Source organism: Gnatocerus cornutus, chromosome 4 (assembly GCF_029298725.1).
Source record: "Gnatocerus cornutus isolate USDA-ARS CGAHR chromosome 4, icGnaCorn1.1, whole genome shotgun sequence".
Lineage (NCBI taxonomy): Eukaryota > Metazoa > Arthropoda > Insecta > Coleoptera > Tenebrionidae > Gnatocerus > Gnatocerus cornutus.
The window spans coordinates 15,692,347-15,764,435 of NC_142236.1; the positions used below are offsets into that span (position 1 = coordinate 15,692,347).

Sequence of the window (72,089 nt, forward strand, 5' to 3'; positions counted from 1 at the left end):
TGCGGCAAAGATTTCTGGCAATGTTTCCTCTGGGAAACGCTCTTACGTGCTAAAAAATTGTTCTAACATTACAATTAATTAATTTAAAGTAGTGTTTAAATTAGATATAGTTTAGGTGTAATTTTTTTTTAATAATCTTTTTTATATATTTTTTTTAACATTAATTGATTTTTATATAAATATTTTTTGTTGTTGTTTAATTAATTAATTACTTTTTCTATTCAATTAATTTTTAGAATTGTATTTTTTTATATTTGCTTTTTAATTTTGTAACAGAATTATATATTTTTTGTTGTATTTTTTAGAATTTTGTATTTTTATGTTTGTTTTTTAATTTTCGGACAGAATTATTTAGTTTCTGTTGTTGAATTAATTACTTTTTTATATTCAATTACTTTTTTTATATTTTTTTATATTAGTTTTATAATTTTCTTACAAAATATTTTTAATTTTGAATTTATTTTATATCGCTGTCGGTCGCAAAGTTCATAGTTTTTCTCATGAAACAGTTAGCGCCTGTATTGATCAGTTTTTAATAACTGTAAAGAAACATCTTCAGAAAGCAGTCATCGAAAAGTCCTAAAAATGCGTTTCTAGAAATGAAAATCGAAATAATGAAAAGATGTTTTAAAATCGTATATGGGCGTTTGACGAATTTATTTTCTAGGCTTCGAAATTGGTTTAAGGTCAGCAAACTTAATATAAAATGACCATCTCATGTTTCGATCAAATGTTTCTTAAAAACGGACTTTACATTTCGAACTAATTAAACGGGTTTCATATTTTTTGTACTATTTCTTGTTGTAGGTGGAACCACCTACGTAGTTTCAGAAAACTGTAGCAGACATTTCATTGAACGCATCATTTTCGCTCGCGAATTAATGTAAAGTTTAAAAATGGGACTGCGTTTCTTGACGGAATAACTACAGCGGCGATGGGCACTTGCATTCGAACGGATGTGATGTGGTCAGTTGTATTTACTATGGACGTTTATGACAGGAAGAAACCTTTTCCCTAAACGGATTATCTTAAGCTGAGTGCAAGTGTCCAGCAGCCGCTTTCATCAAAATTCAAACATTGTTTGTTTCCATCATAAAGCTTATATTAAAGTAGTCATAAAATGCTTTCCCGAAAAAGAAATTCACATTCTTAATTCTTTGTTGTTTTATTGTTGCTTTTTTAAATTTATTAGGCAGGCTTCGAAATTGTTTTATGGCCAAGTGTTTGGACGTATCTGTTTTTTTGCTAAACTACAATAAAACGAAAAACGACCATCAGGGTGTTCGGTGCATATGTTGCCTAAAAACAAAGATTTCGCATTCTTCATTCTTCGAGAATTCATTATTGTTCTCTTCAAGTTCACATTTGTTTATTTTACATTCATAATGAAAATAATTTTAAATCATATCAGAAAAAAGATTTATTTGCAGATATGTTTTTTTGTAATTTCTCCCCATACCAAAATCACACGCTTGCAATAAAATTTCTATCGGTAACTATTTGGAGAAATATCAGAATATGGAAAAAATGTATGAAAAATCGGATTTTCTCAACGAAGAAATAAAGTACCAACAAAAAAATTTACAAAAAAAATTGTGTTTGCACGTTCTATTCTTTGATTATGTTTGAAGTAATTAACTCTTCGTCACCCGGACTGGGCGGTCACATTACTCGAGGTCCTCCGAAAAGAGGTAAAAAATACTTCGAAATAAGGACCTAAAGAACTCATTTAGCACACTCAAAACAAATGCTTGTATCCGAAACATGCGTGAAAAATCGTATTTTCTTGTAAATTGAGAGTACGATTCCGTAATAAAATTTATGTCAGATGTTTTCTTCACAGCTAGGACTTATTTTAATTAATTATATTCGTACGTTTTGGGGTATTCAAGAGTTCTGATTTTTTTTGTTAAACTACTATAAAACGACCATCAGGATGTCCGGTCCCATTCTTCAGAGATTTTGCATTCTTCATTTCTTGTAAATTTATTGTTCTCCTCGAATTCATATTTATTTATCAGTTCATTCGTAGCTCTTCCTTATCACCGCTTGAACAGTTGTCGGCATGACTTTATGGCTTAATTGGAGTACTCAACTACACAATAGTACTAAACTACCGAATAGCAGATTTTGGTACTGATGACAAACATCGGTAAAGTTTGCCACCCTGTCTGATGGTCATTTTTTTCTGGTGAGAAAGGGTGTGAAGTGGATATCGGTACTTGTCGGTCATAAATAGCAAAAACTAACTCATGTGCTGTGATGGTTTACTACTCCTTTTGTGTAAAAAGTGCCCTAATTAATTCATACACACTTACATTTTTAGTCTCTCTAATATCTATAATCTAGAATATCTATTTACTATTTACGTGTTGAACCGACAGTTTTACCCACAGACCTCGGTTTTTCCGACCGTTTCGTTCCAACCGTCAAAACCGTCGTTCAAACACGTCGTGCAAGAACGAGGTTTGTGGGGCCCTTAAGTTAATAGCCGTGTTTACAACTCACTCAAAGAATCCCCAAGAATTTTTCACTATGTCTACGAACATTTCTCTGCTTCAAAGCATTTTGAAACGTCTAGCACGTCAGGTCAGGTCAGGTCAGGTCAGGTCTTACCCACAGACCTCGGTTTTTCCGACCGTTTCGTTCCAACCGTCAAAACCGTCGTTCAAACACGTCGTGCAAGAACGAGGTTTGTGGGGCCCTTAAGTTAATAGCCGTGTTTACAACTCACTCAAAGAATCCCCAAGAATTTTTCACTATGTCTACGAACATTTCTCTGCTTCAAAGCATTTTGAAACGTCTAGCACGTCAGCAAAGCCGGACAAAACGACTTTCAAAAGTCTCTTCTCACGCCAAAACCAAAAGTCCGAAAAGGACGAAACCTCCCCCACTCCTTTTTCGGGAAACTGTACTTTTGGAAAAGCTCAATGAAAAGACGGAGAAAAAATCGGTCTAGGAGAAATTTGTTCCCAAAGTATTATCGGTAATCTCGTTTCAAAAGAGGGGTTTCGCCTGTACACGTTTTATATATATAGTAATGTGAGAAATTACTAAATTATTCCATTAATTGATCTTCCTTATCTCTTAAAAAGCATGCGAAATAATTTAACCACAAAAAAAAGTACAAAAAGGATGGTGGAAAAATGGACTCACGCGGTGAAAACATACGAGCTGGGCAAAAATAAACTTGTGCGACACGCACCAAAACTTTTTGAAGTTCATAATTGGAAAAATTACACAAAATGGAGGTGTCATTGTGTGCCAGAGTGTTTAGCAGGTTTTATTATAAGTTATTTATTTAATCAGTGGGATAAAGGCATTATTAAAGTACGAATGCCACAATTGCGCATACGAAGGCGTTAGCCCGAGTTATACAACTTTTTATCTGCGACTGATCTACAACAAAACAGATCCTTTTTATTTCGATCAAGTTTAGATCAAAGAAGTATGTTTTCCGACGTCATGGAAACAAGAAAATTTGTAATCGACAGTGCAGTCTTTTGCAATTTTTCTTATTTTATCAGAATGAGTAAGTGTGAATCTCTTCCATCAGACGTAGAAGAAGCCGCAACAAATGTAGTTTTAACACTTCTACCAAAAAATCAAGAATTAAGTATGAACAAGCATATGCTCGTTTGCGCGAATGGTGTAATGGGAAAAAAATTCAGAACGAGACGAATGAGAAAGTATTGTAAATGAAACATGGCTATTAATAAAGGTAAATAATTTAGGCCATAGATTTATAAATATCTAAGAAAACAATTTTTAAGGTTGTGCTAATTTTTTGACTTGGAGGTGCATGTACGTTATTAACCCAATACGATCAATCAATTTAGTAGAAATTGTTCGAAAATATATAGCACTGCGTCCATCAAGCTGCGATCATGAAAGGTTCTTTGTTGGATATAAGAATGGCAAATGCACAAAACAGGCAGTCGGTATCAACACAATTGGTGCCATGCCGAAAAATGTTGCATCTTTTTTAAAACTACCAAAATGTAAAAGATTACAGGACACTGCTTTCGAAGATCATCAACTTCGTTGCTTCAGGATTCAGGAGCGGACATTTTAACAGTGAAGAACTTGGAGGCTGGAAAAGTTACACGGTGGCTGAAGGATATATTGAAACATCATTTGAAAATAAGAAACAAATTGCTACAAAAATTCTGGGAGTAAAGAATATACAGATGGATGCTTCAAGCAGTAAAGACATTAGAAATTTTGAGATCAACAAAACGTCGAACGAATTGTCCTCTTCTGGAATAAGTTTGTCGAAATGCAAACAAGTTGTTAATGTGTACAATAAGTAATGTAAATAGTTCTAAATAATTATTCTTTAATAAAAGTTTTCATGGTAATTTGTCTACAAAGTTCCAATGTTCATATCCCACTGCGTGTGGTAATAAAGCTCTTATCCCACTAAAAATGAGTGGGATAAGTGACAATTACCTTACAGTCGCAGATAAAAAAAGTTTTACCACCAGACGTCAAACAAACTGCCATCCTTTGGAAAGTGTTTGGAAAGTGTGCTTGGACTTCACTGCTTAAAAAAGTAGAATTAATATCAACTCATTTTAAGTGCAGAATAAAAAGAAAACATTCTTTTTAAGTATGAAATTCATAAAGTCAAAACCATTAGACAAAGCCCGACCCGCAGTTTAGGATGGTTTTGTATTGATCAACAAAAATCTGAACGAACTAGGTGTAGTCTTTTTCGGTTCAAGCCTTTAACAAGCATCGTTTAGAAAAAATGTTTAGTCAAATACGACAATGTGGAGTGCAAAACACGAATGCAGCTTCTAACGCATGTAGACCTTTTTACAAGACACTTCTGAGTAAGAATTTTCAGTCCTACCGTTCACGCGACTCTAATTGTCAGGCAGATAGTGATGAAGCGACGATGGTCAGAGGTATCGCGAAGGGTTTCTTATGATTTCCCTTCTCTTACTCTCTGGGTCATGGGTTCTGGGACATCCTGTATATGTAATTAATTAAAAAATCGGTCTAAGATTTTAGATTTTCATGTCAAAATGTAAATCTAGCTGGAAACAATAGGTTCAAGCTTAAAGTTTGATGCTGAAAAATATAATCAAAAAAAGTAGAATTGCACTACGTCCCATTAATCTGCTGCATGTTTCAGTGTCGGGTAAAACCAAAAAACAGTCTTGTGTGGGGAGATATTATTTATGGTGCCCTTCATTAGGGTTCTCAATAGAAGGTCAATTAATTAACGATTTTGTGCCGTGTACAAATCCAGCCATAGAAGTGTAGTGACCTAGGATCTGTCAGTGTCTCCCGCAGGGTGTTCATTCTTCATCAGTTTCAACCTCAAAGAGGGCGCTCGCCCTATTTCTCGTTTATGTTAAGCTTTCCAATTGTATATATTTATCTGTACATACTTTCAATAAAGCAAGTTGTTACTACCCATCAGCTTCAATTCGTGACCCCGACAACGGTTTGTGCAAAGTGTTAAGTGGTGTTCAAAGTGTCTTCAGTGGTGTTCAAATTGTCTTCAGTGGTGCCCCCTCAGTTCAGTGCAGTGTTAGTGCTCCCAAAAGTGTCCCCTCGGTTCAGTGCAGTGCTCTCAACAGTGCCCTTGTTCGTCTCAGTGCAGTTCGCGAAGTGATAGTACCCCCTCGTTACAGTGCAGTGCTCTCAAAGCTGACAGTGTCGTCGTCAGCTGAGTGCGGACTGAAAATGTTGAAAAGACTTATGTTGAATGTTTCAAGAACCACGACGCACAGATGTAATATTTCGTCATATATTTTGGACCGCTTAAAAAAAAATCGAAGAAACTCATAATGAAAACAAACAACAAAACAATGCAGTGATACAGAAGAATAATGCATTGACACAGCAATACAATGCATTGAGACAGGAGAACTTGTAAATTTGGTTCTCAGAAAAATATTGGAAAAAGTATTTCCTGGACAAAATAGAATAGAGTGAATGCCTCCGATAGAACTGAAAAAATACATTGCTACTACAAAAATTTCCAAAAAAATCGAAAGATGCCTGGAACGTCATCCAAGAAATTTCCCAAGAATGTGGGTATAATGGAGTTGATGAACTGCTTGAAGACCTTTTCTTTTTCATCCAGAGCGGCAACAAAGCAGCCCATCCCAAAGTGTTCACAAGGAAACGGAACAATGCAGCAATGAGCATGTTCCTACTGGAACAATGGCTTATACTTACGATTTTATAAGTAAATACTGATATTGGTATTAATTAAGTTTTAGCAATTGCTGATGCTTTTTAGCATAAGCTTTTGCTTGCAGTTAGTACTTACAAGCATTAACTACCATATGAAAAATACCATATAAAAACTAGTACATACTTAATGCTATAAGTAAATACTTATAAAATTACCAGTCTGCTCATCAGCGTGCTGATGCACTGGTATTCAAGATGTTTTGTAAATTATGAGAAGTAAAAACATATAAAACCCGACAAGAAGACTTCTCAGAACGTTAATTCATAAAATTGTACCGATTTTTACCCCATCACAGTCAATGGATGGCTAAACATTTTTGGGAAAACATGATAGAGAAAACTAGTAGAGAAGCGCTTAATTCATTCGAACAAATGATTTTTTTAACGATCTACGGCGAACCGTGGTAAATTTACATTTGTAAAATTATTTGACATTTTTTAAGCTCAAACGAGTTTTCAAGTTTCCAACTAGGTGTCAGGGAAGATGTTGGAAATAGCTAACCTACGGTTTCAAAATATTCTAAATATTTCTTAGCATTTTAGAATAGGTGGCGGGATTTAATAAATATGTTAGGTATTCAATTCCATTACGATTAATTTGTTCAAACTTCAACTTTTAAAGGCTCCGAAATCACTCAAAAATAAATAATTGGCTGCTAGGCAACTACTTATTTTGGTTATAAGTAACGTATAATCCATAATATTTAATGATTTAATAATTTACTAATTAATATTTTTATTTAAAACTAATAAAAAGAGAGTAACAATATTTTTCAAATATATTGCAGCTTAAATTTGTAACAATTAACATTTACTAAATAATAATAATAATTGTATTATACATTATGTCCCCGGATTGAGTTCATAAGAGGAAAAAAACGTCATTTTTCATTTTACAAAAAAATGACAAAGGAATAATATTTTTTGCTTAATTTAAAATAATTAAGCAACAGGCAGTACTTCTAGTATTCAGTCTTATAATGTGCATGTTAGCCATACTGATTTGCCCTCTAATTTAATGTTTGATACGGATGAACAGCAATCCTGATAATAAATAAATTTGAATCAAATTCGAGCAAATATATTTTTTTAAGGAAGAGTAGGAATTAGAGTTTGAAAATGGATTAATACGTAATATTACGTTTATTCGGTTTGGAAAGAGTGCATTTGTTCTTCATAAAATAGGCAGAAGGTCAAGAAGCCATGACGACGGTGAGAATGTCGACAATTTATAGAAAGTTTGGAAAAGCAAAAGACAACAAATTCTTTCAATTTTACAGCGAATTCCTGATTTTTCAAAAACATTCGAAGACGGTCAGAAGATTCACACATTAAAAGCGCGTAAACCCATCGTTCTCAAGCATTTCAGGACTTTGATGAAGTCCAACTTAAAATAGAGGACAACGTTCCCTTAATCGTAAGAACTGCGGAAGACAAGATCCGTATAGAATTTGAGCCAATGTATTTCGATAGTTTAGCTGAAATCGAATCAGTTTTAGAACGCAAAGAAAGCTTAAAAATTGAGAACAACAAAAATAGCAACTCCTTGGAACGCGATTCCACCCAAAATAGACATTTTCCTACGACCCCATATGAAAGTGGCATTTTCCACACGGATAAATGACCCCGAAAGTAGATGTTTTCGTACATCTATTTCCGAAAGTAAAAGTCACTAGTGCGATATGAATATATCCGCACAGACCTGTCAAAATTGACTTATGTCAGAAATGACCTAACCTAACCAATTCATTTTTACAATTATGTATGTCGTTTTGTATTAAATCCTCTAGGTACTTGGGTAATCTCTAATATGAGAGGATTTTATTTTATAATTGGACTTCGGCAGAGATCTATTTCTTTACAAATGCCAACACATGCTCAGGTTGTAAGAATGTTTGAGGATGTCCGAAAGTAAATTTACAACATAACCTCATTCTGAGCTTCGGCCGCTGAATTTTTCTGAGAGGCAAAATTATTAACAAAATTCAAACTTTTCGATATCTTACATGTACAAATTTAAACGCTTTGTTCTTGTTCCATTCGGTCACAGCATTCGGTGCTTTGTTCCAATTTTCAGTTTGTAAAACTTGCCCGCTGTCAATCACAATCACACGAGTACAGATTGCGGTTAAGATGCCGTCAATTTTCAGTTAGCATAATATTTACTCACTGAAGATATTTTAGACTTTAACAATTAGGTTTTATAGCTCGCTATTAATTATTTTAATAACAATATTAGCTAACACTTTTAAAGAAATTGAGATTTATAAGTTAAAATATCGACATAAGTCGTAACTATAAACACCAAAGCGATTGCACGATTTGAATGTTTAAATCAGGAATGCTGTGCCAAATTATTCCTTTTTTATTGACATTTGTCAATGGGGGCATGTCGCAAACAAGAGCTATGTCAAATGACCATCGATGATTATGAAGATTTTGGGTCTGCAGTCTTAATAAAACTGCCTGATACCAAAACCAAGAGACCTCGTTCTTTCACAGTAACTGGTGAATTTTACACGATTTTCAAAAAATACTTGGCTTTAAGACCTGCAAACCTAAATGAACGACGTTTTTTTTTAAACTACCAAAATGGAAAATGTACCAGGCAGCCGGTAGGAATCAACAAAATAGTAGGCATTCCTAAGCAGATAGCAATTTATTTAAAATTAAAGGAACCATCACTGTATACCGGACATTGCTTCCGGCGATCATCTGCCACTATTTTGGTAGACGCGGGAGGCGATATCACGACTCTCAAGCGTCACGGAGGATGGAAATCTACCTCCGTGGCGGACGAGTATATTGAAGAATTTTTGACTAAGAAAATGCAAGTTGCCGATAAAATTGTTAACGCCATAAATGATTAGAGTGTTGCATCAACATCGAGAACAATGTCTGTGCAAGACGATCCTTCAGCGCAATTGATTTCGAACACTAATAACACTAACGTACAAAATTCACTCTCTTCACACTCACAAACACTAACTAACAAACTGACACATCCTGTACACTTCACCAATTGCTACAATAACACTATTAACATAAATTTTATTATTGATCCTAAGAGATAATTGTCATGTATGATCTCATTTCTATTTGTTGCTTTTATTTTAAAATTGTAATATTACATTGGAACTTAATTAAAATTAAAAGAAACAGTTATGCTGAGTGTAACTACCCGTGAAACAAGTGGCGGAAAAAGACATTTAGAATAAGCAAGATATAAACTATTACCGAGAGTTGTTTGTTTTAGAGGGAGGGTCGTAGGAAAAATAGTCTACATAACTTGTCTGAAAGTGTCTTTCTGGCACTCGTGTGATATCTGCACTCGGCTGGCGCCTCGTGCATTTACATTCCCACTCGTGCGAAATTTGGCACTTTCCGCATTTGTTATGTACAGTCTATTTCACCAACTTATCCCGATCTCTCATAAAAATTTAAGAGTACGGTTCAAGTACCGACATCCCGCTCTGTCTGTATTTGACAGAGTACGCTGTCAAATATTACTTTATTTTTAAAAATTTCAATTCTCATTATTTTGTTCCAAATCAGGTTCAGTGAGTCACGGGTACTAATCCCTCAGGTACTCAAGTGAACTTACATGGAGGTAATTTTTTTTATGTTTTCTTAGAGTAAATTGTGGGCAATTCTTTAGTGATTTTTGTGTTCTTATTGTTGTCGGTGTTCGCATTCCTAGTTGCACCCTGAGAGCTGATCTAACACTCGGCATATTTAAGAGCTTCTGTCTCTCTTTACTTCTTAAATTGGAAAAGAACAGAGAGAAACACACTCTTAAGGGTCTACGAGCCTGCCCGAAAATTTCTGTTTGAAAAGTATGCAACTTTGACAACACCTTTGATTGACAGCTGCCAAAAGGGATTACCGAGGATTTGGTAATGAGGGAATCATAAACTTTATGGAAACGGTCGCTTGACCTGCACATTTCCTAAGAAACCCAGCGGTTGGAACAATAAATTCGTGTAGGACCAAAGATGAGCTTAAATATCAGGATTTGAGTTTCTCTGCGTTTTGAGCCCGTGAAATTTCTGGTTCTAGTAGGTAAAAATTTTACGGGCGTAATTTTTTTTTTCAATTAATGGAAAATGTATGTATAAAATCCCCAAATTTCCAGTTTCCATAGTACGTAATGGCAGAATGCTTTTTAATTGAAAAATGTAATTTTCGTAAATGTTGTCCGAAATTTTTCCTCACTGGTCGCCGGGGAAAGTTTAAAATTACTTATTATTTTATTATTTTTATTTGAAAAACGCATTTAATTTTTTTTAACCAAACCTTTTACCTGACACATGAGTTTTTGGGCCTTTTTTACTTTGTTGTTTTCTGTGATTTAAAAATTAACTCTTCATAATAATACATCCCGATAATCAATAATAGTTATTTACATAAAAGTCAGGAAAATGTCTCATTACTGAAGAGGAGCTATGTTGAAATACGAGGCACTTTGTGCCGAGTATTTTAAAGCTCCGAGTCAAGTAAGACATTTTACTGACGAGTTTTGTATTAAATTTTTCCGGAAATCGCAATAAATCGCTAAAAATCGAGATTTTCCAACAAGTTTTTTAATTAATTGCGCAAAAATCTAGTTTGTCAATTTGTTGAAAACGATGGTTACAAACAAAACAATTATAAAATTTTGTGCGTACGTCAGAGCTGTGTGTTTATTTCATTAATTAATTATGAATACAAGCGAAAACACTGGTGAGGATGTTCCTTTTGACCTAAGCAAAGCAGCCGCTGCTGCTACAGAAGAATTGTTACCGTCGAAATCTAAGGAGCGGTATGAAAAGCAGTTCCAAATCTTTGAAGATTGGCGCAGGCTTAAAAATGTTACTTCGCTAACGGAAGACGTATTTCTGGCTTATTTTGCGGAAAAATCAAGTTCGTATAAGGCCAAACCTCTGGAGCACTTACTCTATGTTGAAAGCCGTGCTTTTGTTGAAGGAAAATTTGGATATCAGCAAGTTTTGTAAGGTAACTGCTTACCTAAAACGAAAATCGACTGGTTACCAACCAAAAAAATCGAAATGTTTGTCTCGGGACCAGATAGATAAATTTCTGCTTGAAGCTCCCGACAAGGAATTTTTATTAATGAAAGTAAGTTATTACAATGATTACATATTTAAGTTTTATTAAATTTGGTAATTTCAGGTGGCGCTTATTTTTGGGGTGTCTGGAGCCTGTCGATGCGACGAATTATCAAGGATGTTAGTTGACGACATTGAAGATCAAAATAACGTGCTCATAGTACACATTCCTGATTCTAAAACAAAAAAACCTCGACGCTTTGTAGTTGTTGATGAAAGAAATCTTGCTACATACAGACGTTATTTGGAATTACGTCCGCCTAGTACTCCACACAAGCGCTTATTTTTAAATTACAAGAAAGGGAAATGTACGGTCCAACCAGTGGGCTTGCATTCATTTGGTAAATTTCCTTCTCAAATTGCTACCTACCTTGGTCTACCAACACCTCTGGAATACACAGGACATTGTATGCGGCGCAGTTCCGCGACGTTACTAGTAGACGGAGAAGGAGATATTACCAACTTAAAAAGGCATGGAGGATGGCAAAGCAGTTCAGTAGCAGAAGGATACATAGAAGAGTCCATCGAAAATAAATTAGATATAGCTAATAAAATACAAGCTGGTCCGAAAAAAAGACCCTTCACTAATATCGAGACGTGTCCCTCTACAAGTAGTGATTCATCTGAAATCTGTTGCACCGAAATCTCGACTGAAATTTTTGATAAAAAGGTTAAACTTGATCATAAATCTCTGTCTGGAATTAACATTGCAAATATATCGAATTCTACAATTAATGTTAATATCTGTAAATAGTGTAATTTACGAAATTTTGAATAAATTTTTCTTGTTTAAATAACTAATTATTTTGCGTCATTTTTGTAGTTTTTACAGTACTAGTCAGGGAAATCCAATTTTCCTGCGCCTAATGTCGCAAGGAAATGCTGTTTCAATGACGATTTCCGGAAAAAATAGTTCCCTAATTCATTTTTAACAATTTTAACATTTTAAATTATCATAGTTTCTATATTGGTTAATATTTTTTAAGTCAGAACCACACAGGAAAAGCAAAATTGTCTTTTATTGTTATTATGCAAAAAACTATTTTTTAAAAACCTGTATCCACTTGTGTCTTTAATTGTACGAATTTTACATAAAAATCCTCATCTCTAATAAGCTACCTGCTATCGGTGGATTTTACACTTAACCAATAAGACAATTTGCTTTCAAAAATGTTTTGCTTTAAAAAATCCCGAGATTAACACCATAATTTCCATTTCAAGAAAATATTGCAAATCCCTAAACTCCAATCATCCAAAAGCAATTAAAAACGAATTTGAGTTTCTTAGCTTACCTACTTAGAAAAAGACATTTAGAGGGCGATAGCCCCACTTCTTTATCCCACTACAACAACAAATAAAGGCATGAAAGCCCTATGTATAAATATATTGAAAAAAATATTTAAATTCTTTCAGTCTGTGAACACTTGTGTTTTTGACTGTGCTCGACTTCTGAATCAATTTACTTTTCTAAATCTCTTTAGTGAGTTTTGTTGTTCAAAGTGGGTGAGTTGCTTGTATCAGAATTGCTGTTTATTACAGATATAGAGAGTGTTTATCGTTGCTGGCAAATTTTTGTTTTTTAGATTAGATTATTATTTGCCTTTAATTATTTTATTTTACAATGGCGAACGGTTCAATAAATCATGTAAGCACATCAGTTAAACGAAAAAGTAGAAAGCAAATTGCGAAGGGGTTATGGAAAAATGTTAGAAAGAGTTCCAAAAGTGAAAATGTAAATAGCGGTTTTGAGTCAGAGTTATCGGACGAAATGTTTCCAATAATACAAATTTTTCTCTCAGTGGTCGTAGAATTGTAGATATAAATCATTTGTTTAATACTATAAAAAATTTAAAACACGATCAATTTAATTGCAATTTTCATAACTTTGATATAATTGCGGAAAAACGAATAAGTTTAAAAAGTATATTTACGTATAAGTGTAACATGTGTAGAATTGTAGATACTTTCAGTTCAGAACCAGAAAATGCTAGATGTGAAATTAATGAATCTATTGTTTGCGGAAATGTTGCTGTAGGTGGGGGTCATGCGCAATTAACTGAATTTTGTGCCGCTTTAGATATTCCACAAATGAGTTCTAAAAAATACGTTAACACGGAAAGAAAAGTTTTTGAAAAAACGCAAACATTGGCTATTGATGAAATGCTATCTGCTGGACAAGAAGAAAGTAAATTAGCGGTGGAATTAGGTGATATTGATGCTGATGGGGTACCTTTTATTACTGTAATTGTTGATGGAGCATGGTCCAAGCGTTCTTATAAGTCTAATTATAATGCTTTATAGGGTGTTGGATGTGTAATCGGTGCGAGAACCAAAAAAATTTTATATGTGGCTGTTAAAAATAAATTATGCAAGTTTTGTAAACGATTCAAGACTGATGAGAAATCAGTGCCCCGCCATAAATGTTTTGCAAATTGGAAAAAATCATCCACATCAATGGAGGCAGGTGTTATTTTAGAGGCTTTTAAAAAGTCTGTTCAGATGCATAATTTAAGATTTAAATTTATTATCGGTGATGGAGACAGTAGTGTGTATAAGAAAATTCAAGCAGCAAGACCATATGGACCAACATATTTTATTCAAAAAATTGAGTGTAGAAATCATGTTTTAAGAAATTATTGTACAAAATTGCGCAAAATTTCAAAAATTCCCAGAACAGACCTTCAAGTTAGAAAATTTTTGCGAACAAATATACTTAAATTTAGAACAGCTGTAGTAAGTGCGATTAGATGCATAAAAAATGAAAATTTGCCATTCTCAGAAAAAATCGAAAATTTAAAACGAGACATTCATAATGGACCTGCTCGTATATTCGGTGATCACAGTAAATGCGCAACTTATTTTTGTAAAAAAGTTGGAAATACCACAAATTTGATTGAGTATAATAATTTTAAAAATAGTTCTCTCTACGATATATTTTTACCTGCATCAAATAGAGTCGCGAATTTGTCAGTTAGTTTACTTTAAGACGTGGATAATAACATAGTGGAATGTTTCAATTCTGTCGTTAATAAATTTGTAGGTGGGAAACGAATTAACTTTTCTCTTGCCGGGTCTTACCAAGGGAGATGTTATGCGGCAGCATTGAATTTTAATTGTGATCATACTTTTGTATATAAATTTTTAAAAAACAATGCGGAATTTGATATTCTGGGAATAAACGTTAATAAATTTCGGGAACATAAATTAAAACAAAAGAAGAAAAAGCATGGTAGAAAAATTTATGTTAGATTACAAAGTGCAGATTCGGATTATGGTGTGTGTAACAAAAACTCAGAATCCAACGAAGTAGTTCCGGACATATTATTGGAGGAGTACGAAACAAGAAAAAATATATTTTTAAATGAGCTGTCATTGGCCAATGGTTTAGATATTGAAAGAAAAACAGTTCAGCAGCGGCATAGCGATGAATGGAACAAAGAACGGCAAATTAGATTGACAGCGAGTAATTTCGGAAAAATTTGTAAAATGAGAGACGGAACAGACACGTCAAACACGGTAAAGTCATTGTTATATGGTTCTGGTTTGAAGTCAAAAAAACTACCGAATGCATTACAATACGGAGTTGATAATGAAGAAAAAGCCACAAATAAATTTATGGAAATCACGGGTTTAAAAGTTCAAAATTGCGGTTTGTTTATAGACGATGATAAAAAATTTTTAGGCGCCACCCCTGATGGGTTAATTGGAACTGATGCGATAATTGAAATTAAATGTCCTTATTCAGCAAGAAACAGCACCATTGAAAGAGCGGTAAACGAGAAACTTATAGATTTCTGTCAAATTAATCCTAATAACAAAGGTACAATAGAATTAAAACGGTCCCATAATTATATGTATCAAATTCAAGGTCAGCTGCATATTACTAAACGGGATAGATGTTTTTTTGTAGTTTATACAAAACTAGATTTGAAATATACAATTGTAGAGAGAGACAATGATTTTTGGAATACATTTATGGTTTCCCATTTGGAAAAATTTTATATGAATGCCTTACTTCCTGAAATAATAGATTCTAGAGTTAACCGAGAACAAACGATTAGAAGAATTTTAAAGAAAGACTTATAAATTATGTTCGTTCAAATGTCCGGATTGTCATTTCTAAAATAGAGTAGTTTTATAGTTAGAGTCAAAAGAGTGCAGTAGGCCTATTAGGGAGAGCACTTAAAAAAAAAACGCGCCGTCTCTGTACCCCAAGGGTGGTGTAGAAAACAGTGAATTATATTACAGTTTAAAAATATTATTTCTCAATTCACTTGCTACAAGTACCTTCGATGTTTGTTGCCGAGAGCGACCAGTTGGGTCTTTACCTACTTTTACCCGACAGCAGTTTATTACAATTGGGCGGAACGTCAGTGACCCCCTAGTGAGCGGTCGTAAATCATGAGATTTACATAAGATGATTTGCGTTAGTTGTACTGTTGGTTGCCTATTTTTGATTTGTTTTTTTATTAATAACTTCAAAATTATAGCATAATGACAAAAACAAAAATGTCACCTCCATAGAGGTTTTAATTCTCCACATGTTGGTATTTTTTTTAACTTCGTAGGTTGCTGCATATTCCTTAAAAAGGAAAATTGGGAATTTCAGTTTTTAATTAATTAAAGTCAAATTTTTCACTTTTTCAAAATTCGAAGATGTCACCTCCATAGCTCTACCTGAGACGCATACATACAGAGGTCGAGCGATTTTTCAAAGTCCAAAATGCGCTTCAAAAACGAAAAATCGTAAGCCATATACCGGGTATATGCGTACTGTAGACCCTTAATGCTATACGTTCTTGGTTTGCTTTAGCTTCAGTTATCGGATAGAAAGAGATAAAACCATAAACGTACTTCATTTCTTGCTCTGAACGCTTTTATGGTAGATCGGGATAAGTTCGTGAAACAGACTGTAAATATCTATTACCTCCTTTAAAACTGCCCGAATTTGACGAAACTTATTCTCATGGGGTTTCATTTCGAGACACAGTCAAGTCCGTATTGCCCATCCAGACTAAATATGGGTAAACAAACGGATGGGCACCAACAAATTTCACAATACGCAGCCTCGCAGATCAGCTGTTCGCCGCGTTAAGTAGTGGCAGTGACGTCGTGTTATGAGGAGCGTAACTGTATAATTTTTCATTTACACGTTTACCTTTACACCAATCATATAATTTTGAATCAACTAGTGGAGACTATAGTTCTGACCATTCTAGATAAAAAAAATAATATGTTTGCCAGCATACATCACATTATAATTATAGAAGCATTGTCGATGACGAGGAGTACTTGGAAATGGAACCGGAAAACTCGTTATCGAAACTCCACAAATTTTCGATGTTGGTTTTTTGGTCAGTCAACTAAAAAATTTTAGAAACCATTTGTCTCCATATGGGTGCAATGCAACAAATATGTGTTTTGTAAAAGAATTACCAAAAGGCTTTTTCACAGTATTAATTTTTAAATGTAACATGTGTGGTATGATTGAAAACATATTTTCTGAGTCAGCCGAGAATCAAAAAATGAGCGTTAATAGCTCTGCTGTAATTTTTTAAGTATTAATTATGAAAGTTCTTATTAAGTAAATATTATCTTAGGTTCTTGGAAATGTTTGTACTGGACAGAGTTATGGTCTTTTAGAAGAGCGTTATTCCCTTTTGAATATGCCCAGTATGTCTTCCAAAACATATTTTAATTTATAGACCACCATTCATCATATCAATGAAGTGGCATTAAAAGCAATGGAAGACGGATGTGAAAAAAAAATGCAGTTTCACGCGGGGATATCGATCAAAATGGAATTCCATTACTCACAGTAGTTATCGACGGTTCCTGGGGCAAAAAATCTTACAAATGTAATTATAGCTCTCTTTCCGGTGTTGTAAGTTTTAGCATTTTTAAAATTTTTGTTTTACTGTTACATACATGTCTTAATTTTAGGCGTACTTAGTAGGTTACTACAGTGGTAAAATTTTATACATTGGTGTGCGTAACATTTACTGCTCTATTTGCATTAGAGCCAGAAATGCAAATCTTGAAATTCCGGATCACCAATGTTGAAATCGGATATTATTATAGAGGGTTTCCAAAAAAGTGTTGAAATGTACGGTGTCAAGTACGTTCGCGTGATCGGTAATTCTTTTCTATAATGTTATTATAAATTCTCATTTCATAGTTTTTAGGCGATGGTGACAGTAGCGTGACGGAAACATTAAACAAAAGACCGTATGGCGTCGATGAAGTGATCGTGAAAATGGAATGCGCCAATCATATTTGCAGGAATTTTAACAACAAAATAAAGAAATTGGGCAAAAGACAGTTTCCTATTAACGCTCGGAAAATGTTAATATCTGCTTTAGAACGCATTAGGATTGGAGTATATTCTGCGATCAAAAAGCGATCCGATAAGGTGAAGAAACATGGTTTGGGAACGGACTTTCAAAACATCTTGAACCATGTGTTTGGCCAACACAATTATTGTTCTACCACAAGTGCAAGATGTGAGAATCGTGCCCATAAAGTAAGTTATGTGAAAATCATGACTGATTCTGAACTGTGGGAAAAATGAAAAAAATTATTATTAACACTTTAATAAAAAATATACAAAGTTTAATTAATAACGTTAATAATAATTTGGCTGAAAGATGTAACTCGGTCATTGCAAAGTTTATTGGAGGTAAACGTTGCAGTAAACCACCGGCTGATAAGAAGGGTAAAAGTAAGAAGCTCGTGGTCGTGTGTCGTAGGTGAAATCGTTTGTTGGTTATTATTGTGGATTATTGATACAATTGTTAAGTGTAAATAAGTGTAATCCACTAATCAGGGCTCTTTTTATTTGTTTCGGTTTGTGTACACTTGTTGTGATGTTTTTTTATGGGTTTTCGTTGTTTGCTTATCGTAAATTTTATCACTTAGTGGGCACGTACAAAATTTTAAGTCGTGGTAATTCAAGCTTGCCCTTAAGGGAGCCAGTGTAGTTCCAATAGCACTGTCTATCGCTTGTTTAACTGCCCTTTCGCAGCTTGGATTTCTGTATTTTTTTCGTACCTAACCCCCTGCTGATATGAGGGGGTCAGGTTTCTGCTGTTCCATTACTAAAGTTTTTGATTTGTTATTAAGATGGCCATCAAATGTTTCAAGTGTGTTAGAACGATTTCCCGAACGGTGTCATATGTTTCTTGCAGAATGTGTATGGCAAATTTTCACCTGACCTGTGGGGGGCTCACAGAAAATGGAATTGATCGAATGGAACGTGAAGGAAAACTTGCAACATGGCAGTGTTCGAGCTGTAGGGAGAAAACTAATGCTAGTATTATAGGTAGTAGTAGGTAAGGTAAAGTTGCAAGACAGCAGAAATGTAGAAAGGCTATACCAAGTTTTGGAACACCCTGTACATTTCTTGTTCCTTTAAAACTGTATGTGGAGATGTTGATGTCACTATCCAAGAGTGGAAATCTAAATTTCCAAGAGTCAATTAGATAAACTTGGACAACATGGAAAACCTTTGTTGCTGACAATGGTATATGTACAATTATAATAGATTTGGTAAATCTATCTGAAGCTTTGAAGCGAAGTATATTGGCCAAATTAGATATTTTAGGTAGTATTTTTTATTTGTTATTTACAATCAAGGTGTATAGTTTTCTGGAAAACCTGGAAATCAGGGAAAAGTCAGGGAAAAATATTTGACCTGGAAGATTCATGCAAAAGTCAGGGAAATTAAAAACAAATAGAAATAGTCAGGGAAAAAAACATAAAAGTGTTTTGCATGTTGTTTATGCCGTCGCAATTCTTACATTTTTTTACTGTTATTGTTGCCGGCATTGCGACATCTACCGACACCACTATTTACAACACAATGTATCGATAAGACAGTGCCCTGCATAAATGACATATTGAGTGCTGCACGTGCTTGTTAGCACAAGCTCGGATTAAGAAAATTTGAGGCCCTGGGCTAAATTGTAAAAGGGGGCCCATCGATAAAATTCTGCAAAGAAAGCCTTACGTACTTGATTTGTATAGCAAATTTTTACGTGTCAAGGGGCCCCTGGAAAGTGGGGCCCGGTGCTACAGCACCCTTAGCCCCCCCCCCCCCCCCCTTAGTCCGGACTTGTAGTTGGCATGGTACACATCAGTTGTGAAATTTTTCATTATCATAAAAAAGGTAATTTTTAAATACGCTTAGGGGTCAATTTCAAGTCGTTTGCGACGTCGCTATTTAGCGACATTGCTAAGGTAGCTGTGATGTGATTGACGTTGCTACGTCGCTTGACCCCTTAGATTATAAAAAATAGTTCGTTTAACTATGAGATGTCTAAAAAAACGACATTTCATTGAGAATGAGTTGATCCAAAATTATGTCCAGCTTGGAGTTTTTGGTTAAGACCGTCGAAAAATAGCAATGAAGCAGTTTGCATTTTATGTAAAAATTCGTCAGCCGTAATAAAATTGAGTAATTTGGGATGGCAAGCTATTGTAAGTCATTCAAATGGAAAAAAGCACACGTTAGCAGTTTCTGCTTTCCAAAAACAGCAAAAAAAATGAATACTTTTATACAAAATGGTAAGTTATAAACCATTTTATATGAATTCAATATTGATTTCCTTGGAATTTACTTTTTTAGTTCCAACTACATCATCTTCTAATGTTACACACAATCTTTCCACTAGACAATCATCTGAAGTACTGGAGTCTTCTAATAACATAGTTGAAAAACCTTTGGATAACATGGTTGTCCATTCTTCTAATACCGTTGAAAACTATTTTGAAAAAAAATATATTACTTCTTCTGAAATCTTATGGTGCTTGAACGTAATAGTGTGTCACGTGTCAACAAGAAGTTCTAAAATGCGTAAACTTGATTCGAACTTTGTTTAAGGATAGTAAAATTGCAAGAAAAATTCAATTACACAAGGATAAATTCAACGCTGTTTTATGTGATTGGTTTTGATAAATCTTTAAATAAAGTTGCCAATTCAAAGCAAATGGATTTAACTACTATATTTTGGAATTCAAACAATAATCGAGTGAAGACAAGGTATTTTGATTCATCATTCCTTGGTCATACAACGGCTGCAGATCTTTTGAAAGCCATTCATAAATTATTTCCTCAAGGACTCGACACACGAAAATTGTTACAAATTTCAATGGATGGCCCCAATGTAAATTGGAAACTTCTCAAAGACTTAAAAGAAGAAATTGTTACCTCCTGATGTACCAGAGCTTATTGAATTAGGAAGTTGTGGTTTGCATACTTTACATAACGGCTTCAAGGTTGCTATTCAAAAGACAGAATGAAACATCATACAATTTTTACATGCAATATATAACTTGTTTAAAAATGTCCCATCTGCCCATCAAGAGCAGATTATGTTTCTATTACAAAATCAAATAAGTTTCCTTATAAGTTTTGTTGAGTAAGGTGGGTCGAAAATATTAAAGTTGCTAAACGAGCAATTGAAATCCTACCAAATCTTATACTTTATTGGAAAGAAATTTAACGGAGAAAAGCAAAACCAAAATGTAACAGCTTTAATACAGTTGAAAGTGCACTAAATGACAAACTGTTGCTTACAAAATTAAGTTTTTTTTTGTTCATTTGCAAGTGAATTAGAACGTTTCCTTAAAAAATTTCAAGCTATTGAACCACTAGCTCCATTGTTATATGATTCATTGCAAGATATAACGAAAAACATTTTATTTAAATCCATGGAATAGGGAAAAATTAATTTTGGATCCATAGAAAGCCTTTTAAGTTTGAGGACATCAAATTGGGTTTATCTGTAAATGTAGCTTTAAAAAACTCCGCAAAAGAAGTAAAAGCGAAAGATATTTTAATTTTTAAAAAAGAATGTCAAAACTGCTTTAAAATATTTTGCACTAAAATCTTTAGCAAAACCTAGATTTTATTTAGTTTTATTGCCAAAATTTTTTCATTTTGAATTATTTTTCTAACAATATTTTTGGTAAAAGTAGAACATACTACACATTTCTGAATCAAGAAAATTAATATCTCCCAAATGATGAAAAAAAATATGGGTGCTAATTTAAAATAAGAAAGTTGAATATCGCCCAAAAGATGCTAAGACATTTAGAAAAATTTTAAGATCGTCAGTTTAAAGTAAAATACATTTACTAAATTAAATTAAATTAAATTATTAAATTTACATTTAATTTGTTCTTTAAATTTTTGAAATCGGTTCATAAATAAAAATTCTACAACGCCTGCCGTTATTTAAAAATCACCCTGTATATTTATGTATTGTTTTATGAGAATGAGTCTTTTTGTTACTTATGTTTTGTTAATTAGAATTAAAAAGTTTATTTGTTTGGTGATAATAAAAAATTAATTGTGAACACTTCATTTTTTCATACCTGGAAAAGATTCTAGAGGTCATGGAAAACCTTGAAAAGTCAGGGAATTTGGAAAAGTACTCTAGCTAGACACCCTGATAACAATCATATTATTTTTTGTACAAATAAATTTTTTAAAGCAATCAAACATTATTACATTATATTAAAATTGAAGGCAGCAATACAACAAAGAAAGAAACAAACTCATTAGGTTGTTCCAAAAGCTCTTTTTGCCTCGGAAATCTGCCAAACTGACAAGCTATTTCACAACATTCTCATATTAGGCCACCGGTCAACGTAATTCATTTAAATAGATGATTTATACTTAGGAGAATAATTAACAGAAAATAAGAAAATAAACTTTTGATTTCAGCGTGCACACTTTCCGGAACGCAACATCCGCATTTCATCGAAATATTTCATTTTTCACTTGCCGAACACAGTAGGAAACCTCCTTGGCATCTTCACAAAACGTTTATGGACCACACAACTGATTTTGTTGACGGTTGTTTATAAAAACTCACCAAACGAGACAAGAAAAGCGAACAAATTTAATGTCCATAACCTCACAACACACGCGAAAGACGCGCGACAAAAGATGGAAGTGGCAAACGTCCCAGAGACGCGCGACAAAAGATAGAAGTGGCAAACGTCCCAGCATCGGTACTGACAGTTACACCTACTTACTTGCCGGCGTAGACGCTCTGTTACATCATATTTCAATTGAATCTGTGGTCTAAACTTCAATACAGGGTCAAGTTTTGGGACTGTACCACCTAGTTACATACATAAATCTTTTGCATTTCCAACAAATTTCTGATTTGACAAATAATGTCAATAATTGTAAACAAACTAATTTTGACAGCTTTCCCACTCTTTAAACCGTTACCAATTTTAAATAAAATCACTAGATGTCTAGATACACTCTGCGCTTACATACACCTGTCGCCTCCAAAATTGGAGCCATAGTTTTAGTCGAAATAAGGTGTAGAAGTTGTGTTAAAAAGTCTGTCGTTTAAAAAATCAGTTGTTGTTAATGGTCAAAAAAACTAAAAAAACCTTGTCAAATTGTCACCAAATTGTAGGAGTATCAACAATAAACTTGTTTTTGTTATTTTCAGTGCAGATTAGCATAATGTAGCCAATGCTTTCGGCGTGAAGAGAACTTTCGCTGCCACTCTGCCACTGGCGTCTTGGTAATTAGGGATTTTTGTACCGTTAGGATTATCTTACGCAGAAAACAATCTATGGCCAGCTTTTAGAGCTTTGCCGACTATGAGCGTATGGAAATTTTCAAAATTTTATCTTTAAAGTGAAAGACGATTTTGGGGGTGGACACAAGTGTTGCCGGACGCTGTATAATAGATTCACTGTCATAGTGTCGACTCTTTTGTGTAAATTTTCATAAACGATTTGGTGTAAATCTGACTATCTATAGAATATTTGTGATATTTGGTGACATTTTGCGGTGGCACTTTTGAGTCGTTTGTTTATTTTTACCTGATATACTTCTCATTTATTTTGAATACCGCATTTCAAGGTCAAAATTTGTGACAGTTGTAGAGCTCTACGACAAATTTAAGAAAATGTATGTATTAAAAACAATTACGAACAGGTCTTTGGGTGTTCCAGTACTCGTTTATGTTCAATTCAATGGATAAATTTTCTCAAATTTGCCGTGGAGCTCCAAAATTTCCACAAATTATAACCTTGAAATGTGATATTCAAAATAAATGAGGAATAGATACAAGCAATTTATTTTTAATTAAATTAATACATCAAAATAATTCTCGCTTCAATTTAAAATTTATGGGAGACATTTCTGCCAACAGTAGTATCAACTAAACTTTTTATTAAGGGGCCATCAATTAAATAAATGGAGCGACATCTACACCTATCAAAATTTGAGTAAAAAGTAAAACACAAAATACTATCGCGGAATCAAAATTTCGAACATCAAACTGATTGATGTTTAAAAATTGTAAACTGTCCTTTGTCTTTATAACCTTAAAATTTATAAACGGTACAGCAAGTGTCAGAAATTGACTTTGTATGTCAGTCACAATGACAATAAAGATTGCTTTACATTGCCATGTCAAAAAGTGATGTTCGAAATTTTGATTCCGCGATAGTAAATCTAACAAGTTCAATAAAAATTCTAATAATTCACATAAAATTCCATTAATTCCAAAAATTTCTAACCATTCCAGAAAATTCCACAAAAATTTGTGGTGGTTGTACAAAAATTCAAAGTGCGCATTCCTCAAATGTAGTTATACCGGGTGTAACAGAAATAAGTACAGTTGCGGCGGATGAAAAGTAAGACATCGACTTTTCACCCTGTATTTGAAAATTTTAAAAATTATAAGGTGTAAATTAGGTTTTAATCAAGGATCACAATGTCACTGTCAACAGAAAATAAACCAGAGTCGTCCCAAACATCTTTAAATTGCCCCAACTCACAGAATTGCAAAAAGCTCTGATTCTAGCTCGTTTGATAGATGGACTCGCCATAAAAACTATTGCAAATAAAGTTGGTGTCAATAAGAATACGATTTTACGTGCAAAAAGTTAGTTTCGAGAGACAGGAACCAAGAAGCAAGGAACTGGTTGAAGAAAAATATCAACCCCGGACGAAGACGTGGTATTAAGAAATTTTCTTCGCAAAAACCCCTTTTCAACTGCAGTCCGAGCCCTGTCAGCAGTTTTTTACAGGGCGCAAACACTGCCTTAGCCGGCAAAGAGTCTCGACCTGAATCCTATTGAGAACATTCGGGGTATCATGACCAAAAATATAAATGAACAAAGTTTGCCCAATAATCGCGAAAAATTGATCCAGAGCATTTCGGATAGCTGGCAAATGATACCTGAACATTTCGTTCAACATGCTATTATGTCGATGCCACGAAGACTTGAAAGTGTTATTAATTCCGGTGATGCAGCAATAAAATATTAATTTTTGTTAACAACATTTAATTTTATTAAATATTTAAAGTTTGAACTAAAGTTCTTTCTTCTACGACACTGAATCGTCCTGTCTCAATGACAATCGAACTGACATTTCAAAAACTTCAATTATAGGTGGTTTTACAAAGACAAAATATTGAACTTGTCATTTTGTCTTACTTTTCATCCGCCGCAACTGTACATTAAATAAAATCGGTGGTAGATGTCGATAAAACAAACAACTTTTTCCTCTCCAATTTTCCAAAATTCTCAAGTATTTTCCAAAAAAATTGTGACTTTTTAAGTGTCTCTCGTATGCACATTTCCGTACGCAACGCAACGTGACACAGACCTTCTCCGCAAAAACGCGGTGCACAAAAAAAAATGTGTTGAATAAGTGACCTTAACTACCAGCATCTTCATGCGTTTTGATTTTCAGACATGAGATGACACCGTTCATCGGGTACAAGGTAAATTTAAGTCAATTAAATAGACTATTGTTGAATTAAAAAATAGTATTTTCTAATTGAACTGCAATGGTTTTTATAGTCAAACTCACCGACATAATTAGCAAAATTGGTGCAAGATATTTATTACTTGTACAAAATGGCTCCACTTAATTTCCGTATATGTACACATCAACTTCTTATTAGACCGATGAATTAATGTTCTGTAAAATAGCAAAATACGACCACGCACTCTTCATAATCTGCAAAAAAGAAATTTATGATGCAAGTACCACTAATTTTACGTACACTGATAAACGCGTTCAATGATAGTTGAAACAAACCAACAGCATTAAAACTTATTGATTTTTGAGTCCTCAAAGTGAAGAAAATTATTTCTTTCTTCAGAAAATCAGGGAAATGTGTCCAATTCGATTCGTATGCAGCCGTCGGAATATTACTACTCTAAAAAACATTATAAAATCGACTTTAAAAAAAGTCGCGCGTACTTTTACTTGGACTTGATTTCCGAACCAACAATACATAAAGATTTGCACAGTGACAGCACTACCGTACACAAAAAGAGGGTAAAAATCATTACTGAATAGTGGAATCTGAAAGTAAAATTATTAGTCAGATTAAAATAAAAAGAAGAGACAAAATTTAGAAAATACCTGAGTCAGATAGAACAATGTAAATGCCACTGTTATGGCACTAGTGAAAAATTGGATTAAAATAAGGAAATCAAAGAACTTATTCGCATCTTGGGCAAACCTAAAATTTAATTTAAAACAATTCTAAACATACGAGTCTAACCTTAAAATCTCCTTGTGGTGTTCAATACATTCCAGAAAACTTTCTGAGACGTTTACCCTCAAATGTAACTTCCTCAGGTTGTCGCACAAGACATCGCATTGAACTCCAACGAACGCCATCAGCCCAGAAATTAAACAATCAACGTTCACGTTAACGAAGCCAATATAAATGATCGCAAAGCTTTGATGAATGTATGTCAATTGGAAAAGAAACGTCTTTTTATAATCAAATGGATACCACGCAAAAAACGGTAGTCCATACTCTTTGTAAGTTCCATTTAGAATAGGTAATAATATCAACAACGAAAGAATAAACACAGACATTCCACTAAACAGATAGAAGAAGCCTCTCCAGGCTTTTAGACTAGCTTTTCCTTTCATTTCTTGAATTTCATTCCGAGGAAGAAACATTTCTTTGTTTATATCGCTCATCAAGCGTTTTACTGTCTTTATGTTGGCGAAGATAACATAGAATTTCACTATTGAAATGAGGTCTGATAAAGCAATGAAAAAGATGGCTGATGCTTGATCTAAATCGTTGATTAAAAAGATGGCAATTGCTTGAACGAAGTTGTGCCCACATATAAAAATTATAAAAACAACACTTGAGTAGATTGTGTATAAGTCAAGCTTATAAGTGTCTTCAGGCCACAGACCAAGAAGTCTAAGCGAAATAGAAAAAGCTCTGTTGTGCAGATCCCAATGTCCACTCATTTTAACACTTAGAAGACTCACTTTCAATTCACTCACTGTATTTAAACGTCTGTGCACTTCAAGCTCTTACCACTGATTGATCCGACAGGCGCTATCGCTTACACTTATATACCCCCGATATTAATAGAATTTGTTCTGTTAACTGATAGTTATATTTTTTATTATTAATACTTTATGATTAAGATATGCATTTTCAAACGTTTCTTTCTTTGTAAGGTGTATTTAAATGCAGTGTCCAGGAAGTTGAAAACGACGTGGACGTTTAATTATTACTTGCTTTATTTCATTACAATTTTTCTTTCTTTTTATGCTATATAATTATACGAGCTTTACTTGAAGCTACGTTAAAGCCGGAAAAATCGAAGATCAATAAAAGTAATTATAGTAGACCTAAATATCGAGCGATCAAATAAAAACTCATTCTGTGTTAATTTTGAAATTTCATAAAGTGTCCTTAATTGCCAATTTGACAGATGCCAAATTTAAAGCTATGACATGAAAACGGACTTGAAATACAAAAAGTATAAAGCAAGTGAACGCATATGCATACGATTCAAACATAACGAGCTTCGGAAAATCTGTCATTTTAAAACTTTGGAAAAAAAGGTGTACTGAAAGGTAAAGTTATTTTTAAAACAAAATAGTCTCTTAATTCTCCTTCAGGTTCGACATTTTTCAAAAATGATTTTTAGATTGTACTGTTGAAAAATTGATTTTCTTTGGTTTATCTTAAAAAATTCGCAAAGTTATGTAATTTCTAGTTTGTGTTTTGGAAAGCCAATTGAATAAAACTCTTCGTTCGTGATGTTTAGAAAAACAGATCTCTTGGTCCAAAAGACGCTTTTTTTAATGATTTTGATATGCAATTTTCCAAATAGCACAACAATTTATACATCGATTTGTCATTTTAATGCATCACTGAAAAGCCGCACGATCCAATCGAGGCAACGGTTGCTATGCTAATCGACTTTAATCATTGTCAGTACGAGTAGTTCAAATTATTTCAAAAAGTAGTTTATTTGTCATTTATCTGTTCATTTTTGACAGCACTGAAAGCACTGCAAAATAGAAAAGATGTCTGTAAGTGAAGTTACATGGCTATTCTATTTTAGAATAAATTTGCACAGAGAACAAACCGGAAACCAAAATTTTAGCGGCGATAAACCCTGTTAAATTTTCTGGCGCAACTAATACAATAAGATTTTTTTTCTATTTCGCGTTCATAATGAAGATATTTTGATACGCGTTTCAGCGTATTTCGGTATCGTAATGGACCAACCCCGTGCCAATATTTCCAGGAACATATATTTTCCTTAGGTTTGCAGCAGACAAACCGTCAACCTGCCGTCAACGTTGACAATTTAGATTTTGGTTTTGATATACCATGATAAATCGATCAATACACTATTATTTCTTGTTGTACTTGGCTTAATTATTCATGGGAGAAAAACTCTTTGGATGCAAGAGAACCTTCATGATCATGATCAACATCTTCGCTCTCTTGGCTCCCTTGCGCTTCGATAACCTCAAAACGTCACACCTGTCCAACTGACTGAAATTGGATTTGGCTACTTCGATTTTTTTTCCCGAACATTTTGCAAATGCCAACTACCCTAAAGTTCCCTAGATTTCGAAATCAAGTTCTTCGTTTAAAATAAGGCGAAATAGAAAAAATAGCGTATGATACTTGTTCATAATGCATTTTGCCGCACTTACTACTTTATGACACTCCTCGCAGCTCTCGTCGTGTCTTAAAAACGTGCGTGCGGCAAAATGTTTATTAAGAAACGCATTTTATAATATACTATTGTGAGAATTTAAATTGGTTGTTTTGCAGTTTTTTAAACATTTTCTATCCAGTATAAAAAAAGTAAGTCAATACTATAACAAGTTAAAATACAGGGTGATTTTTTAAAAACGGCAGGCGTTGTAGAATTTTTATTTATGAACTGATTTCAAAAATTTAAAAAACAAATTAAATGGTTTTTAATTTCCTATAAACTGATGATTTTAAAATTTTTCTAAATGTCTTAGTATCTTCTGGGTAAAACTCAACTTTCTTATTTTAAATTGACACCCATATTTCTTTTTTCATAATTTAGAAGATATTAATTTTCTTGATTCAGAAATGTGTAATATGTTCTACTTTTACAAAAAATATTTAAAAAAAAATATCAAAAATGAAAAAATTTAGGCAATAAAAGTAAATAAAATCTAGGTGCGTGGTGTCAAATAACACAATATCGTTATTGTAATGTCAAAAAGCAGCAAATAACAGAAAGAACAAGTTTTCTTTCAACAAGATGGGGCTACACCTTACAATGCACAATGCATTTCTCGTAGGTGTTAATTGTGCAATAAAAAAACGGGATGACGTTTCAACAGTATTTTAATTAAATTAGGTAGTTGTTTTTTCTGATTTGTAATTATTATTGTCTTTTGTTATTAATAATTTCAAAAAAAAATGTAATGTCAAAAAGCAGCAAATAACAGAAAGAACAAGTTTTCTTTCAACAAGATGGGGCTACACCTTACAATGCACAATGCATTTCTCGTAGGTGTTAATTGTGCAATAAAAAAACGGGATGACGTTTCAACAGTATTTTAATTAAATTAGGTAGTTGTTTTTTCTGATTTGTAATTATTATTGTCTTTTGTTATTAATAATTTCAAAAAAAAATGTCGATCCTTTCTGTTATTTGCTGCTTTTTGACATTACAATAACGGCATTCTTTTATTTAACACCATGCACCTAGATTTTATTAACTTTTATTGCTTTTTTTTTCAATCTTGATCATTTTTTAAAAAATATTTTTGGTTATTAAAAGTAAAACATATTACACATTTCTGAATCAAGAAAATTAATATCTTCTAAACTATGAAAAAAAATATGGGTTCCAATTTAAAATAAGAAAGTTGAGTATCGCACAAAAGATACTAAGACATTTAGAAAATTTTTAAAATCATCGGTTTATAGTAAATTAAAACCTATTTAAATTGTTTTTTTAATTTTTTAAATCGGTTCAATCACCCTAGTATTAATAGATCCTTTCATTTTTTTTTAATAAATACTTAATCAATTAAAGAGATATCACTGATAACGTGATCACTGATAACATTTTTTGGTACTATGGGGGACCACCCAAGTCACCCTGTATATGTCAATTTACTAAAAGATCTTTTACCTTCACAGTTAGTTGTGAGCATTCATAAGTTTATTCTCTTGGAAAAACTTCAGCCAAATTCTGAACATCAATCAGTCAGAAAGAGTCTTTACTCTGCAAAAGTTTTAAGACTTCAACATCTTCGACTGGTGAATCGCCCTCACAGACGTCTTCAAGTACATATGCGTTAGCGTTAAACTTCGGTAGTGCAGTTTGCGTCAATTTACCATTTCCATCGCTGGAAATCCAACCCCAGAAGCCTAGGTTTTGAGTCTGGTATCTTGTGTTCTTCAACTTCCACAGTTTTAAAACAGAGGTGTCTTGGGTCAAAAATCACCTGGGACCAGTCCCTGTTCAAGTTTCCACAGCAAAACCCTAGCCTTTCCGCAGCCTGGGCAGAAATTCTCTAGAAAACAGTCCTTGGTCTTTCAAGCGTCTTCTAATAGTGCCTGCGCTGCACTCAAAACTCATTTCTTTCTTGATACAAGTTGAAAGGTGATAAAGAGGGTTTGAAACACTGTTGAGTCAGTCTGGGAGACTTCCGTGACTTTCGAGCGTTCAGATTTTGCCCGATCTGTTATCATCTTCGAGGTTTTCTTTGTTTTTTGGCTATCCTCCTCTTCACTGTCGCTTGTCAAAAAAGAAAAAAAAGAGAATAATGAAATGACAAAGCTGAATAAATAAAATTTTTTTTATTAAACTTACCAATAGATTGACTCTCTTCGATATTTCACGGATGGTCAACCCGGCCGCTCGGCAACCGAAAATAAAACTCCTGGTTTTCAATGTCAAGTTCTTTTGCTCTGGCAAATGTAGCATCTTGGTGAAAATTTACAATTTAATTTTCTCAAATATTTACTGCATATAAATAGGAGTAAAAAATAATCCGAGAAGATAATGATGATGCGTGACATTTGCACTCAAAGACACAGGTTTTTAAACAATTTTAGAAATTTTTATCGCTTATGATTTCAAAATCCAAAAAAAAACATAACTAAAGTATTCTCAAATATACTTTGCTAAAGTAACCCAAAAGGTTTAAGGTTATATAGCAGCAGTAAAATTATCCCATTGTGTAAAATTTAACTTGTCTACAATAGAAAACGTGGAACGTGTATTTTACATAATTATAAAGAATTTTCGAATCCTAACACAAATACATATAAGTAATTCAAAATGTAATATTAACATAATGCTTCTGAATTTGTGAAATGAATTATAAACATTCGTTTCCTTCTCATTGTTTTCTCATACGCAAAATTAGTTTTCTATCGCAATCCAATTTTGCTGTTTAATTAATCCACAAATAGGTATTTTTCAGAATCTTTTGTAAGGAGTCTGTTTGCCTATTTGTTCTTAATTCTTTAATTCTTAGAAAAAGTGGGGACTTTAAGTGGAATATTAAAATGTCGTTAAACTAAAAGGAGTGGTAATATGTATAAAGAGAACCGGTAAGTACGAAAAATCATTTTGAAGTTAACTGTTTGACGAATTTTGCTCACTTTGTTTTCTTTACGACCTATTTCATGATGTGGCAACCTTGGTTAGATCAATCTAATGAAGATGAAAATGATGATTTTATCGACGTAATTGGTGTAGAGCCAATGGACGTTCCAGAGCAAAACTTGTTAAAAGAAGGTAAGTGAAGAAAACCATTATTTTTATTTATTATCAATTCATTATTTTAAATAAAATTTAGATATTTTTCTTACGGACCTAATATTTATAAATGGAATTAATAACTACAAAATTTGTTTTTTCTTTAGGTGCTAGCGAGGTGCGAAAATATTTGTGCAATTCTGCAAAGGACTTGGTCAGAAAAGTCTGTAAAAACTTGATTAACCGGGGAGAGAAAGCACCTGTCCAGGTTACATCTGAATTAACGAAAATACCATATCGGACAGTTCAGCGCATCATCAAGTCTACCGGAGAAAACTGTGGACCAAATAGGCGTCACCGACTGAAAGTCCACGAAAAATTCAGTGAACCAGAATTAGATTTTGTTCGATCCATCATTTACACGATGTATAAAGAAAAGCAAGTTCCAACGGTAATGGCTGTTAGAGAAAGACTCATTCAAGCTAAGTTCCCAGCAAATTTTTGCGTGGATACTATGCGTAACTTATTAAGAGCCATTGGTTTTAGATACAAAATTTTGGACAAACGGTGTTCCATAATGAACACACCTCGTTTAGTGACGTGGAGAGTGGAATTTATATCCAAAATTAGACAATTTAGGGATTTGGGAAAAAACATTGTCTACATTGATGAAACGTGGTACGATAGTCACGATGTCGTAAAACGAGGTTGGGTTGACGGATCCAAGAAATGTTTTTTTGAAACGCCACCAAATAGAGGAAAGAGGATCATCATCTTGGCAGCAGGTAATAAAAATGGATTTATTCCTAATTCATTTGTTTTAGCGACCAAAAACATAAAGGACAGCAGCGCAGATTACCACGATGATATGAACAATCAAATTTTCGAGGATTGGTTCAAGAATCGGCTTCTTCCAGAATTAACACCGAACTCTGTAATTGTTCTGGATAACGCTTCGTACCACTCCAGACAAGACCGAAAAATCCCAACTAAATCTTCAAAAAAGGATGCCTTATTGAAATTCGTCCAGGAAGAGAACATTCCCATTCCCGAAGGTCTAAAGCAGACAAAAAAGAATTTGGTTGCTTTAATTACACAAAGTGACGTGGATAAGTCCAAATCATATGCGATTGACAACTTTGCTGAAAACTGTGGACACCAGGTTTTGCGACTTCCACCATACCACTGTGTGCTAAATCCCATTGAGTTGGTGTGGAGCCAACTCAAACACCGAGTTAGGAAGGGTAATTTAACGCCAAATTTGACTAATTCTGTCGTTAATTTGATCCGCGAAGAGGCTCAAAAAATTGACGGTGTTCTTTGGTCCAATTGTATTGACCACACAGTTCACGTGGAAAACAATTTCCTAGGTCGAAATGACTTTCCAGAACTCATCATAAACACTAATGATGACAGTGATGATTCTGATGTGGAATGATTAATTTGTAGTTTTTTTATAACTTTATATAAATTTCATAATTTTTGTTTAATTTTTAATTAGATAGATAGGATTAGGATGTTCTTTATATTTTTTTTATATAATTATGCAAATACACATGTTCCAGCATTATTTTTTCGTTCTTATCGTAAAAACTTGATGTCTCTCGGTTTTTTCAAATTAATAAACAAAAAATAAAAGCTTATCAACCTCATTAAAAAAACACGGTGAAGGGATCAACAATCAATAATTTTAATTTTCGGACACAATAGCCTATTTACACCCTCCACATTATGAGTGCAATAAGATAATATTCGACTCTAAAAGTCAGGTACGCCATGGTAAAAGCGGCTCACTATAGCATCAGTTTGATTGGGGTTGCTGAGGCGCAACTCTGATTTGGAATGCCGCAAGTCAACATGAAATCGGGCCCACAGACCTTGTCTGTAAAAACGCAGTGCACAAAAAACTTATCTGTTGAATTCACTTTCATTTGGGAGTTTAAATTAATTTATTATTATTATTATTATTATTTCAGAAATTATGGACAACAAATTCTGTAAACTCGATTTTTAGACAAGTGCCGTTTTTATGAAAAATGTATGGACTAATTTAAAACAAGAAATAAGTAAATAAAATCAAATTTGAATAAGAAACACAGAAAATCTTACCTTTTTCGTGTTGATAAAACTTTACCAGTCCATTAATAAAATTAAAGAAGGTGTTCAAAGTGACTATTATTCGTATTTTCACTACAACACTGTACACGAGGATACCTCATTGTGATATGAACTGATCAACTACAGAGATAACTTCAAGCTCGCCAAGTCTTATGGCAGAGTTTGTCACATTTTAAAGCAATCTCGTGTCTCTTCTGTCTGATGCGCAGATGATAGTAGATGGACACCAATCGCTAAACTGTCAGAAGTCAGTCAAACAGGAAACTGTCAACGCCTAGAGCTTTTTCGACTATTAGCATATGTAAATTTTTAAAATTTTGTCTCTAAGACGATTTTGGGGGTGACCACCATTGTTGCCGGATCCTGTAATTAGAGATAAAAAATTTTTAATTCTTAATACACTTGCTACAAGTGTTTTTGATGTTTGTTACCGAGAGCGACCAGTTAGGTCTTTACCTGTTTATACCCAATAACAGTTTATTACAGTTGGGCGGAACATCAATAATCCCCCACAGAGGGCTATATATCATCATTGAAAAGTACTATCTTTGCTGATGGCTGTACTGTTAGTTGCCTATTTTTGATTTGTTTTTTTATTAATATCTTTAAAATTATAACATAAAAAACAAAAATGTCACCTCCATAGAGGTTTCAATTCTCTACAAGTTGGTGTTTTTTAACATCGTATGTTGCTTCATATTCCTTAAAAACGAAAAATGGGATTTTCAGTATTTAATTAATTAAGTCAAATCCTTCACTTTTTCAAAATTCAAAGATGTCACCTCCATAGTTCTACCCAAGACGCACACACACAAAAGTCAAGCAATTTTTCAAAGTCCAATATGCGCCTTAAAAACGAAAAATCGTAAGCGTAGAACCTTAAATCAAAGAGTTTTATTTACGTTAATCTGAATGCGAAGTGGTTAAAATTGCAATAAAATTACAATTTATGTTAATTATTATCATTTGGATAATGATCAACATAAATTGTGATTTTAATGTAATTCATAAAAATTACTTTAAATCACGACCTGCTGTATACTGGGCTATTCACATAACTGTACGACCTGAAATTTCAAAAAATGCAACCAACAATACATTTCCAGTGTTGACTTGGGTTTTCTAAATTAAAATTTCAAAAATATCATCAGAGGTGCTTTATATCAACCAGTGGTGTCATAAAGATTTGACAATTTTTGCAAACTAAATTTAGTACTCCTAGTTATCATTATCTTCGCGAAAATGTTCTAACGGAGAAAAGTGACATGATGATGCTGTAGCGGCTGCAGATTTATATGCACAAAGAATCCTGACCGTGCTGCACACCCAACAGACATTTTCCGAAAATTGGAAAAAGATTTAAGAGAAAACTGGCCCCAACAGAAACGAGTTAGAACTTAAACAGCCACAGGTATGGAGAATGGAGTTGCGGTACTTCAAGATGTTACAGAAAATCCGCACGTCAGTCAAAATTTTGTGGCACGTCAAGTTGGAACCAGTCTATCTTCAGTTTCAAGAATAATTTCTGCTAACAAATGTCATCTATACCATATCATGTAGGTTTAAGACCTGTAGGACCTGGAAGATTTCAAAGCAAAGATTACGGCCTGTAGATCGGTAACACCAGAAATTTTGAAACGCGTGCGGCGATCCTTTATGAACAGAATAGCTTGTTGCGAAGCAAAGAATGGGCAGCATCTTTAACACTTGTTACGATGATTTGTTTCCAATTTTGTTATCTTAATAAATTGTTGAACAATAAATGTCAGTGTGATGAATTTTTCAAATGTCTAGCATCAACCATGCAGGCATCGTTGATCGATTTTAGATATTTCAGTTTACTAAAAGCGAAGGTTGTTTTGAAAATGTATACTTCATACCAATTGATAGTGAGGTCCAAATGTCAAACTTGGCCCGAAATTTGGGACTATCCCAAAAAATTGTGTAGAGGAATGTATGTACTTCATAGGGACATTTTTATACACCAAAAGTTGACGACCTTGTCTGACAGCACTTTGACAGAAACGTCATTATTTGTAAACATTGACAATTAGCATATTTACGTATTTACGGAAATTTGAAGTTATTTCAAAATTGGAATGGCTTTTGAATGGTTTTCAAAGAAGTGGATTCTTTTTCTAGATGTTGACAATGAAATTATAAAGTTTGCGTGGCCCGTTGTCGTATGACTGAAATATTTAAGTTGTTAACTTATTAGAAGAACTGATTAGAAGTGAAACACATGGAGAATTTAGCAAAGCTTTTAATGTTTACATAGTCAACTATAAGATGTTCAATTCGTATTTAGGTAAATTCTAACTACCTCAACCATCGAGGATTTTGAATTGCTGAATTTGAATACGTCTATACCTCACATATCAAAGATTTCATGTTATTTTAGTGTAGGAAATAAAATGTCGTCTTTTTTCAAATTATGACCAATTGTCATGGGATTCACTCTGAGGTGCGGTTGTCAGCACAAAACTTCCCATTGCAAAGAAGTTTAACAAAGTTGTGTCCCTTTAATGGTGCATTTTTAAGATTTGTAGCAATTAGACGGTTCCAAAAGCGTTTTCCTTTACAAAAGTGATCACTTTTTTTAACGATATCGTATGTGTACACCAAACAAACTTTGCAATAACCAAACTATCAAATAGAAAGAAATTGAATGTGGCCTGACATACACCAAACATTAGGTCTACCTTTCTTGAATGGTGAAACTTACAGAACAGTGAAGTTCATGGTGGCCAGACAATATTCCTTTGTAACCATTGAACTCTCATCTATAGTTTATGCTCTAAAATTTTAAACAACATAATGACTCTCATGTGAAACCTTAAATGTCAACTTACACATTGGTACAGAGCAAATGAAGACCGAAATTGCTTTTTTTTAACGTTGGCGCAAGCATTTTCATCCGCTTACAATCCACTTTTTGAAAACCAGAAAATGTCAACAATTAAAACATTGACTGCGTCATCCCCCTCTACTTCATTTGCAAGTAATACCAACTTTTCCAAAATTTCCTAGCATAGTACAATACACTGCTCAATGTGTATATACTTTTTAACACTAAAATGGGGGCCACACTATCAATTGGTATGAAATATATAATAGGTTGCATTTTTTGAAATTACAGGTCGTATAGTTATGTGACTAGCCCTGTATTTACGACCTGTGCATTCGTGCAGATCGACAGTTTCTTCGCATATGCTTTGGAAAGCGCCACTGCTCGGGCACTTTTGGGAATATTTTACCATATAGGGATTATTACCAACATTGTTTTTGACATTTCAAATTTGAAGTTTGAATTTTCAAATTATTACACGTTGTTTGTCGCTTTTTCAAGTTTTCGTTGTGTGCTCTGTTTACGATCGTTACTTTGTTCTACGTTTGTGTTTTTTGTAGCTTTCAAAAGTCAAAAAACTTACTATAGTCAGAATTTTATAACTTTGGTTTAACTCCGCCTACCTTTTGGGCCAATTGAATTTTAGCTGAAAGTCTGATTTACTCTGCAACATTTTGATAGTTCGTTGATATTTGCGAAAAGCCGGAGTAGAAATATCCAAAAATTAGAAGACGAAACACCATCAAAATCGACGAAGTTTACACGATTAATTGAATTCCCGCAAAACTGCAAATCTTCTTGACACGTGTGACACTTTAGTTGTCAGATTTTTTATTATGTTGGGTAAAGGAGGCCAGCCATTCCTTGATTCGACAAATTCAAATCGTCATTTGTTTATGTGGGCGGAGTTAAACCAAAGTTACAAAATTCCATAAATCAAACACTTTAGATGAGTAAGTACGGTGTAGTAGGCGGAATGAAAACACTAGCGCCAAAGTGTTTGTGGGGAGAATTAAAATTGAATTACGATTAGTATTACTATTATTTTTATTGTAGTTTCACTTAAGATCAAATAACCCAAAAATCGCTGTTGTAATTTTTATTTCTTAGTAGTACGTACACTGCACTTTAACTGATGTTCTTGAATAGTTTTATGTATGTTGGGAACAGCCAATCTTGCAAACGACTAGTTTTCCCACGGTGTGATCCATTCACTGATAACATTTTCCAGTTTCTTCCTGTTGATTGATTATCGGTTTCGTTATTCATTCTTCTTGGCGATTTTTCGCTAGAACTCTGGTCTATCCATCTATGTATAAGTCCACATCTCAAAACTTTACATTGTCCTTTATTTTGAGCGTTCATCCTTCCATTTTGTGCCTGTTCATCTGGACAAGAGAATCTCTTGTTTATTCCTAGATAATTGAATGTGTTAACTCGGTTTAGGGAATCATTATTTTAGTATACCTTTCTTTCCTGGCATATTATCTTCGATATTTTGTTAATGAAGAACTTGTTCATTCCTGATGAAAACAGTTCAGTTTGTTTATTCTTTATAGCTGATGATGGTACCTGGACCTGATGTACGTAATGTAGAAAATTGATGTCCTCTGGCTTCAATTACTGTTAAATCAATTCTTGGGCTCGGATTTACAACTGATTTGAACGTTTTGGAGAATGATAATGTGACAACACCACACATTTGTCTGCGCAGTTTGTAAGTTTGTAACAACCATAACGCCCAATGCTCCTAGCAACCAGTTCGGCCAATCAGAATCATTAGAATCATTCACGTGGCATTTGCAGCGACCGCAGCGGTATCTCACAATTGTGGGGGAAAGTTTTAGCAAAGTTTCAAACCTTCCAAATTTAATCCCGGCCCTCTTAGGGGAACTTTCTCGTCTAAAGTGTTTGGTTAATGCAAAATTCCGACTATAATCCCAAAATTCAATTTGTCAAAAGCGCCCGAGCAGTAGCGCCCTCCTCGGCAAAAAAATGCGTTTTCTCGGAAACATTCTTGATACGGGGAAATGAGATTATGCACAGGCCGTAGATATACAGTTAGGTCGTGCTTTGAATAATGAAACCCCAGACCAGTTTTTAAATCGAGCGCCTTTTGACAAGTAGCGGCATCTACACGAACCAGGTTCCAAAGTCGACCAGACAAGTTCTCAGGAGTAGAAAAATGCATCTAGAAGTTATCTCTGTCAACTGTTATAATTATATGAGTTTTGACAGTACAGGTGTTTACAACTCAAAGATTTTGGTTCGCGTTTACCTTTACTAATGGTATCTTTAAATTATAAATTGAACGCACAATCAAAACTAATCATCCTGCAGAGTTTTTTTCTTTTTGACTGCGAAAGCCTGCAACTACCACTGTTAAAGGGGGTTGGGGAGTAGATCGAACGACTGTTGGTTCAATACTGAATTTATTTTATAAAAAATTGTGCTGATTAAAAACTTAATAATACATTGAACTTAATTATGAGTATGTACGATTGCTGCTGGTCACTGACCGGGTTGAAGAACCTGCTGAACGACAAAAATGCACATATTGCATTTTGGCAAATAGTAAAAATTATTAATCTGTTTAAGCGATTAAACATATTGGCGACTCGACGACTGGAACTGGACACATCCTTGTCGGTGATCGCTTCCTGTACGTCAGAGATTCTTCTTGTGTGCCGTGTTGTGTGTGGTCAGGGTGTCCATAGTACATCTGCAACAATTGCTGACCACAGTATTCTATTCACATTATAGACAACATAAAAGTAAAAAAAGTAATTGTTTTAAAGTAAAAGTAAAAGTGTTGAACGTAAATATCGTAAAATGCCATATTTTCTAACTATCCAATAATATTTAATTAAAAAACCCCAACTTATTTTACCGCTAATTTAAATTCCACCAATTTCTACACTATGTATTAGTTCCCAAACTAAGAGACTCGAATCCTTCTAGAGGATCTGCTACTAATCGATTCAGAGGCCTCAACTCAACACCTGCCTCGGCCTTTTGCTGACGCTTGCCTCTTGAGTTTCTTCTTTTTTCCCTTAATTTCTTCACTGTCCAAATTGTCACTCCAATTGTTATTCCAATTGCTGCAAGCATGCTTGTCGTGAGAATGCTTGTGACTGTCGAATGATGTCCTCTTGTTCCTCTTCCCATAAATCTTTGAGATTGTCGTCTGGTTGTATTTCTTCTTCATCCAGTCTCCGGGTTCCAGTTCTAGTTTTTGACATAGTCAAATTTACCGCGACCGGTCGGATGTAACCACCTACTACTGGTAGAGTTTCTACTATTTTCGCTGTTAGTAAGGTCTTCTTTGTCGTTATTACACAATGCTGTGCAATTGAGATTATTCCGTATGTTTGAATTTTGGTTTCTTCTCTTTTTCCATTGCAGATCACTGCAATTTTTGTAATGACTGGCGTGACAAACAACCATGTATTTTTAGTGTATAATCTTTTCCACATTATTGACGTAATTTTCTTTTTTTTGACTGGACAATTTGATGATATGTCTGTCCTGTTGTATAGCGTGTCGATCACACAATTCGGATTATTCTCAATGCTTCGAATTATGGATGGGGAACATATGTATGTTTGTTTTCTTTTCAGTATGCAATTTTTTAAATCCGTTTCACTGATTTGAAAGTACCGTTGTGTGTCGTAGTCAATTGCAATGATGTCTGTATCTACATCTAATTCCCAGTAGGTATTGTTTTTGATTTTTATTGGAATCGGATTCGGCTTCACAAGTTCAAATTCAACAATTTCTGCCATTGCAAAATATCCATACACCGACGTGATGTTGTTTTCATGACGAACTTCTTCTCGTATTATTGGTTGTGACACAATTTCGATGTTTTGTGGTAACCTTTTTCCGGCTTCCTCTAACGCTTCTTGTAACTGTGCAGGTGAGATTATTTCATACAGATTTCCTTCACTCACTTGTAGTCGAGATAAACTACGATAGTGTTGTAATACTTCTTGTATAAAATTGTTTGCTACTTGATAAACACTTAGCATGTGGATTTCTAACTTGGATCTCTCTACCTTGCTGTACCAATATTGCATTCCTTCTACCGCTTCTAAGGCCTTACCTAATTTTACTTGATATTGTTTCAACCTTTCGTTTATCCGAATTTCTGTTTCGTTGAATTTCGTTAGTGCGTGTAACATGAACCTTGTTTGTTGATTTGATGCTTGAATAAGATCCTTTTGATTGTTGGCTAATGATTCGATGTTCCTGTACACCTCATCATTTACACCAAAAATTGACGTTAAAATGGTGCCAAAAACTCCTCTTTTTGTCTGTTTCTTGTTGTAATGTCTAAGCCCTTTTTGATCCATTCCAACTGTCTTGTTTCCTGTTCAAGATGATTGATTAATGTCTTACATTCGATGTCTTCAGCCAGCTCATTCATTTTCTGACATAATTTTTTTATCTCCCGTACTATGCTTTGTCCTGTTAGAGAGTCGTTCTTCCATTTTGAATCTTCAAATTGTATTTCAACCTTGAGTAATCCTCTATCAATTCTTGCAGTTCCGAGGTGTTCAATATAGAATCCAGGCTCTGGATATTCTATGTTATACATCTTCTCTGCCCTTGCCTTCCCAAAATGTAGTAGAAACAACAACGCTATCGTCACTACTTTCCATCGCGAGCAGTTTGTGTAGTTTCTTTTTTGTTGAGTTTGTTCTGTTTTTGTTTCTCTCCTTTGTAATTTTCCCTTTTCTTCATCTTCTCCCGGTAGGGGAATCAGTTTGTGAATTGGACGTTTCAACTCCGCGCCTTCTGCTCTTTTCACTGTTGCTACTCGTACTACGCCTTGATTATCTGCATGTGTATCTGTAATTCGTGCTAGTGGCCATTTACTTGGACTAACGTTATCTTCCTTTATCAACACCACTTGTCCCACCTTGACATTGCTTTCTTGATTCTTCCACTTATACATTTGTTGCAATTGGTTCAAGTAGTCTGTTGACCACGCCTTCCAAAAATCTTTCTTCATCTTTTGAATGATTTTCCATCGCCCTTCTAATAGCAGCTCATCGTCAACGGCGTTTGGACTTGCTGGCGACAGTAACTCTCTTCCAATTAAAAAATGCCCTGGCGTCAGCACCGATGAGTCGTTCATCTCTTCAGTGAGTCTACATAAGGGTCGCGAATTTAAGCAAGCTTCAACTTGATGCAACAGCGTAGTTAGCTCTTCGTATGTAAGTGTGGATTCTCCGACCACACGTTTAAGATGATGTTTTGTCGATTTTACGCCTGCCTCCTAGATTCCACCAAAGTGGGGTGCGCTTGGAGGTATGAAGTGCCATTGTGTTCCCTTATTCGCCAATTCATCTGTTATTGTTGATCCTTGTATCATTTCTTGAACTTGTTGTTCGAGTAATCCACTTGCACCTATGAAAGTAGTACCATTGTCTGAATAGATGTTTGCACTTGGCCCTCTGCGTGCTGTAAATCTTTTAAGTGCAGCCATAAAAGATTCTGCGCTCATGTCGCTCACTACTTTGAGATGAATTGCCTTTGTGGTTAGACAAACAAATACCGCTATATAACCCTTTGTCGACTTATGGCCTCTGCCCTTCGTTGCCCTCACTTGAATAGGGCCAGCATAATCGATGCCTGTGTTTAAAAATGCTGGAGCTGGATTCACCCTGATTGCTGGTAATTGACCCATTAATTGTTGGGCTGTTTTAGCTTTGTATCTTGTACAGACAGTGCAGTTGTTTATTATTTTCTTGATTGTTTTCTTTCCACCTGTAATCCAATACATCCTTCTCGTGTACGCTAGCGTTTGTTGATTTCCACCATGCAACGTTTGCAAATGGGCATCTGTTGCAATCATCTGTGCTAGACGACCTTTCCCTGAGATGATGATTGGGTGTTTTTCGTCGTATCTTAGTAATGAATGTTCCAAACGACCACCTACTCGCAGTATTCCATTTTTATCTACGAATGGGTGTAATGTTGATAAACAACTTTGTTTGCTTATGTTCCTTGATTTGTTGAGTTCGCGAATTTCGTCAATAAAAGTGTCATTTTGCTCACTTTTAATCATATAATTGAGAGCTTGTTCTAGTTCTTGCACCTTTAATGGACCAATCATCTTCGGATTTTTCAGATTGTGGATGAACCTCATGCAGTACGCTATGACTCGTTTTGCCTTTATTAGCGATGACCAATGTTCATGGATCTTGTTCATGTCTTTATTCTTAACTTGTACATGCAAGCATTTCCTTTGCTCTAATTGTGTGGATGGAACGTTTTCGTTTTTTGGCCAATTCTCATCTTCAAATTTTAGCCACTTAGGACCGTTCCACCATAATTCGTTGTTGACCATTTTCTCTGGGGTCAATCCTCTTGTGATTGCATCAGCTGGATTTTCTTCCGATCTGACGTGATGCCATTCTGCTCCACTTGTGAGTTGGTTGATCTCAGTAACACGATTTGCTACAAATGTTTTCCACCTTGTTGCTTCACCTCTTATCCAACATAATGTTATCATGGAGTCGGTCCAGGCATGCATTTTGTTGTTGATGAATTGTAATGATTCAATTACTCTCTTCATTAGTTTTGATAGCAACAACGCAGCACACAGTTCAAGTCTCGGAAGGGTACTTTTAGTCTTTAACGGTGCCACCTTAGATTTCGCTGCCAGTAACGTTATCTTGACATTGTCCTCGTCATCAGTTACTTTAAGGTACACTGCTGCACCTATAGCTTTCTCCGAAGCATCGCAAAATCCATGTATCTCTGTACTTTTAAGTCCCTGGTGATGGTGCGTCCATCGATCAATTGTAATTTCTTCAACTTCTTTCAACTTCCTGTAGAATTTGTTCCATTTATCTGCAATCGTTGATGGTACTGCTTCATCCCATTTACTTTCACACTTCCAAAGCTCTTGGATCAGTAACTTTCCTGTGATGACTACAGGTGATAGTAGTCCCAGTGGATCAAAAAGTTTGGCGATTTCAGATGCAATTATTCTTTTTGTTAGTTTTCCATTGTCCTTGTCGTTTTTTGTGATTTTAAAGTTGATTGTGTCGTCGTATGGAATCCAATAAATTCCCAGTGATTTTTTTACATCATCTTCAGTCAGCTCTACTGCTTCCTTGTCTCTCAACTCTGCTGGTAAATTCTCTAACAATCGTGTGCTATTACTACACCATTTGCGTAGATTAAATCCTCCTGATTTAAATAGCTCGATCAATTCACCTTGTAACACTGATGCTTCCTGTGCTGTGTCAGCACCTGATAAGACATCATCTACGTAGCAGTTTTTTAGTACCATCTTTGCTGCCATTGGAAATCTGTGCATTTCGTCTCTGGCCAGCTGTTGAATCGTTCTGACTGCCAAGTACGGAGCAGCTCTGGTTCCGTATGTCACTGTGGCTAGCCTATATTCTTTTACAGGTTCTGTTTTCGTAAATCTCCAAAGTATCCGATGATACTCTTGACTTTCCACATCCATGAGTATCTGCCGATACATCTTTTCAATGTCCGCAGTAAAAGCAATCTTCTTGCTTCTCCATCGAAGTAGAATGTCAAATAACTCTTCTTGAATTCTCGGACCTGTTAGCATGATGTCATTGAGACTTTTCCCGTTCGTTGTTTTGGACGACGCATCAAACACAACCCTTAGTTTCGTTGTAGTACTTTCTTCTCTTATCACGTGATGGTGAAGAATGTAATATTTACCTTTTTCTTCGTCCTGTCTCGGCACTTCAACCATGTGACCTAGATCAACATATGCCTTCATAAATTCATTGTACTCTTTGTTATTGTTTTCTTGCTGTTCTAAGCGATTCTCTAATTGCAGTAATCTTGCCATTGCACGCGGCCTTGACTCACCGAGCTCTAGGTCACCGTCTTTCATCGGAATACTAACAACATATTTTCCGTCTGAGTTTCGAATTGTTGTTTCATGAAAATGTTTTTCACACACCTCTTCTTCCTTAGAAAATTGTCGAGATGATGTCACTTCTTCTAGTTCCCAGAATCGCGAAAGATCTATATCAGTTTCTGTTCTATTCATCATCGTAACCACCTTCACATCTTTACTGTCAGATTTCTCCGTGGCCCCAAAAATTATCCAACCCAATTCTGTGTTTTGACCGACTAACCCATTATTTGTCTTCTTAACTCCGTTCAGTAACATGCTCTGATACTCGCGGACTCCTAAGATTATGTCAATGGGTCCTGGTTTATAAAACGAAGGATCAGCAATTATGGAATTTTCCCACTCAGACTCCACGAAGTCAACTGGTTGACTTGGTGCATTACTTGTAAGTTTTGGCAACACAAATAATTCAGTGACAATCTTGAAATTACTTGATGTTCTAGGTTTACAAATCGCGGTTATTTTATGATGACTCGTACGTTGTTTTGAATCACCAAGACCCATTACCTCAGCGTTGATCTTCTCTCTTGGTAGACCCAATAAGCTTGCAGCCTCTTCAGTAACAAATGCTGCTTGAGACCCTGGATCAATTAACGCCCTCAAGTATTCGAATCCCTTACCTGAGTTCATTACCCTAATTAATGCAGTTGCTAATATCGCATTTCTGTCTTTACACGCTAAATGATTAGTCACCTTAACCGATTTTTCAACATGCTTAGTTGAGACAACAGGTTTTCGCTCTTCTGAATGAATTAACGAATGATGATTTTTGTCACATACCCGACATTTGTTTACGGAAAAACATTTTTGACCGTACTCGTGATTTAAACAGTTAAAACATAGTTTTTTGTCTTTAATAAATTTCAACCGCTGGGAACTGTTTAGCTCCTTAAATTTTTTACAAGTGTATATCAAATGTGGCATATTACAGTACTTACAGTTTGCCTTGGAGTGCGACGGCTCCCATACAGGTTTCTCCACTGTCCTTGTGCCTTTGTTGGTAATATGTCCCGACGCTTCCATGGCTTGAAATCTTCGCATGATGAAATTTAGGACCATCTCCAAACCTTGAATGTCGAAGGCGTTCGTCAACGATGATTCAAATAGTTCATTTGTTCTTGTATCCCATTTGTTTGCGATGATACACATCACGATGGCATCCCAAGAATCTGTTTGAACTCCTTGCATTTTCAACGCCTCCAAACACTCCCTTACTGTGTTGTAGATTTCTTTCAATTCATCTGCAGACTCATTCTTTGAAGTTGGTAGCAGTAGAATTTTGTTTATCAGTTGATTTACAATTCGTCGCTTGTTGTCGTACCTGGACTTTAGCTCATTCCAGGCACACTCGTAATTTGTCTCAGTAATTTCAAAGTGCTGAACTGCCTTCAGCGCCTCCCCTTTTACGCTTGTTTTTAGGAATTGAATCTTTTCAACGTTACTCAAGTTCCCATTATTGTGAATGACTTGATTGAAGATATCCGCAAACGTCGGCCATTCCACGTATCTTCCGTCAAAAATTGGAATTTTCAACTTTGGTAGCAACCCATTGTTGTTGGTTATTCCTTGTGAACTGGTGTTCTCCTGACTGCGTATTTTCTGATCCAGTTCAATAATGCTGTTTCGATACATTGTACGCATCTTGTCAAACCAGTGTTCAGTAAAGTATTTTGAAGATCTTCCTTCTTCTTCTATTCGGTTAATCTCCACATCGTTGTCCATTATAGTCATCCATTGCCTTTTTATGTCATCCAGATATTGCTTGAAGCCATCCGTTGCCAGCTTGGCACTGCTGATGTCTTCTTTTAACATCTCCATCCGTCTTGCCTGGTCTTTTAATTTTCTCTCATCTTCTGCTGTTGATTGCTGTCGTGTAGGCATTGTGTCACTTGAATCGCTCGTCACTTGCACTCACGATTCACAAAATAAAAAAGTACTTTCGCTACGCGGCCGACTGGGCGTCACGTACCCGAATTTAAAAGTGTTCAAAAAGTTTTTTGTTTAGTATGTTGAGCTTCTTACAAGTCAACTTCCACGGCTCAAAATTTTTAAAATTCTTTTGCTCGAAGGACCATGTTAAAGGGGGTTGGGGAGTAGATCGAACGACTGTTGGTTCTATACTGAATTTATTTTATAAAAAATTGTGATGATTAAAAACTTAATAATACATTGAACTTAATTATGAGTAGTAGACAATTTCGTAATATTGCCTACATGTACGATTGCTGCTGGTCACTGACCGGGTTGAAGAACCTGCTGAACGACAAAAATGCACATATTGCATTTTGGCAAATAGTAAAAATTATTAATCTGTTTAAGCGATTAAACAACCACTGTAATCTGACATCAAAATTCCCATTTTCGACGCCTATGGTAGCGACTATCTTTTTCTATCCGCGTGTTTACATATACAAAGTGTTTATGAATGTTTCTAGCATGTAAATGTCAAAGAAATTTGCCGCTCATTACAAATGTGGGTTTCCACTTTTTAACTGATATTTGCAGTTAACCTCAAACATGGAGCAAAGTAAGGTTTGAGAAATAAACTGTTCTAGCTGTGGTTTAAAACCTGAAAATCAAAAAATTGGGCACAAAACTGTAACTGAAACGTCATTGACGTAAATAACATTATAAATAATTTTCAAGATTCACTATGAAAACAAAGCGGCAAAATGGTGTACGACAGAGCCTCCCTTGATGTTAGAAACATTTATAAACATCTTGTATTTAGTTTGAACAGTCTGTACACTGATTAATAAATCAACCGTGGTGACCGCTCGAACTAGCCGGTCGCTATCTTCACGCCACATGCGCCGTACTTCACGTTGTTGGAATAAATTTGACAGTTGAAAGTTGAAAGCGTGTTCGAAGCAGGAAAGTGCTTGTGTCGAGTGTTTTGTTTAAAACAGACCGAAATGGTTGTGTGCAGCATGGACAAACTACAAGAAGCAAGAAATTTCCTGTTCTGTAACCGGTAAGTTCATTAAAGCTTTTCTTTTTCATCGGTGCAACGCTTTGATGCGAAATGCATACCACAAAAAGATACTCCAGTCACGAAATTAATCTAATTCATTAAAGTAAACGCAAAGTGCATTTAAAAAAGACATCAAATTGCCGATCTGATGTGGGGTATAAAGTCGGAAACTTTAAATAATTTCGTGGATGGCATGTCGCTCTACCATGGCCCACTGAATTTTAATATTTGGCCGTCTCAAAGGATAACTTTTCATTGTTGTAAAATGACTTTGATTGCATACGGTGAGTGTAGGCATCTCTTGGCACAAGTTTTCACTAATAAACGTCTATCAAAATGACACTGTGCTGTCAGAATTAACTGAAGACTTTTTTTATTCAATCATTTCAGTCTAAAAAGATGCCTTTCTTATATTTAAGTTTGTTATTCTAGACAATTATTGCTCATAGCTTAAAAGCAATGTAAGCATTTTGATAAATTTTCTCGTTTTGAAAGTTTTTGTTAGCTAAAATTGTTATTTTGCTCCTTCTGGAAATGAAAATCCACACATTCTGCATAGATATTGTAAAGAACTAGCCCATGGACTAGCTGTATGTTAATAAATTACTATACATATGTCTGCTACATAATAGTTATTTAATAAACTAGTTTGTTAATGAAGGCGATTAATGATCGACACTGTTTAAAGCACGAACGAGCGAAGCGAGTGAGTGTCTTTAATAGTGGAGATCATTAATCGCCCATTAACAAACGAGTTTATTACAACGTTTTATCGTTGACCACACAATACCTTTATTTGGGTGACAAAATGGGCAAGAGTTTCACGGAAAAATCATTATGATAAAAAAACATAGTTACCATTGAAAAAAATGACATGCGAATTTTATCAACAAGTGTCACCATTTTGAAAAAGTTGTTGCTGAAGTCGTAATTATAGACCTGGAAAATTGTGATAATACCCTACCGGCTGCAGTGGTCCAAAGCGCAAACGATGCATGTTCAAGTTTATTACCGAGTAAAAGTCGGGATGTTTACGAAAAGACTTACAATGAATTTTGTGACTGGTGTACCAAGCAAGATATAACCAACTACATAGAGCCCGTTTTCCTGGCATATTTTTCGGAAATTGCAAAAAAAGGTCTGATAGCGAGCGTTTGGCCAAAATTTTCGATGTTAAAATCGACTCTTCGGATAAAAAACAATATTGAGATTGGAAACTTTAACAAATTGATAATGTACATAAAAAGGCAGACTGAAGGATATGTACCAAAAAAATCTAAAATTTTAGAAAAAGAACAGGTACTACAATTCATTGTAGAAGCTCCTAACAATCTGTTCTTAATGATAAAGGTAAACAAAGGGTTTAAATTTAAATTTGTAATAACAAACCACTTTATAGGTCGCACTAATTTTTGGAATAGCAGGGGCGCTAAGAAAGCATGAACTTCTGGAGTTACAAACCAGTAATGTTGAAGACCTAGAATCAAAATTTTTAATTACCATCCCAGGATTAAGAACAAAAACAAAAGAGAAAAGAATTTTTACAATTGTGGATAGCGATCAAAGTTCATTCTTAAAATTAATCAGAAAATATGTAACACTGAGACCAAAGCATACAAAACACACACGATTCTTTGTACACTACAGAAACAATAAATGCAGCACTAACCCTGTGGGCATTAACACATTTTCCAAACTACCATGTACAGTTGCACAATTTCTAAAACTTGATCAACCACAACTCTATACCGGACATTGCTTGCGCAGATCGTCTGCCTCAATATTGTCAGATTCAGGGGCTGATTTTGCGGCCATAAAAAGACATGGGGGGTGGAAATCAACTAAAGTTGCGGAGGGCTACATCGAGGATTCGATCCAAAATAAAATAAACATTTCAAAACAGTTATTTTCTACACACAGCCACTTCCTCCACCTCAACTTCCACTTCTTTCAGGGACCAGACTCCTTTAACTGAAATGACCACTCCTTTAACTGAAAACACCACTTCTTCAGTGGAACTGAACATAACCTCAAACCAATTCGATAAAGTGCAAGTGAATGATGTTCACAGCGCAATAACTCTTCCATTTTTAACCTTAAATAATTGTAGTATTAATAATTTCGTTGTAAATATTCAGAAATAGAAACATAGTTGAAGATAATGCCGTAGTTTTTGTTTTATTTCTGTGTGTATTTCTGGTTGCATGTGTCAAAATGTCAAAATTAAAAAAGAGCTGCATAATGAAAAAGAGAGCGTTAATGACACCCATTAACGCATCCTTTTTCAGACAAACTGATTCATTAATATCGACATTAATAAGAGGTCAACGATAAAAGTAGTTTTTGAACAGAAAAAGTAAATCGACAAGAATGGTTGACCACTAATATTTATTTGGAGTACATAATATAAAATGAACAGGAACACAATGGTAAAGAAAAAGGGAAAAATCAACGAAACTTACAACTTCAAAACTTTTCTACTTGTGGCCTTAAAGGTTATAGATCTTTTCTTCAGATTATCTGTATTTTCTCTGCAGATGTTGTCCAAAATAGGCTTTACAATGGAGTGGACAATAAAGGTCACATAATTCATTTTTAAGATCGACGCAGTTAAGAAGAGGGTTTTGTTGTAGAGGAGGTCCAAGGATTTCACTTAACTGTCTACCAGCTTTTATGTGTTTGATGAAAGGTAAAATTTGAGGAACAAGATCTGATCTGAACTAGGATAATTCAGCTTTCCATGGTCTTGTAACATAATGAGTTTCATTAGCGGCCCTGGAATTGTAGTGCACAGTAGGGGCGTTAAACAATTATCGCAGTGAATTAATTTATCAATTTTTTTAATGATACATATATCGAGCAACGAACGCCACTGACGCCGAATAAATGCTCTCATCTGTAGCTATTTGCGAAGATAATCGTTGGATGTGAAAATTTAAGGTTTCTGGTAATACCAGCAACTATTTATTCTGTTCTTCTTTCTCATCCATAGCTGCTGAGCTGGTATAATCAAAGTTACTTGCAATATTAGAAGACGTGGACGCCTTGACAATACCACAACGAAGAATTTGTCTGAGAGCGTATTCAGCCGCTCTGACATCGGTTGTACTTCCTTTAATCCGAACATGTGAGAACATAGCCGCGACAGCGTCAGAGCTAAAAGAACGCGTGAGGACGTAGTAAAATCCTACTTGCTCCAAGAGAAATTTAATGCAAAGGCTCGTACTTCTGGAGGTAAATTTCATAGCATGAGCTGTTTCTTTTGAAAGGCCCCAAGCTCCGACACTCTCTGAAGTCTGCTGAATGTCATCAATATAATTTGGAAATGTTTCATCCAACCACTGGAGTCTTTCATCCGTTACATCGACATAGGGTGCAACGTCGCTGTTTAAAGAACCAATGTGTTCGATTTTATCACATTGAATCTTGAAATTCATGGTGTTCTTCCTCCATCAGAAATTTTATTGATGCCGTTACCGGTGGTGAAAAGACTTGTACTGCTCTTAAAACATTCATTTTATCGAAATTTGTAGAATGTTTTTTGGTCAAATATCTGACCGGTTTTATCGGCAATCCTTGTTGAAGTTGATGCAATTTTTTCAAGAAATTCAAGAACAAGGCAATATTCGAAGCGTGATTGTCAGTAACGAGTCGTAAAACGATAAAACCACTTAAAAGCTTCAAAATGCTTAAAGTTAAAGCAGTAAACTGTGCTGTGGTTAATTTTGCGTGAAAGAAGTACCCTGCTGGAATAGTATACTTCGTGGATAGCCCATGAACCACAAAACAGCATTTGATTGGCTATCTGAGGTTTCTGACCGATCGGTCCATTTTATCTAGCCCATATACAAGGTGTCCCAGAACTCGCGCCCCAGAGAGAAAGGGCTTATGGAGGCAACAATTCTGAACCAAAATTTTGAAACCATAATTTTTTAACTCAAAAAAATAACCGAGGTAAGACAAAAAAACTGTAGCCAATCCCGAAGCCGAACAGAATTTGAAAATTGGTAACTATGGACACATACTATCATCCATTGGTCAGTTAAGCATTAGACTCTCGTTGCCTAGGAAATTGGGATGGCCATCTAGTCCACTTCTCGAATAAGCTTTCGGGATTGGTTGTTAACTTTTTATCAGTTCTCGAATACTATTAAACTTAGTCAATTTTTGTTTTGAAATTTACCATCTGTATTGCTGTCGACACCCTCCCTTGCTCTCTGGGGCGCGAGTTCTGGGACACCTTGTATTTGATCTTCCGCTTTATTATAATGTAGTTTTTCTTTAATAGACATGTCATCAATGATTAGTGAGCACACTCTTTCCATTGGTTTCTCCAAATTCGAAATTTCAGCAATCAAACGTTATCTACATGAATCATTGCTTCCTTTATAGTGGCCTACAGTACAATAGGCTTCATATTGTATATACATATAAGTTTTTAGAAGCAGTAATGGATAAGTTACCTGTGGTGGAACATGAACACCAAGTTCTGGCGTTCTGCCATCCCCAGCGTAATGGGTCCCCATTATGTGGAGGATCCTCCTCTCCAAATCGGAGAGTCCCTCCACATTGGCTGGAAGACCTCTTTCTCGTTGCCTTTCTACAACGCGGGCCACTTTCAGTTTTGTCGCGACCTTCCAATCACTCCAAAACTATTTTAAGAATTGTTTAGTTACAGACCACTCACAATTTTTATTGTACAAACCCTCTGCCACTGTTTTCTCGTCTTGGTGGCCCCACCACCAATGGAATTGAGGGACAACACTAGTTGGTCCCATAATTGGGCAACTTTTGTGTTGTCCCCTTCCTTTCTTTGTGCAAAATTCAGGTGCTCCTCCATATAGCTAACCAAGCTCCCTCTTTGTTCCTCGGATGGTTTTGATGTTCTAGTCCGATTCATCTGCATAAATAATGTTTTTATGTAAAGTCAAATTTCATTGCAATATTTTTTTCATTTCTGTATCAATTCCTTTGATAATAAAATAAAATAACATTTTTACTTACCTTGACGTTTCAGTTTTTTTTTACAAAAGTGGGGAACTTTATTATATTGGTCGAACTGATTGTCACACTTGTTACTGTCGGGGAAGCAACAAATCGTAAAAAATATTTACAATTTAATCATAACGAAGACCCATAATATGTGAATAACTGAAGTGTACGCTGCAAGAAGGACTAATAACTAAAATTGATAAAAAAAAATAGTTAGGTTTATTTTTGCGTTATTTATATTGTATGAAAAGTTTTTAAACTGAAGTTTGTCCCTTTTGCAGTGTATCTTACTATTAGAGGTCACTAGAAATCACTAACTAAAAAATTAACTTGTCTCTAATTAAAATACAGTACGCCCACTCAACTCAAATAGTATATTACGTAACGTGTAGGGTAAGAAGCGTATTACACACGAGCGAAAAATTGTAAGCACGAGGCGTTAGCCGAGTGCAATAATTCGCGAGTGTACGTAAGTCGCCTTACGCTCGAGTTGCGTACTATACTTTTTCTACGATTGCGGTGGAAAATTACAACTAAACTTCAAAAAAATGCTTTTATTTATTATTTGTGTTATAATAATTATTGATGTTTATTGTAACATTTTTGCAATTAGTGAGGGCAACTGGTGCCGCACACTTCGAGGTTGATGGTCCCATTTCTACGTTTCGATTAAATTGAGAATAAGCCACATTTGGTGTGTTGTTCTCAATGCTGTTACACAGAATATCTGACGTATGTCTTTTAGCTGCCATCGAGTAATCCACATAACCTTCAGCCACGGCTTGGCTTTTCCATCCGCCATGGCGTTTCAATGCCATTAAATCACCTCCTCCATCAACCAAAATTGTCGCCGAAGAACGCCTAAAGCAATGGCCTGTGTATTGCTCTGGATGTTCCAAATTTAAAAATTTGGCAATGATTTTTGGTTGATCACCTAACTTGTTAATGCCAACCACTTGACGAGTGCATTGCCCTTTCTGATAGTTTAAAAAGTACTGAGAACTGTCAGCATTTGCAGGTCGGAGGCTCATATACCTCTTACAAATATCATAGAAATGTCCAGAAACAATAAAAGATCTTTCTGTTTTATTTTTACTGTCAGGGATTTTGATGTAAAGTTCGTTTCCCATGTCTTTCACATGATGTACTTGCATATCTTTTAATTCCTTTTTGCGACATGCACCGGAAACAGCAATAATCAGTGCAACCTACAAATAGATAACTATAATAAAATGTCGCGTTTAGATGGATGAATTACCTTTGAAAACAAATACTTTTGGTCTGGAGCTTCCTCAATAAAACGTTTAATTTGTTCAGAAGTAAACGTTGACGATTTTTTTGCTTTATATCCATCTGAGGTTCGTTTCAGGTATGCACGTAATTTCAAATATTTGGTAATGTCAACATTTTCCTTGATGTTGAGAGTACTTCTCAACATAGAATATGTCGCCCATAATGACGAAGGTTTCAATGTTTTACCTAAAGTTTCAAAATAGGCAAGAATAACGTTTTCAGAAAATGAGGTTATGTTTTTCTTTCTTCTCCAATTCATGAATTTTTCATAAATATATTCATACTTTTCCTTCGACTTTGGCGGCAGCAAATTACTAATAACAATGTTGGCTTGGGCCGTAATTTCAGGGGGTGTAGCCGTAGTAAATTCGTCTTCGGCATCAGACATTGTATTAAACTGCGCCACGAACTGCGCAACACGAGCAATCGTTCACAGTTGCAAATTATCACCCCACTAGATCTAATGCCAATCCACAAACCATACACAAACAAATTCACTAAAAATTGGATTTTTAAATCGATAATAGAGCTGATTTAAAGCGATTTTACTTTTAAATATCTCTTCTGAACACTTTAATGAACTGACCAAAGTGAATTACCAACTAAAATTTTGGATACGTAGCTGATTTAAATTTTCGGTTTTTCTTCGGTCGCCATTAATTTAGAATACACGTGTAGTCTAAATAGACTATTACTTAACTGCTGTCAAATACGTAATGAGTAATTTATATTAGAAGGAGTAGAAAAACACATTTTTTAAGCTATGATGATGTGATCGAGTTCTTAATATAAGAACATTGCACTTTTCACTGCTGTTGAGGCTTGTCCTTTTCAATAGATTGCTTACTTAAATCCAGTTCTGTTGAAACAAGTTGGTGCAAGAGACATCGACATATTTGTCACCCTAAAACTTATCTGATCCGGTGTTAGATCGGGCCGATCTTGTCTGAATTGCTTGTAGCACTTCTTAATAGCTAGTTTAATTTGCAAAGAAATTACTTTAGGCACTTTGGCAATAATTGCTTTGACGTTGTTGCCTTTAAACTTTTAATTACTTGATTAAAACGGAAAATGGGGAAAACACAATTTTCCTAGTATCAGAAAAGTGGCAAACCAACATTTACGAAAGACGCATGTCAAATATGACAGTAAAGATACCACGTTAGTCAGTCATGATGGCCAACAAAATGAAAAAAAAACATGGCCTACTGTGGTCTAAAATTATCGTGAATGCATTATATAATGTGTTATACTTAAATTAAACCATTTCAGAGATTTGTAAAAAAAATTGCACAACAGAAATGGAATTTTCTTTCCGATATATGTACCCTAGAATCTATTTCAAAATCGCCACGGTAATTGGAAAATACGCACAATACAAACGTACAATCAAATTCAGCGTTAACTTTATGTATTCGACACGTATTTCCTACTAAAAATAGGGAAAAAGTGTTTTTCCTCTTTTGTTTCTAATTTTTTTAAGCATGCTTTAGAACGGTAATAATTTAATTTTATGTGGATTTTATAAAAAAAATTGACCTGACCTGACCTGACCTGACTTGACATAGTTCATAGTTCGATTCCATGCCCATATGCAGGGTGTTAGGTAACGTTACGGCCATAGAAAAAGGGGTGATGGAGGCAGCCGTGAAAAGTAATGTTTCGAAGTTTTTTTTCGAGTTTTCTTGAACCGTTTAAGAGCTGGAAGGCTTTGAATGTGAATTTGCATAAGGTTACAAAAATTTGAATCAGAGTTACTGAAGGAAATTTTTTGTTTGATGTCAAATTGACAGTTCTTATTTTTTATCATTGGCGTACTTGTTCCATTTTTGTGGACATCACAAATCAAGTTCGTCAAAACAAAAAAGGAAACATTGTTGCGTCGTTTACAATTATGTGTTCAACAAGATGGTGGTCATTTTGAACATCTATTGTAGTGTTGCTTTATTGTCTGTTTTTTGAATAAAATTGCGTTATTGTTTTTTCCTTTTATTGACGCCACTGATTTAAAACTTCAAATGTGACGGGAAAGTGACAAATTATTCGTTTGGTCCGAAAGCTACTTGGTTTTCTGTAAAATTGAAAAATTATTTGAAGCCATTCTATTGGTCAACTTTAAAGCCTTGTAGCTTTTTAACTAAAACGAAAAAAATAAAATTAATTGCGGATTCCAAGACAGTTTGCCTTCCTTATTTACCCATTAGTCTATGGCCGTAACGTTACCTAACACCCTGTATGGTAGAAATAGCAACGATAGGTAATACAAATAAGGAAATTATATTATGTTAAGAACAGACAAGTGTAAAGTATGGCAACTGATAGACGACGTGTTAAGAAGAGTTAAATAAATCTTGGTAGCGGAATAAGTGTTTTTTCTTCTTCACCCCCAACAGACAGATTAAATGAGTTTTTTTTTTATTTACGTAACTGTTGAACTGATTAATGATTAAGGCGGCGATTTACCTCCAGAAAAATGTATGTTTTCAGGCCTCACAAAATTCGATATTACTCCGTTGTCTGTGAAAAAAATCAGTTCAAATTTTGTGAAACTGCAGTTAAGATAGTAATTAATGTCGGGACGTTGAGTTTTTTTGAAAAAAAGTAAGGACAGTATGATAAAAAAAATGTTGAAAATCGTTAAATTTGGCCAAGTTTAGAACTAAATATCTCAGGAAATAACATTCTTTTTGTAAAAAGCTCTTCGTCCCGACAAAGAACCATTCTTTAACAAGAAGAATATCATGTTCGTTCCACTGTTAATTCTTTTATAATCATGTAGGATCTAATTTACATGAAGCCTGCATCGTCCAAATTGTGGATAAATTGCGTACATCTTAGGTTGAAACCAACCAAAGATGTTTTAGTATAACAGATTCGGGCATACAGTGTAAATAGAACATACGTTCAGTTCCAACATGTACAACGTACTTTTATAAAACTTCTCTTTCTTTCACATTGAAATTTTCATCGATGTTCAGTCTTTCCTTTTCTATAAGATCCAGCCAATAACGTTGGAGCACGTCAGTCGTGACTTATTTCTGTTTGACGCCAGAAATGTGACAGGACGGCGTCTTTCCGTTGCGTTTAAAGGTTACGTTCATGTTCCATGGTTCATTTGCAAACCGGTTAACATAATATTTGATTGTTTTGTATTGTGTTGTGTTGTATTTGACTTTATTTAAAAACTATCTTAGTGTCTGTAGTGTGTAACGCTTAAGCGAGCAATTTCACGCTAAATTTTCATTAATCTCTTATTTTAAAGGTTTCTCTTTCTTTAAATTCAAATCACGCGCTAACTCTCTTGACCAATCAATTCTATAGATACTGTAGAAAAAGATAGACTTATTTAGTTGTCAGTTTTCAATGTGTTAGAAAGGGACAAAACCAATGATGCTTTTCTGAGATTGTTCGATGATGTTGGCCCAGAGTTAAGACCTATCCCCGAATCTGTTATACTAAAACATCTTTGAAACCAACCCTCTGTGACCATAATGGTGGGGGAAAAAAATAACATGTGTCCGAGAAGTGAGCTGAACGAAATTGTACGATAATAAACGACTAACTTTCTTTTCTTTGCCCATTTGGTCTCGAGATCGACTGGATGTACATTCAAATTTTAAGATTTGACATACCTAAATAACGGGCTCAGCGGCAAGTCACATATTTTGAGAAATTATTTAAACTATGAGGAGACATTGTCACATTAACCTGACTGCAAAAACTATATTATTAAGCTTTGTTAATAAACTTGCAATGAGATATTCACCAATACAAATTAGTCAATAATTTTATTAAATTTTATTAAAAAATCGTAAAAATAATAACTAATTTTTTAAAAGTTTATTTATAAAACTCTTTGTTGGCAGGTTTAAAAAATCGTAAAATCTGCTGAAGATTGTTATTTTGCTTGCATTTTTATTGGTTGTTTATATAATTGTGCTAATGCTAGCGCACATTTACAATACACCTATAACACTTTTAACAATTAGAATAAATTAAAACAGATGTGATAGGATAACTTTCACGTTGTGTCAAAATTTGAAGAGATTACTTACTAAAAATGTCTTTGTTGTAGGTTGACCATTGGTCAAAGTGTCAGGAACAACAAAAATGATTTGTGTCTTGGCTTTATTTATGATTTACTACGAATTTAAACATCATCAAGTTTTTCTGTTTGTTGTTCGGTTCATTCACAGTCCAGTTAGATAAGAAGCAAAATTTTTATTTACAGATTGGATTCTTTAGAACGAAGGCATACAGCACTTGACAAATACATCGCACATTCCACTTAGTTTTTCTTCTTTTACCTTCTTTCCGGTATTCGTAACATATTTCTTGCCTTGCAATTTTAATTTATTAACGGATTGAAAGTTTTTTTTATCAAATATGGACGATATTATTTAGAATTAATTTATTACATTATCTAATTTTTCAAATTTTTGGCTCTTAGATCGGTCTCTATGTTAATTCTGTATTTACTATAACTTAATTTTATAATTTTAAATATTTATTCTAAAACTGTTTGGATTTTTACAAAATTAACTATTTTAAAGACCTGAAACCTTTAAAAAACAGCAGAATTTACGCAAACACGGAAGGCAAAAAACGGACTATTGCATATTTAAAAGGGAAATTTTTTGTTTACTCTTTTAAATTTTCTTAGAAACAATTGGGAATTGTTTAGAAAACAAGTCACACGCCGACTGTCTTGTTTATATTGTTTACCTCGTATTGTACTTCAGCTGAGGTTTTAGGTTATATATTTTTTTATTACATCTAACAAGAATTTTACTTCCAAATAAAAATTTAGATATTGAGGATTCAGGGCAATAAATGGGCGGACGAAAAACATGTTCATTTTAAAAGAATAAATAGAGTTACCCGAGTTCAAGATTTTTTATTTAAATATGAAAAAAAATTAACGAAAAATTCTTACGTAAAATTTGTGTTACCAAGAACGAAGTAGTAATTAAACGAGTTATATGTATCAGGTCTACTTTTATAATCGCAAATAAAATTTATCGCCGAACGTTTTGAACATCAAAATTTGAAAGCTTCAAATTGTTGGCTGGAAATTTTTTGCGGAAGACATGACAATGCTTTCAAAAAAATTGTATAAAACGGAAAACTGCTTAAACGTAAACATCGGATTGCAATTCCTTTTTATACAGGTTTCACTGTAGTTTGGATTATTACTTGAACAAATTTGGTACCCGAGCTTGTGAATTCGCGTTGCGACAAAGGAATGCCTTGGTTTTAATAATTTCGGCTAATTTTATGTTTGTTTGTTTTTTGTTTTATTAAATAATTGGTTTGTTGTTGCTTTTATATTTTTTGTTTTAATTTTTATATTATGTATTATTTTTTATCATTATTTTTGCTATATCGCTGTCTTCAATGTCTACTCTTTCTGAGCTGTAGTCCAACTAATAAAATGCTATGCTAAAAACGCTTCGTTTGCCGAGTCTGAAATGGTTAGTGTACTGTCGATGTGTCCGAAAGCATCATCACCCTGTCCTTGAATTTCGTCGAAGGGATGGATATGTGTGTAACACTATAAGATTACAGCAGAGAAACGACACAGCTAACCTAGAATGCTCTGGGTAAATCGCCGCCTTAAGGCTCTACGCTACGCATATACCCGGTATATGGCTTACGATTTTTCGTTTTTGAAGCGCATTTTGGACTTTGAAAAATCGCTCGACCTCTGTATGTATGCGTCTCAGGTAGAGCTATGGAGGTGACATCTTCGAATTTTAAAAAAGTGAAAAATTTGACTTTAATTAATTAAAAACTGTAATTCCCATTTTTCGTTTTTAAGGAATATGAAGCCACCTACGAAGTTAAAAAAAATACCAACATGTGGAGAATTAAAACCTCTATGGAGGTGACATTTTTGTTTTTGTCATTATGCTATAATTTTGAAGTTATTAATAAAAAAACAAATCAAAAATAGACAACCAACAATACAACTTACGCAAATCATCTTCTTCAAAACTCATAATTTTCGATCGCTCACTAGGGGGTCACTGACGTTCCGCCCAATTGTAATAAACTGCTATCAGGTAAAGACCCAACTGGCCGCTCTAGGCAACAAACATCGAAGACACTTGTAGCAAGTGTATTGAGAAATAATATTTTATTATCTCTGACACAGGGTCCGGCAACATTTGTGGTCACCCCCAAAATTGTCTTAGAGGTAAAATTTTAAAAATTTACATACGCTAATAGATAATCAAAGATGCTCTAGAAGATGACGCAAAAACTTGTTCTTTATCACCGATAGTTTTGGCGTCGCGACGCCTTAAAAGTGTAATTTTTATCTATTTGTGAGGGTTTTTGGAACCATTCAATATATATATATTTTTTAATATAAATGTGTTAAAAATATTTAAGTAATTAAGGCAGTAAACCTTCATATTAATCCTGACATTGTAAATAATTCTTTAGCGATGGTAGGGAGCAAAGGTATCTTCAACTGCGTCAACGCAATTTTACGCCACTGATTTGAAATCGGGCCCTAAGTTCTTATTTTTCAATGTAAATAATTAACTATTTCTATTTAGTGTCCAAAAGGTGCAACAATCAACGTTAATCAAAATTGAATTGACTTGTAAAAAATTGATATAGTTTGCCACTGTCCGTCATAGTTTTGAAAACTAACTTGTTAAAACAGCAATTTATGCTCAGTTACATTAAATTTAAGATGAAGCTGGTCACAGTTATGTTAAAAAAACAATTCGCGAGTATTTACGCAAAAACTCAAACATCGCTAAAAATTACTCTCCTAACGCATCGCAAATTTTTACTTTAGATTGTTAAGCTTGATAAAGCGAATGCAAAATTGCAAATATTTATTTTTGAAACTAAAAACGATTTTGAGGGTGATTATTACTGTTGCCGGACTCGGTATAATTCACTGTTTTTCACACAAAATTTAGTTATTTACGCATTAATTTTACATTTCGTATTTTCCAGTTTTAAACTAGAAGACCTTTTTTCCGCAATTATAAAATGTGTATTATTGGGAACATTTTCTATTTCAAAAACTTTATCCGATAATTCTGACTTAAAACCGCTAATTACATTTTTACTTTCGGAACTATTCCTAATATTTTTCATCACCGTTTTTTAATAAAATTGTTGGCTCAAATCTTGGTGTTGATAAAAATTATCAAAAACAGAAATTATTCCCAAATACCAAATTTCGTCAAAAACTGCTGACGCGCAAGTTTGATACAAGCAACTGACCAACTTTAATCGACAAAACTCTAGAAATTTAAAAAAGTAGGTACATTGATTTACAAGTCGAGCACAGTCAAAAACACAAGTATCCAAAGATTGAAAGAATTTAAATATTTTTTCAAGATAAATATTCATTTATAGGTTTTCCGAAATACATTTTTAATTGCTTTTCGATGATTTGAAGTTTTGGATTTTACAATCTTTTCGTGAAATGAAAATTATGATGTTAGCTTCGACATTTTTGAAAGCAAATTGTCTTATTGGTAACGTGTAAAATCCACCGGTAGCAGGTAATGATTAGCTTATTAGAGACGAGGATTTTTATGTAAAATTCGTATAATTAAACTACTAAGATGGCCCCTTGAGAACACAGCTACTTTTTAAGGAAAACACCCCGATTTTCAAGGGTTAACAGAAAAGCAGAAATATCGTGAAAAGACTCCCGTTTTTAAGGTATATTTTAAAATTAACATTTTTTAAAGAATTTGTCCGGTTTTTCGAAATACTTTGTTTTTAAGCAGTTTAGTCCTATTTTAACAGTCTTCTTAATTAAAAGATAAAATTTGCCTTTTTTGCTCAGTTTTTCTATGGAGCCACTTCAGCACACATATGAATATGGCTTCGGCCAAGAAAAGTTACAATTTAAATATACTTAAAATTCGTCTTTTTACCCTGTTTTTTCTGTTGGGCTACTTCAGGACAAAAATGAATACGGTTTCGTTCAAACAAATTTCGGACAAAATCTCCATGAGCGAAGCGAATTTCCCTTTCAAAAACACTCAAAATTAGAGATTTTACCTTTTCAAGTATATTTTTCAGACTTTCCCTTGTTTTTAAAAAAGTTAAAAGTTGAAGGTACTTATTTTTTATTCAAACATACATTTTTTTAAGTTAATACACTATATGTTGAAACAATATAAGTAGTTAAATATATGATATATTCTAACTCAGATTATTATGCCTAGTTTTCTTAGTCATTTTCCTATTTTCTATGCATTTTTTTCAACAAAAACCCGTATTTCTAGCAAAACATCAAAAAACAACATTGAACTTTAATCGATAAAACTCTAGAAATTTAAAAAAGTACATTGATTTACAAGTCGAGCCCAGTCAAAAACACAAGTACAACTGGTTCCCCTGTTGCTCATTCTCAATTGGAATTTCATTGTAAGGTGCATTATTATTTGCCGCAATTTCATGTTCGTCTGGAAGAGGTAAACCCATAAAATTGTTCAAAATGGCGCACGCATTGATGATCGTTCCAGCCTTCTCCGGAGAGTATTTGCACACGTTCTGAGTTAAGGCATCGAAATTTTGCCTTTAGCACACCAATGCATCTTTCGACAAAAGAATGTGCCCGTTGATGTGCCATATTAAAGGGTGCTTCAGGACCGTTTTCAGGAGCGTTTCCAAATGGGGTAAGCAAATACGGCAAAAAAGGGTAGCCAGAGTAGCCTACAAAAGTAGGAGTAATTTTCAGATTGATTACGTTATTATGAGATTAACTACCCAATAAGACAAGATATTCGCTCGCCTCTTCTATGGTTTTCATTTAACCGAACATTAACTTGGCTGTTCACGATGTCGCCGAATTCTTGCCGCCATATAGGTCTCTAAAATTCTGATTAGCTCCCTAGCCGATTACATGTTAAGCCGAAATAATTCGTAAAAACTAAAATAACTTAATCTATGAATTTTGTTATAATATAATTTTATAAAATACTGTTCTTCTGGCAAATTAAAAGGGTTCATATCTTCCCGTAAGTTTCTTCTTACTTCTATTATTGTTTTCTTAAATAAATCGTTTACAATAGGCAAAAAACGGGCCATTGTTCGATGAGAAATAACTACCTTTAACTTTGGTAAAAATGATTAATTTTATTGGGCAAAGTGTCAATTTTTTGCCGTGAAATAATCCCTTTCTTTGGGGTGAAATTAGCGTTCCGGCGCAGCATAATGTGGCAACATCGTATCCAAAACTCAAGACCTAAAATTACAGGTACTGATTACAACTTGTTTAGCGACTAACTTTGATGCGAATTTTTAGACACAAAAATCCGTTCTTTTTTTTCTAATTTTGAATTTAATATACATATTAAATTTTTGATTTGAAAACAAAAAAAATAAGTTTAATATCTACAGTCATAACCTACTTGATTAAAAAATTAAGTTTTAAAATTGGTATTTTTAAAAAGATATGTTATAACTTTTAAACGCGACGTCCTATAATAATGTGGGCTAGTTATTGCACTGCACAGTTTTTAGGCTACCAAAACCTTGTTACGCAGTGTAATGGGTGCAGAGCGAGGCGTTCGATGACAAAACTCTAATCACGAGAAATTGTGACTAAATTTTGTGCGTAAAAATATCTGAATCCAACCAAGTTGACAGCTAACACCACAAGAAGTACTTCCAACATAAGAAAATTGTTGGTTAGTTAACCGAGATCACCGTTTTTTCATAAGTAATATAACGAGAGAGCTCGAAATTGTCGGAAATTTTTCCGACAGACGAGTATTTTTTTCGACGATTAATTGTCCGGAGAAACAAACTATGAGTACTGGAGGAAAAATTTCCCACAATTTCGAGCACCCGAGTTATATTAGTCATGAGAACTTAACGAACTGACAAGCAACTGACAGATCGCGTGGTATTTTCGCGTGGAATTGTCACGGAAAATTGCATTCGTGAAATTTCCAGAAAAAGTTTGTTGTGATTGGTTGATTTGAAAAAATTAAAGTCTCTGATAGGTCGAACCTATGGTGAGTTGAATTCTCATAAGTAATATAACGAGTGGGCTCGAAATTTCCAACAATTTCGAGCTCCCGAGTTATATTCGTCATGAGAATTCAACGAACTGACAAGCAACTGACAGCTCGCGTGGTATTTTCGCGTGGAATTGTCACTGAAAATTGCACTCGTGAAATTTCCAGAAAAAGTTTGTTGTGATTGGTTGATTTGAAAAAATTAAAGTCTCTGATAGGTCGAATCTATGGTGAGTTGAATTCTCACTGAAAATTGCACTCGTGAAATTTCCAGAAAAAGTTTGTTGTGATTGGTTGATTTGAAAAAATTAAAGTCTCTGATAGGTCGAACCTATGGTGAGATGAATTCTCATAAGTAATATCGCTCGCTTCGCTCACTCGTGCAATTGATCGTCGAAAAACTACTCGTCTGTCGGAAAAATTTCCCACAATTTCGAGCTCCCGAGTTATATTCGTCATGAGAATTTAACGAACTGACAAGCAACCGACAGATCGCGTGGTATTTTCGCTGTCACTGGAAATTTCACTAGTGAAAATTGCCAAGAAAAGTTTGCTGTGATTGGTTTATTTGAAAAAATAAATGTCTCTTATTGGTCGAATCTATGGTGAGTGGAATTCTCACTCCGTATATTTAATGTTTTTTACACCTTTATGACTAAATTTTCTACATTTACCAAAGCCATGTTCTTCGTTGTATGAAAAGAGGTCATGTACTATAGTATCTTAAAATTCGTTATTGAGAAAATTTATAATGACGTCTAGACAGCTTGCCTGTTTGGGGATGATCTCATATTGTAGGGTGCTTTGGTAATAATAATTATATTATTTCGGAACTAGAAGTTTTTAATAGAGATTTAACAAGTTTTGGTAATGTTGCGCAAGACGATTAACTTCTACGCTTGCCACAGTTGCGTCAAGGTCAAACGCTTTTGCTGCCAATTGTTACTAATAAAAATCGCTAGGGGCTGCTGGAAACTTAACTGGTATAAGAATATTTGATTTTTTCTTATTTTTTAAACTTTTGATGGCTTGTCCGTTTTAAATAAAAAACGGATTAGTTACTTTTGACATGCTTTTTTGATTGTGGAAGTATAAAGTCCATTTTTTTAAAAACCACCAATAACGCAATCTTCCCCTGCATTACAACCGGCAACGTTGCCTAGGGAGATTTTTGATGAAAAAATAATAACATTTCTGAAAATTACGCACTGTTTCCGTTAAAAACGTTTCTTTTACACCCTGTTGGATTGCAAATCTTAGGATTAAATAGTGAAAAGACTCGGCACAGCCTAAAAGACTGTTTTGTGTAATCAAATTGTCAATTAGGCAACTAACCTATTTGATTTTATCACCAAAAAGTCACCATCGACGACGTTGCCGGTTGTAAAGTGCTGGGAGAGTGCGGTGTTGGTAGTTTTTTAATAAAAAAAACGGACTTTACTATCGGTTCTATCGGATTTTTATCCGTAACAGTTTTGACAGTGAAAGCGTTCGACCTTGACGCAACTGTGGCATGCGTAGAAGCTAATCGTCTTACGCAAAATTGCCAAAACTTGTTAAATCTCTATTGAAACCTTTCTTTTGCAACAAATTTGTAATTAATTATTGATTAATATACTTAACCTTGACAACGTGTTAATCTCAAAAATCGCCACGTTCAATTTTCCCCTAATTTTACACCCAAGAATTTTCGAAAATTTACACAGGAGAGTGGACTGATAGCAATAAGCTATTGTGCAGAAAATTTTTGGGTGTAAATCAGGGTTTCAATTCTCTAGGGAGAAAATTAGGGGAAAATTGAATGTAGCGATTTTTGAGGTTAACCGTTGTCAAAGTTGAGTGTATTAATCAATGACTAATTACTACTAATAAGGCCCCCTCAGAACACAATACTTTTTTAATGCTTTTAGCCTGGTTTTCAAAATAACTTTTGGAAAAATAAAATTTTTAAAGAATTTGTCCGGTTTTTCGAAGTCACTTTTTTTAAAAAAGTAAAAATTTAAAAAAATATATCCTGTTTTATCAAAAGTGAATATGGTTTCGGCCAATAAAAGTAACCATTAAAAACACTTAAAATTCGTCTTTTAACCCTGTTTTTCTGTTGGGCTACTTCAGAACAAAAATGAATACAAACAAATTCGCACAACGTCCTTATGTGTGTTCCCAAAGTGGACTAGAGATACCATGTGAAGCGAATTCACAGCCTTATGTAAAAACTGTGTTTATTAATGAATTGGGTTGATCCAGATGTTATTGCAAAAAAATGCAAAACTTTATTACAGCAATTCCATACGTCACGGGTGTGACAAAATGACAACATTTTATTAATTTATTTTTGACCAAGTGGATTTTCAAGCAAAAGTATACTGTCATCAGATAGGTTACAGTGCTGCAAATTATCTAAATAAAATTTGTTAAGTTATGACTGTAGATCATAGAGAAATAAATTAATTTGTAGCGTCACGGGTGTGACGCGTACTGTTAAAGGGGGTTGGGGAGTAGATCGAACGACTGTTGGTTCTATACTGAATTTATTTTATAAAAAAAAATTGTGATGATTAAAAACTTAACAATACATTGAACTTAATTATGAGTAGTAGACAATTTCGTAATATTGCCTACATGTACGATTGCTGCTGGTCACTGACCGGGTTGAAGAACCTGCTGACCGACAAAAATGCACATATTGCATTTTGGCAAATAGTAAAAAATTATTAATCTGTTTAAGCGATTAAACATATTGGCGACTCGACGACTGTAACTGGACACATCCTTGTCGGTGATCGCTTCCTGTACGTCAGCAGATTCTTCTTGTGTGCCGTGTTGTGTGTGGTCAGGGTGTCCATAGTACATCTGCAACAATTGCTGACCACAGTATTCTATTCACATTATAGACAACATAAAAGTACAAAAAGTAATTGTTTTAAAGTAAAAGTAAAAGTGTTGAACGTAAATATTGTAAAATGCCATATTTTCTAACTATCCAATAATAATTAATTAAAAACCCCAACTTATTTTACCGCTAACTTAATTCCACCAATTTCTACACTATGTATTAGTTCCCAAACTAAGAGATTCGAATCCTTCTAGAGGATCTGCTACTAATCGATTCAGAGGCCTCAACTCAACACCTGCCTCGGCCTTTTGCTGTGGCTTGCCTCTTGAATTTCTTCTTTTTTCCCTTAATTTCTTCACTGTCCAAATTGTCACTCCAATAGTTATTCCAATTGCTGCAAGCATGCTTGTCGTGAGAATGCTAGTGACTGTCGAATGGTGTCGGATTTCCTCCCAGTGCTTCTCCTTTATCTCTATGTGAAGAGATTGTTCCTCTTCCCATAAATCTTTGAGATCATCGTCTGGTTGTATTTCTTCTTCATCCAGTCTCCGGGTTCCAGTTCTAGTTTTTGACATAGTCAAATTTACCGCGACCGGTCGGATGTAACCACCTACTACTGGTAGAGTTTCTACTCTTTTCGCTGTTAGTAAAGTCTTCTTTGTCGTTATTACACAATGCTGTGCAATTGAGATTATTCCGTATGTTTGAATTTTCGTTTCTTCTCGTTTTCCATTGCAGGTCACTGCAATTTTTGTCATGACTGGCGTGACAAACAACCATGTATTTTTTGTGTATAATCTTTTCCACATTATTGACGTAATTTTCTTTTTCTTGACTGGACAATTTGATGATATGTCTGTCCTGTTGTATAACGTGTCAATCACACAATTCGGATTATTCTCAATGCTTCGAATTATGGATGGGGAACATATGTATGTTTGTTTTCTTTCCAGTATGCAATTTTTTAAATCCGTTTCACCGATTTGAAAGTACCGTTGTGTGTCGTAGTCAATTGCAATGATGTCTGTATCTACATCTAATTCCCAATACGTATTGTTTTTGATTTTTATTGGAATCGGATTCGGCTTCACAAGTTCAAATTCAACAATTTCTGCCATGGCAAAATATCCATACACCGACGTGATGTTGTTTTCATGACGAACTTCTTCTCGTATTATTGGTTGCGACACAATTTCGATGTTTTGTGGTAACCTTTTTCCGGCTTTCTCTAACGCTTCTTGTAACTGTGCAGGTGAGATTATTTCATACAGATTTCCTTCACTCATTTGTAGTCGAGATAAACTACGATAGTGTTGTAATACTTCTTGTATAAAATTGTTTGCTACTTGATAAACACTTAGCATGTGGATTTCTAACTTGGATCTCTCTACCTTGCTGTACCAATATTGCATTCCTTCTACCGCTTCTAAGGCCTTACCTAATTTTACTTGATATTGTTTCAACCTTTCGTTTATCCGAATTTCTGTTTCGTTGAATTTCGTTAGTGCGTGTAACATGAACCTTGTTTGTTGATTTGATGCTTGAATAAGATCCTTTTGATTGTTGTCTAATGATTCGATGTTCCTGTACACCTCATCATTTACACCAAAAATTGACGTTAAAATGGTGCCAAAAACTCCTCTTTTTTGTCTGTTTCTTGTTGTAATGTCTAAGCCCTTTTTGATCCATTCCAACTGTCTTGTTTCCTGTTCAAGATGATTGATTAATGTCTTACATTCGATGTCTTCAGCCAGCTCATTCATTTTCTGACATAAATTTTTTATCTCCCGTACTATGCTTTGTCCTGTTAGAGTGTCGTTCTTCCATTTTGAATCTTCAAATTGTATTTCAACCTTGAGTAATCCTCTATCAATTCTTGCAGTTCCGAGGTGTTCAATATAGAATCCAGGCTCTGGATATTCTATGTTATACATCTTCTCTGCCCTTGCCTTCCCAAAATGTAGTAGAAACAACAACGCTATCGTCACTACTTTCCATCGCGAGCAGTTTGTGTAGTTTCTTTTTTGTTGAGTTTGTTCTGTTTTTGTTTCTCTCCTTTGTAATTTTCCCTTTTCCTCATCTTCTCCCGGTAGGGGAATCAGTTTGTGAATTGGACGTTTCAACTCCGCGCCTTCTGCTCTTTTCACTGTGACTACTCGTACTACGCCTTGATTATCTGCATGTGTATCTGTAATTCGTGCTAGTGGCCATTTACTTGGACTAACGTTATCTTCCTTTATCAACACCACTTGTCCCACCTTGACATTGCTCTCTTGATTCTTCCACTTATACATTTGTTGCAATTGGTTCAAGTAGTCTGTTGACCACGCCTTCCAAAAATCTTTCTTCATCTTTTGAACGATTTTCCAACGCCCTTCTAACAACAGCTCATCGTCAACGGCGTTTGGACTTGCTGGCGACAGTAACTCTCTTCCAATTAAAAAATGCCCTGGCGTCAACACCGATGAGTCGTTCATCTCTTCAGTGAGTCTACATAATGGTCGCGAATTTAAGCAAGCTTCAACTTGATGCAACAGCGTAGTTAGCTCTTCGTATGTAAGTGTGGATTCTCCGACCACACGTTTAAGATGATGTTTTGTCGATTTTACGCCTGCCTCCCAGATTCCACCAAAGTGGGGTGCGCTTGGAGGTATGAAGTGCCATTGTGTTCCCTTATTCGCCAATTCATCTGTTATTGTTGATCCTTGTATCATTTCTTGAACTTGTTGTTCGAGTAATCCACTTGCACCTATGAAAGTAGTACCATTGTCTGAATAGATGTTTGCACTTGGCCCTCTGCGTGCTGTAAATCTTTTAAGTGCAGCCATAAAAGATTCTGCGCTCATGTCGCTCACTACTTCGAGATGAATTGCCTTTGTGGTTAGACAAACAAATACCGCTATATAACCCTTTGTCGACTTATGGCCTCTGCCCTTCGTTGCCCTCACTTGAATAGGGCCAGCATAATCGATGCCTGTGTTTAAAAATGCTGGAGCTGGATTTTCTTCCGATCTGACGTGATGCCATTCTGCTCCACTTGTGAGTTGGTTGATCTCAGTAACACGATTTGCTACAAATGTTTTCCACCTTGTTGCTTCATCTCTTATCCAACATAATGTTATCATGGAGTCGGTCCAGGCATGCATTTTGTAGTTGATGAATTGTAATGATTCAATTACTCTCTTCGTTAGTTTTGATAGCAACAACGCAGCACATAGTTCAAGTCTCGGAAGGGTACTTTTAGTCTTTAACGGTGCCACCTTAGATTTCGCTGCCAGTAACGTTATCTTGACATTGTCCTCGTCATCAGTTACTTTAAGGTATACTGCTGCACCTATAGCTTTTTCCGAAGCATCGCAAAATCCATGTATCTCTGTACTTTTAAGTCCCTGGTGATGGTGCGTCCATCGATCAATTGTAATTTCTTCAACTTCTTTCAACTTCCTGTAGAATTTGTTCCATTTGTCGGCAATCGTTGATGGTACTGCTTCATCCCATTTACTTTCACACTTCCAAAGCTCTTGGATCAGTAACTTTGCTGTGATGACTACGGGTGATAGTAGTCCCAGTGGATCAAAAAGTTTGGCGATTTCAGATGCAATTATTCTTTTTGTTAGTTTTCCATTGTCCTTGTCGTTTTTAGTGATTTTAAAGTTGATTGTGTCATTGTATGGAATCCAATAAATTCCCAGTGATTTTTTTACATCATCTTCAGTCAGCTCTACTGCTTCCTTGTCTCTCAACTCTGCTGGTAGATTCTCTAACAATCGTGTGCTATTACTACACCATTTGCGTAGATTAAATCCTCCTGATTTAAATAGCTCGATCAATTCACCTTGTAACACTGATGCTTCCTGTGCTGTGTCAGCTCCTGATAAGACATCATCTACGTAGCAGTTTTTTAGTACCATCCTTGTGTAATGGTACGACTTTGCGATCGCGAACGGAATTTCTTCGGACATAATTTTGTTCAAACTGTACATTTTGTCACCACGACAAGTGTAGCATCTAACACGTGTTTCCCATCTGGAGACGCTGTCCGAAGCTTTTTGTTTTGGCCTGCATTCCTCTTGTCCCTTCCGGGAGCAGGTAGAACTGGAAGACGCTCTTTGCGTCCAGCCAGATGTGGTAACTTTCCATTCAATCGCGCTTCGATGACGCGTTAATTAATGAGTAAATTAAATGATTTAAGTTTTCAAAGACATGTAAAGCAATTGGAGTCGTAGAAGAACTACTTGCATGTAGAGCGTAGCATGATCTTCTCTTCTTTCGGATTAGCGGTTAATTAATTAAATTAATTAGTTAATCGTTTGTTCTAGTAGTTCTAATAGTGCTTGCATTGAAACCAGTAGGAACAGCATGGAAACAAAGAGTACTAAGCGTGACATAAATTGCATCAGCGTAGTGCGATTACTAATTAATTAAGTAATTAGTAATTAATTCTCGTCGAGTGCTTCGAAAGCTCCATTGCTGCAGGATGTATCTTTTTTTCAGGTTCGCGACAAATTGTTTCGCTTGGTACGACCGTACCTCAATTGATGTCACAAATTCATTGTAATTAATTTAATTAGATAAGCAGGGAGATCTGAGTTGAAATGTTAATTCAAAACCACAGATTGATCGTGTTGCCATTGTGGTACTCGGAGAAGATCTAATTAAGTTTAACCTTTTTTTTTTTTTTGTAATTTTTGAGCATTGGTCGATCATCGTCAATCAATCAAAAATCAATCGAACAATTTGAAAGAGACACCAACAAAACATGAGTAAATTCGAGAGAACTTGAACAGCCAATAGGGAACAGCGTCCCCTTTGAAAGGGTAGTGCTGATTGGTCGAGAGATAGCGTCGGGTACGACCGAGCTTTTAAAAGGGCTGCAACTGCAAATTTGGGGGATTCGGTTTTTCTATTTCGGGTCATAGGATTCTGACTCGGGTTCCTTATTCGAGTCATTCGATTGGTAATTGTGAAGTGTTTGTGCAATTTGCCACGTAAGTTTGATCACACTTCCTTACTTTGATTTTTGTTTGTAAATGTATCGCGAGGATGAGATTTAACCGGTTTTGGGGTCTCCCATTTAAAGCGATGACGAAATGAAACAATCAGTTAGGGTGAAGCCAACGCGAATATAATTCGTTAGATAGGGTGAAGCCTTCGAAACAATAAGCCAATAGATTTGCTAAAACCTCGAAGCGATCATAAACCTTAGTTAGGGTGAAGCCTTCGGGAAAGTTAAATAAATTAGCTAGGGTGAAGCCTACGCGAAAGACTGAGTCAATTAGGGTGAAGCCTTCGGGAAATTCATTAGCTAGGAGAACCATGCATTATCTTACGAGTACCGCCAGCTCGAGATGATGACGCCACGAATATTCGGCGCCATTTTGTACTTGCAGTGTGATGTTCTAATTCTCGTTAATTAATTCCTAGATTAATTAACACAATAATTTTAATTTCACAATTTTCGTGCAGTCGTCAGAACTATGAGTTCTGTTTTTTTTTTTTTTTGATTCAACAATCAAAATTTATTCTGAGACTAATTTTTCTTGTCTCATTTTCATTGATTCCCTCCATTTTATGCTCCTTCTGAGTGCGAGGCGATCAATAATAAATGATCAGATTCTATTCTAGCGTTCACAAGAATTTCGATTCTAGCCTTTTCTAACAATGCATCTGACGCTATGAATATTTTGATTTGTCAAACAATTGTACGCTAAGGCGTTTGACTTGAGCTTGCTCGTC

The 72,089-nt window shown here is 34.8% G+C and overlaps 3 protein-coding genes across 3 annotated transcripts; 1 reads left to right on the plus strand and 2 right to left on the minus strand.

Annotated features, from left to right (window-relative positions):
* The first annotated feature begins 10,661 nt into the window (after window positions 1-10,661).
* On the plus strand, window positions 10,662-12,206 carry LOC148176409 (uncharacterized). Its single transcript, XM_088035095.1, has 5 exons — window positions 10,662-10,737; window positions 10,824-10,875; window positions 10,928-11,056; window positions 11,130-11,365; window positions 11,399-12,206. Exons 1-5 carry the CDS (start codon window positions 10,662-10,664, stop codon window positions 12,076-12,078), a joined length of 1,173 nt encoding a protein of 390 aa, XP_087891221.1. The 3' UTR covers window positions 12,079-12,206.
* Window positions 12,207-25,275: 13,069 nt separating this feature from the next.
* On the minus strand, window positions 25,276-26,792 carry LOC148176410 (odorant receptor Or1-like). The gene is made up of 7 exons (XM_088035096.1): window positions 26,773-26,792; window positions 26,672-26,704; window positions 25,889-26,608; window positions 25,747-25,846; window positions 25,582-25,686; window positions 25,382-25,537; window positions 25,276-25,335 (listed from the first exon to the last, which is right to left on the minus strand). Exons 1-7 carry the CDS (start codon window positions 26,790-26,792, stop codon window positions 25,276-25,278), a joined length of 1,194 nt encoding a protein of 397 aa, XP_087891222.1.
* Window positions 26,793-37,458: 10,666 nt separating this feature from the next.
* LOC148176411 (uncharacterized) lies at window positions 37,459-37,964 on the minus strand. The gene is made up of 2 exons (XM_088035097.1): window positions 37,798-37,964; window positions 37,459-37,745 (listed from the first exon to the last, which is right to left on the minus strand). Exons 1-2 carry the CDS (start codon window positions 37,811-37,813, stop codon window positions 37,459-37,461), a joined length of 303 nt encoding a protein of 100 aa, XP_087891223.1. The 5' UTR covers window positions 37,814-37,964.
* Between the last annotated feature and the right edge of the window lie 34,125 nt (window positions 37,965-72,089).

Coding starts and splice junctions, on each gene's coding strand:
- LOC148176409 (XM_088035095.1), top strand. CDS start 10,662: ATGTTGAAATACGAGGCACTTTGTGCCGAGTATTTTAAAGCTCCGAGT. Junction 10,876..10,927: donor CAAAACAATTATAAAATTTT/GTGCGTACGTCA, acceptor TATGAATACAAG/CGAAAACACTGGTGAGGATG. Junction 11,366..11,398: donor CAATGATTACATATTTAAGT/TTTATTAAATTT, acceptor AGGTGGCGCTTA/TTTTTGGGGTGTCTGGAGCC.
- LOC148176410 (XM_088035096.1), bottom strand. CDS start 26,792: ATGCATATCTTAATCATAAA. Junction 25,687..25,746: donor CATTGTTCTATCTGACTCAG/GTATTTTCTAAA, acceptor TTTTACTTTCAG/ATTCCACTATTCAGTAATGA. Junction 25,336..25,381: donor CATTGAACGCGTTTATCAGT/GTACGTAAAATT, acceptor TCTTTTTTGCAG/ATTATGAAGAGTGCGTGGTC.